Raw genomic sequence first — 72,089 nt, 5'->3', positions numbered from 1 at the left:
TTCATGACCGCGGATATGGAAACCTTTTCAGATTTGAACCATTTTGGGTAAAAACCTGAAATGTTTGTTTTCTTCCCGGATCCTGACTGTAGTGAGCTGAAATCTCTTAGGGATTCATTTCTGGCATCTACTCACCTTTTGTGAACATTTGGCGTAGTTTCGTGAAGTTGGATTTTTTGGCCAAAAATCAGTTTTTTTCATGACCGCGGATATGGAAAACTTTTCAGATTTGAACCATTTTTGGTAAAAAACTGAAATGTTTGTTTTCTTCCTGGATCCTGACTATAGTGTGCTGAAATCTCTTGGGGATTCATTTCTAGCATCTACTTACCTTGTGTGAACATTTGGCTTAGTTTCGTAAAGTTGGATTTTTTGGCCAAAAATTAGTTTTTTTCATGACCGCGGATATGGAAAAGTTTTTAGATTTGAACCATTTTTGGTAAAAAACTGAAATATTTGTTTTTTTCCCGGATCCTGACTGTAGTGAGCTGAAATCTCTTGGGGATTCATTTCTGGCATCTACTCACCTTGTGTGAACATTTGGCTTAGTTTCGTGAAGTTGGATTTTTTGGCCAAAAATCAGTTTTTTTCATGACCGCGGATATGGAAAACTTTTCAGATTTGAACCATTTTGGGTAAAAAACTGAAATGTTTGTTTTTTTCCCGGATCCTGACTGTAGTGAGCTGAAATCTTTTGGGGATTCATTTCTGGCATCTACTCACCTTGTGTGAACATTTGGCTTAGTTTCGTGAAGTTGGATTTTTTGGCCAAAAATCAGTATTTTTCATGACCGCGATTATGGAAAACTTTTCAGATTTGAACCATTTTTGGTAAAAAACTGAAATGTTTGTTTTCTTCCTTGATCCAGACTGTAGTGAGCTGAAATCTCTTGGGGATTCATTTCTGGCATCTACTCACCTTGTGTGAACATTTGGCTTAGTTTCGTGAAGTTGGATTTTTGTCCAAAAATCAGTTTTTTTCATGACCGCGGATATGGAAACTTTTGAGATTTGAACCATTTTTGGTAAAAAACTGAAATGTTTGTTTTTTTTCCCTGATCCTGACTGTAGTGAGCTGATATCTTTTGGGGATTCATTTCTGGCATCTACTGACATTGTGTGATTATTTGGCTTAGTTTCGTTAAGTTGGATTTTTTGGCCAAAAATCAGTTTTTTTCATGACCGCGGATATGAAAACTTTTCAGATTTGAACCATTTTTGGTAAAAAACTGAAATGTTTGTTTTCTTCCTGGATCCTGACTGTAGTGAGCTGAAATCTCTTGGGGATTCATTTCTGGCATCTACTCACCTTGTGTGAACATTTGGGTGAGTTTCGTGAAGTTGGATTTTTTGGCCAAAAATCAGTTTTTTTCATGACCGCGGATATGGAAAACTTTTCAGATTTGAACCATTTTTGGTAAAAAACTGAAATGTTTGTTTTCTTCCTGGAACCTGACTGTAGTGAACTGAAATCTCTTGGGGATTCATTTCTGGCATCTACTCACTTTGTGTGAACATTTGGCTTGGTTTCGTGAAGTTGGATTTTTTGGCCAAAAATCAGTTTTTTTCATGACCGCGGATATGGAAAACTTTTCAGATTTGAACCATTTTTGGTAAAAAACTGAAATGTTTGTTTTCTTCCTGAAACCTGACTATAGTGTGCTGAAATCTCTTGGGGATTCATTTCTGGCATCTACTCACCTTGTGTGACCATTTGGGTTAGTTTCGTGAAGTTGGATTTTTTGGCCAAAAATCAGTATTTTTAATGACTGCGGATATGGAAAACTTTTCAGATTTGAACCATTTTTGGTAAAAAACTGAAATATTTGTTTTTTCCCGGATCCTGACTGTAGTGAGCTGAAATCTCTTGGGGATTCATTTCTGGCATCCACTCACCTTGTGTGATTATTTTGCTTAGTTTCGTGAAGTTGGATTTTTTGGCCAAAAATCAGTTTTTTTCATGACCGCGGATATGGAAAACTTTTCAGATTTGAACCATTTTTGGTAAAAAACTGAAATGTTTGTTTTCTTCCTGGATCCTGACTGTAGTGAGCTGAAATCTCTTGGGGATTCATTTCTGGCATCTACTCACCTTGTGTGAACATTTGGGTTAATTTCGTGAAGTTGGATTTTTTGGCCAAAAATCAGTTTTTTTCATGACCGCGGATATGGAAAACTTTTCAGATTTGAACCATTTTTGGTAAAAAACTGAAATGTTTGTTTTTTTACCAGATCCTGACTGTAGTGAGCTGAAATCTCTTGGGGAATCATTTCTGGCATCCACTCACCTTGTGTGATTATTTGGCTTAGTTTCGTGAAGTTGGATTTTTTGGCCAAAAATCAGTTTTTTTCATGACCGCGGATATGGAAAACTTTTCAGATTTGAACCATTTTTGGTAAAAAACTGAAATGTTTGTTTTCTTCCTGGATCCTGACTGTAGTGAGCTGAAATCTCTTGGGGATTCATTTCTGGCATCTACTCACCTTGTGTGAACATTTGGCTAAGTTTCGTGAAGTTGGAATTTTTGGCCAAAAATCAGTTTTTTTCATGACCGCGGATATGGAAAACTTTTCAGATTTGAACCAATTTTGGTAAAAAACTGAAATATTTGTTTTTTCCCGGATCCTGACTGTAGCGAGCTGAAAACTCTTGGGATTCATATCTTGCATCTACTCACCTTGTGTGATTATTTGGCTTAGTTTCGTGAAGTTGGATTTTTTGGCCAAAAATCAGTATTTTTCATGACCGCGGATATGGAAAACTTTTCAGATTTGAACCATTTTTGGTAAAAAACTGAAATGTTTGTTTTCTTCCTGAAACCTGACTATAGTGTGCTGAAATCTCTTGGGGATTCATTTCTGGCATCTACTCACCTTGTGTGACCATTTGGGTTAGTTTCGTGAAGTTGGATTTTTTGGCCAAAAATCAGTATTTTTAATGACTGCGGATATGGAAAACTTTTCAGATTTGAACCATTTTTGGTAAAAAACTGAAATATTTGTTTTTTCCCGGATCCTGACTGTAGCGAGCTGAAAACTCTTGGGAATTCATATCTTGCATCTACTCACCTTGTGTGATTATTTGGCTTAGTTTCGTGAAGTTGGATTTTTTGGCCAAAAATCAGTATTTTTCATGACCTTGTGTGACCATTTGGGTTAGTTTCGTGAAGTTGGATTTTTTGGCCAAAAATCAGTATTTTTAATGACTGCGGATATGGAAAACTTTTCAGATTTGAACCATTTTTGGTAAAAAACTGAAATATTTGTTTTTTTCCCGGATCCTGACTGTAGTGAGCTGAAATCTCTTGGGGATTCATTTCTGGCATCCACTCACCTTGTGTGATTATTTTGCTTAGTTTCGTGAAGTTGGATTTTTTGGCCAAAAATCAGTTTTTTTCATGACCGCGGATATGGAAAACTTTTCAGATTTGAACCATTTTTGGTAAAAAACTGAAATGTTTGTTTTCTTCCTGGATCCTGACTGTAGTGAGCTGAAATCTCTTGGGGATTCATTTTTGGCATCTACTCACCTTGTGTGATTATTTGGCTTAGTTTTGTGAAGTTGGATTTTTTGGCCAAAAATCAGTTTTTTTTTTTTTTTCTTCCTGGATCCTGACTGTAGTGAGCTGAAATCTCTTGGGGATTCATTTCTGGCATCTACTCACCTTGTGTGAACATTTGGCTAAGTTTCGTGAAGTTGGAATTTTTGGCCAAAAATCAGTTTTTTTCATGACCGCGGATATGGAAAACTTTTCAGATTTGAACCAATTTTGGTAAAAAACTGAAATATTTGTTTTTTCCCGGATCCTGACTGTAGCGAGCTGAAAACTCTTGGGAATTCATATCTTGCATCTACTCACCTTGTGTGATTATTTGGCTTAGTTTCGTGAAGTTGGATTTTTTGGCCAAAAATCAGTATTTTTCATGACCGCGGATATGGAAAACTTTTCAGATTTGCACCATTTTTGGTAAAAAACTGAAATGTTTGTTTTCTTCCTGAAACCTGACTATAGTGTGCTGAAATCTCTTGGGGATTCATTTCTGGCATCTACTCACCTTGTGTGACCATTTGGGTTAGTTTCGTGAAGTTGGATTTTTTGGCCAAAAATCAGTATTTTTAATGACTGCGGATATGGAAAACTTTTCAGATTGGAACCATTTTTGGTAAAAAACTGAAATGTTTGTTTTCTTCCTGGATCCTGACTATAGTGTGCTGAAATCTCTTGGGGATTCATTTCTAGCATCTACTTACCTTGTGTGAACATTTGGCTTAGTTTCGTAAAGTTGGATTTTTTGGCCAAAAATTAGTTTTTTTCATGACCGCGGATATGGAAAAGTTTTTAGATTTGAACCATTTTTGGTAAAAAACTGAAATATTTGTTTTTTTCCCGGATCCTGACTGTAGTGAGCTGAAATCTCTTGGGGATTCATTTCTGGCATCTACTCACCTTGTGTGAACATTTGGCTTAGTTTCGTGAAGTTGGATTTTTTGGCCAAAAATCAGTTTTTTTCATGACCGCGGATATGGAAAACTTTTCAGATTTGAACCATTTTGGGTAAAAAACTGAAATGTTTGTTTTTTTCCAGGATCCTGACTGTAGTGAGCTGAAATCTTTTGGGGATTCATTTCTGGCATCTACTCACCTTGTGTGAACATTTGGCTTAGTTTCGTGAAGTTGGATTTTTTGGCCAAAAATCAGTATTTTTCATGACCGCGATTATGGAAAACTTTTCAGATTTGAACCATTTTTGGTAAAAAACTGAAATGTTTGTTTTCTTCCTTGATCCAGACTGTAGTGAGCTGAAATCTCTTGGGGATTCATTTCTGGCATCTACTCACCTTGTGTGAACATTTGGCTTAGTTTCGTGAAGTTGGATTTTTGTCCAAAAATCAGTTTTTTTCATGACCGCGGATATGGAAACTTTTGAGATTTGAACCATTTTTGGTAAAAAACTGAAATGTTTGTTTTTTTCCCTGATCCTGACTGTAGTGAGCTGATATCTTTTGGGGATTCATTTCTGGCATCTACTGACATTGTGTGATTATTTGGCTTAGTTTCGTTAAGTTGGATTTTTTGGCCAAAAATCAGTTTTTTTCATGACCGCGGATATGAAAACTTTTCAGATTTGAACCATTTTTGGTAAAAAACTGAAATGTTTGTTTTCTTCCTGGATCCTGACTGTAGTGAGCTGAAATCTCTTGGGGATTCATTTCTGGCATCTACTCACCTTGTGTGAACATTTGGGTGAGTTTCGTGAAGTTGGATTTTTTGGCCAAAAATCAGTTTTTTTCATGACCGCGGATATGGAAAACTTTTCAGATTTGAACCATTTTTGGTAAAAAACTGAAATGTTTGTTTTCTTCCTGGAACCTGACTGTAGTGAACTGAAATCTCTTGGGGATTCATTTCTGGCATCTACTCACTTTGTGTGAACATTTGGCTTGGTTTCGTGAAGTTGGATTTTTTGGCCAAAAATCAGTTTTTTTCATGACCGCGGATATGGAAAACTTTTCAGATTTGAACCATTTTTGGTAAAAAACTGAAATGTTTGTTTTCTTCCTGAAACCTGACTATAGTGTGCTGAAATCTCTTGGGGATTCATTTCTGGCATCTACTCACCTTGTGTGACCATTTGGGTTAGTTTCGTGAAGTTGGATTTTTTGGCCAAAAATCAGTATTTTTAATGACTGCGGGTATGGAAAACTTTTCAGATTTGAACCATTTTTGGTAAAAAACTGAAATATTTGTTTTTTCCCGGATCCTGACTGTAGTGAGCTGAAATCTCTTGGGGATTCATTTCTGGCATCCACTCACCTTGTGTGATTATTTTGCTTAGTTTCGTGAAGTTGGATTTTTTGGCCAAAAATCAGTTTTTTTCATGACCGCGGATATGGAAAACTTTTCAGATTTGAACCATTTTTGGTAAAAAACTGAAATGTTTGTTTTCTTCCTGGATCCTGACTGTAGTGAGCTGAAATCTCTTGGGGATTCATTTCTGGCATCTACTCACCTTGTGTGAACATTTGGGTTAATTTCGTGAAGTTGGATTTTTTGGCCAAAAATCAGTTTTTTTCATGACCGCGGATATGGAAAACTTTTCAGATTTGAACCATTTTTGGTAAAAAACTGAAATGTTTGTTTTTTTACCAGATCCTGACTGTAGTGAGCTGAAATCTCTTGGGGAATCATTTCTGGCATCCACTCACCTTGTGTGAACATTTGGCTAAGTTTCGTGAAGTTGGAATTTTTGGCCAAAATCAGTTTTTTTCATGACCGCGGATATGGAAAACTTTTCAGATTTGAACCAATTTTGGTAAAAAACTGAAATATTTGTTTTTTTCCCGGATCCTGACTGTAGCGAGCTGAAAACTCTTGGGAATTCATATCTTGCATCTACTCACCTTGTGTGATTATTTGGCTTAGTTTCGTGAAGTTGGATTTTTTGGCCAAAAATCAGTATTTTTCATGACCGCGGATATGGAAAACTTTTCAGATTTGAACCATTTTTGGTAAAAAACTGAAATGTTTGTTTTCTTCCTGAAACCTGACTATAGTGTGCTGAAATCTCTTGGGGATTCATTTCTGGCATCTACTCACCTTGTGTGACCATTTGGGTTAGTTTCGTGAAGTTGGATTTTTTGGCCAAAAATCAGTATTTTTAATGACTGCGGATATGGAAAACTTTTCAGATTTGAACCATTTTTGGTAAAAAACTGAAATATTTGTTTTTTCCCGGATCCTGACTGTAGTGAGCTGAAATCTCTTGGGGATTCATTTCTGGCATCCACTCACCTTGTGTGATTATTTTGCTTAGTTTCGTGAAGTTGGATTTTTTGGCCAAAAATCAGTTTTTTTCATGACCGCGGATATGGAAAACTTTTCAGATTTGAACCATTTTTGGTAAAAAACTGAAATGTTTGTTTTCTTCCTGGATCCTGACTGTAGTGAGCTGAAATCTCTTGGGGATTCATTTTTGGCATCTACTCACCTTGTGTGATTATTTGGCTTAGTTTTGTGAAGTTGGATTTTTTGGCCAAAAATCAGTTTTTTCATGACCGCGGATATGGAAAAGTTTTTAGATTTGAACCATTTTTGGTAAAAAACTGAAATGTTTGTTTTCTTCCTGAAACCTGACTATAGTGTGCTGAAATCTCTTGGGGATTCATTTCTGGCATCTACTCACCTTGTGTGAACATTTGGCTTAGTTTCGTGAAGTTGGATTTTTTGGCCAAAAATCAGTTTTTTTCATGACCGCGGATATGGAAAACTTTTCAGATTGAGACCATTTCTGATAAAAAAATGAAATGTCTGTTTTCTTCCCGGATCCTGACTGTAGTGTGCTGAAATCTCTTGGGGATTCATTTCTGGCATCTACTCACCTTGTGTGATTATTTGGCTTAGTTTCGTGAAGTTGGATTTTTTGGCCAAAAATCAGTTTTTTTCATGACCGCGGATATGGAAAACTTTTCAGATTTGAACCAATTTTGGTAAAAAACTGAAATATTTGTTTTTTCCCGGATCCTGACTGTAGCGAGCTGAAAACTCTTGGGAATTCATTTCTGGCATCTACTCACCTTGTGTGATTATTTGGCTTAGTTTCGTGAAGTTGGATTTTTTGGCCAAAAATCAGTATTTTTCATGACCGCGGATATGGAAAACTTTTCAGATTGGAACCATTTTTGGTAAAAAACTGAAATGTTTTTTTTTTTACCAGATCCTGACTGTAGTGAGCTGAAATCTCTTGGGGATTCATTTCTGGCATCCACTCACCTTGTGTGATTATTTTGCTTAGTTTCGTGAAGTTGGATTTTTTGGCCAAAAATCAGTTTTTTTCATGACCGCGGATATGGAAAACTTTTCAGATTTGAACCATTTTTGGTAAAAAACTGAAATGTTTGTTTTCTTCCTGGATCCTGACTGTAGTGAGCTGAAATCTCTTGGGGATTCATTTCTGGCATCTACTCACCTTGTGTGAACATTTGGCTAAGTTTCGTGAAGTTGGAATTTTTGGCCAAAAATCAGTATTTTTCATGACCGCGGATATGGAAAACTTTTCAGATTGGAACCATTTTTGGTAAAAAACTGAAATATTTGTTTTTTCCCGGATCCTGACTGTAGCGAGCTGAAAACTCTTGGGAATTCATTTCTGGCATCTACTCACCTTGTGTGATTATTTGGGTTAGTTTCGTGAAGTTGGATTTTTTGGCCAAAAATCAGTATTTTTAATGACTGCGGATATGGAAAACTTTTCAGATTTGAACCATTTTTGGTAAAAAACTGAAATATTTGTTTTTTTCCCGGATCCTGACTGTAGTGAGCTGAAATCTCTTGGGGATTCATTTCTGGCATCCACTCACCTTGTGTGATTATTTGGCTTAGTTTCGTGAAGTTGGATTTTTTGGCCAAAAATCAGTTTTTTTCATGACCGCGGATATGGAAAACTTTTCAGATTTGAACCATTTTTGGTAAAAAACTGAAATGTTTGTTTTCTTCCTGGATCCTGACTGTAGTGAGCTGAAATCTCTTGGGGATTCATTTTTGGCATCTACTCACCTTGTGTGATTATTTGGCTTAGTTTTGTGAAGTTGGATTTTTTGGCCAAAAATCAGTTTTTTCATGACCGCGGATATGGAAAAGTTTTTAGATTTGAACCAATTTTGGTAAAAAACTGAAATGTTTGTTTTCTTCCTGAAACCTGACTATAGTGTGCTGAAATCTCTTGGGGATTCATTTCTGGCATCTACTCACCTTGTGTGAACATTTGGCTTAGTTTCGTGAAGTTGGATTTTTTGGCCAAAAATCAGTTTTTTTCATGACCGCGGATATGGAAAACTTTTCAGATTGAGACCATTTCTGATAAAAAAATGAAATGTCTGTTTTCTTCCCGGAACCTGACTGTAGTGTGCTGAAATCTCTTGGGGATTCATTTCTGGCATCTACTCACCTTGTGTGATTATTTGGGTTAGTTTCGTGAAGTTTGATTTTTTTGCCAAAAATCTGGATTTTTAATGACTGCGGATATAGAAACCTTTTTAGATTGAGAACATTTCTGATAAAAAAAGGAAATGTTTGTTTTCTTCCCGGATCCTGTTGGTAGTGAGCTGAAATCTCTTGGGGATTCATTCCTGACATCTACTTACCCTGTGTGAACATTTGGCTTAGTTTCGTGAAGTTGGATTTTTTGGCCAAAAATCAGTTTTTTTCATGACCGCGGATATGGAAAACTTTTCAGATTTGAACCATTTTTTGGTATTAATGAAACTACTCCATTAATAAGATTTTTCGTCGGGTTGATGTAGATCAAATATGGTTTTGCCCTTCACCGAGGTATAAACCTTGTTTACTCAGTGTGTTACCTCCCGAGTGAAAGTTGGAAAATATCACTCAGGTGGGACTCGAACCCACGACCTCCTGCTTTCTAGTGCAGATGTCTTACCACTTGACCACTGAGCTAACGGGATCGGTTGGCTGGTTCGAATCTGAAAATTGTCCAAAATGTTTCTTGACATATTCATCAGTTTATCATTGTTTCAACTCCATTTGTAGCATTTTCCCATTTCTATCTGTGTAATCCTTAATGTTTTTCTGTTCCTTTTTTTAACGGCTCAGGTGTCAAATATCTCTGAAGTAACAAGTCTCTTAAGAGCATGCATACAACACCCTGCCATGGTAGTCTGCAATATCAACGACACTGGGGTTACCAGTCAGGAACCAACTACACCAAGTACCGGTATGTACACAAGTAATTATCATGAGATGTGAAGGTTTGCATGGTGGAAAGATACTAAGACAAGATCAGTTTGCAGTAGCACCATGTGAATAAATCTCTTTTGTGAGTATGTGTGGTTCTGAGTCCCTCCGGGTCTCTCAGAACCACACATACTCACAAAAGAGATTTATTCACATGGTGCTACCGTAAACTTATCTTGTCTAAGTAGTTATCAGTTCGACAAAATATAATTTTGGACTAGGGCCTTCCCGAATACACTGAATATTCAAATATCCGATCATCAACTGAATAGTCGAGTAACTTTTTGCTGGTTTGAATATTCAAAAACAAAAAAATTATGCACATACACACACGGCTGTGATGTTACTTTATCATAAAGTTGCGGCGGTTTATTGTCAGGTGCTACTTTTTTTTCGTCGACGGTAACTTTTTTTTTGGTCGACAGTGGTTCATTGTTTCTATCCTTTTAGCAGGTTTAAGCCTTTGACAGTTAACATACTTACTGCAAAACACTCCATATCGAACGCTGCATGCACATTTTAACTGACGTGCTCTGCATGCAACTTTTGATTGGTGCGGCACGCATTTGTAGCTGGCAGTTACAAATAATCCAAATATTTGGCCAAACACAGTTGCTAGTAATCGAATACTAAATTATTCGAAAACGGACAGCCCTTAGTAAAACATACCATTATATCAGTTGGATTGGATTGATTTTGTGTCAGTTATTCATGGAGAAATCAGATGTTTTCAAATGCAGAGTCCTACTTGTCAAATCGTAATTTCTTTCTATCATGTTAATGATATCAATGTCAGGTTGAACGATGAAATCAACTAGAGCACGATCCTGTTTAGGTCAGCTTCTTGGTACAACCTAATTTTGCTTGAAATTGAATCTGTTTGTGATCCTGTAAAAAAAAGCATTAGACGGTTGTAGTGTTTGAAGATCTCATTTTGAGTGATTTTTCTCTGATTTCCTCAGGCACGGATGTTTTATCCGACAGCGCTATCAGGAGCAACTTTACCTCACTGGGCGTGGCCAACTGTTCACTGAGCGACGACATCATCGCAGCCTTGGCCAATCAGCTGCCTGGATCACTACCAAACCTGTCTGAACTGGATCTGACCGGAAACGGTGCAGTGACAGCAGACGCACTTCCTTTCCTTATGTCGCTCATTGGAGCAAGTAAGTGTGGAGCACTACATTTATCACAGTTTTTAATAACTCTTTGAAAATAAATAAGCCGTGGATTGGCTATTAGCATATTTGTTTGCATTTTGCATAAAATGTCATCAAGCTAGAAGTCTTGCTAATTATCTGTTTTTATGGTAAAGTCGGCAGTTCTTATGATCTGTGAATTTTTATCTAAAATGTATTAAACCCATGTCCATACACTATGCTCCATGCAATCTAAATGAAGTAAACAAAAAGGACATGCACATGGAGTTGGCAAAAATCTGTCTTATTAGACCTAGCTTCCTTGTGAAATTAACAAATTCAGGTAGTCTCTATTTTCCCCCCTAATTATGTTGATTACTGTAGGTGATCATGCAAGTGGATTACAGACCCTTCGCCTAGGATCCCTCAGCACCAACAGTCTCCCGTCCATTATACAAGGCTCCACAGTGACCTGGGGTAACCTCAAAAGCCTTGACCTCCGCCGGGTCAAGATGACCCCAGTGGAGGTGGGAAGCTTGGGGGCACTGTGCACTAGACCGTCGGGTCTTGTCGATCTGTGCCTCGATGGATTAAAGTTGTCCAGGTCGGATGCTTTGGAGAAACTTCTGGGCTCAGGTACGTTGTGGTCTTATAACAAAAATTAACCGTAATATTTCCCCCCCCCCCCCTTCCCCGCATAAAAAAAATAATCAAAAATTGGAGGATTTCACGGGATTTTAGTAGGTGGGTAATTTTGGCTTGATGCTTAATTCCAGCTCATAGGATTTTGGAAGCTCAAATGCCTCTGGAATTGTTAGGGTAAAGGAAACAAGTATGAACCAATCTGAGAAAACAAGTATCATAGATTAAAACAAAATTAACCCTTGGCTTACTTTTTTTTCAAACTTAAAAGAAAAGTTTTGTACAAGCTTTTAAAAAAAAGCAACAAATGTAAATCAACTCGAATAAATATTTCCTTATCTTCACAACAATACAGTGATAACCTTCAGAGATCTTTATAATTTAAAAAAAAATAAAAATATTTAACCAAACTGAACTTCAAACTAAATGTGTTATTAAACCAACCAGGCTCATTGTGCAGTATAGAGTCACTGTCATTGGCTGGCTGTGCACTACAAGACTCAGACCTAGCACCAATCACAGCTGCTGTTACAGAGGGCTTGGCCATTCGGTCCCTCAAGCTGTCGGCCAATAGAATCACGGATACTGGAGCGGGTAGCCTGATGGAGGCCTTTGTAGCGAGAGGTGCTGAGTGTCCTCTGGCAGAGTTGAATTTAGCTAATAATCAGGTGAGATGGAATGTAAAGAGACCAGTCATTAAGCTCCTCCTATAAAATTGTGAAATTTCTTGCCAACTCTTAATTTGAAGCGGTTGTGGGGGTACTTATGCACGGAGTCTATTGATGTCAATTCGGGCGATTCACAATGCAGTGCACCACCAAGAGTTTGCCACGGAGAGTCCATTTTTCAAGTTTACAGTCGACAAAACATGGCCCATTTGAATGAGTGTCAGTAGACAACTTGAGATAATTTGTAATAGATTGGGCATAACGTTCTGCCGCCTTACAAAAAACACCATGATGATGAAAAGAAAAGAAAAGGGCAAACAGATACTTCAATCGTACGCTTACGAAACTACTGACCGGAAAAACAAACAATTTCAAATGTCCCGCGTTGCAAATTTGTCGACTATCTCCCACAATGCACTGGGAAAAATGAACTCTCAGTGGCAAACTCTTGGTGGCGCACTGCATTGTGAAACGCCTGAATTAAATTTGGCTCATTCTATAGTGGACTCCATTCACAAGTGCCCCTACAACAAGGAAAGAAAATCTTTGCTTTTCTTTCTTTTCTATACTAGCATTCACTGGTCTACTTTGAAAACTTTTTAAAGGCTTTCTCAGCCATGCTTGCAGTGGTAGGGAAAGTGAGCTAAGGCAACTTTTAGTTTGTAATTTTTCAGTGGTTTGTGATTTTGTTTCCGATCTTAAGATCCGTGACGGCTGCGCAGAAACTGTGTCCAAGTTGATCAGCACGGCACCCAGACTTCACTCACTGCTCTTGGGACACAACGCCCTCAGCGGGGCCAGTCTCAAGACAATACTGGCCTCCCTGTGCACCATGGATTCTACAAGCCTCAGAGTTCTTGATCTGTGCAGTCAGGACTCCCAGGTGGATGAAAGCGAAATGGAGGAATTACTCAGCTTGGTAGCTGAAAAATTGGGTGAGGACATTTTATATCTTGAATACTGTAGATTTAATTGATTTTGGTGCCGTTTTGAACCAACAAGCTAATCCAGTAAACTTGGTGTATATTTTTTAAATGTATTTGAAAGGCTACAGGATGGATGAGGCTGAGGGTGTCAAACGGTGTGGTACAAGCCCCCTACCCTGCCACCCCCAGGGGCTGACAATCAACCTGACAGGGCTGGGGGGCTCTGGGGAGACAGGCCAAGCCCTGGACAGTCTGGCGGTCAAGACAGACTACGTGAGGGTACAGCGACCATGGCTGGCACTGCAGCATTCACTGGAGATTTCTGATTGGCTGAGAGGGTCGCTTTCATCAGGTATGAAAGGCAGTGATTGGCTGAAAGTAAACCTGCTTGATTTAGCCGATGCCGTGTTGAAAGTCTCTCAAGCAGCTAAAAGCAACTCACTATTAATACTGCAGGAATGGAAAGTGAATAAAACAAAAACCATGTGCAGTTATAAAGAGAAAGAGAAATCTTGAAAATTCACTTAAAATGAGATAAGACAGAGTTCCAAGAATTGCTTGATTCAAGTTTAGGCATTTGGCAAATGTTTAATTATGGAATTAAAAATCTTTTTGTTAGTCCTGATTTGTGTGCTGTGCATAAAGTAATGATGAATTATTAAAGGTGTATGTTTAATTCTTGGTTTTGACTGCTGTAATAATGGCATATTTTCAAAGTTGTTTATTATGAGACATTTTAATATCTTCATATTTACACACACGTATTACATTTTACTAAAATGCTTTGATGACTTGAAGCAGTGTCAGATGCACCTGACCACACACTCAGACAAAATAATTTGGTGTACAGAGTAATTTGTTTCCCTGGAGCATGATCTCTTGAGTCTTCATAAAAGCAATGTGATTCTTCCAACAGAATGTAACGACGACTCAGATTGTGGCCAGTGCAGCTTGACGTCAGTTGAGTGGTGTCAGGTTCTAGGCTTACCAAAGGACCCCTCGCTACCCTCATGGCTTCAGGTAATTATCTAAAATTAATAGAATCCAGAACTTTACTTGATCCCTGTTATCCATCATTCATCAGATGGAAAGAAGGGGGGGGGGACCACAACAGCTCAAATTACCTCCATTTCAGAGGGAAGCTCTTCAGTCAAAAGTCGTTATAATGCCAAGGAAATTCTGTCATAGATTGCATCGAAATTCTTAGATTACTTCTATTTCTTGTTTGTGAGGGCAACAAGAGTGTTTCGTTTTAGTTTTACAAATATTAGTACTTGACGTGATTTTCGGGATGGTATGTTTTGCAGAATGTTAGTGCTCAACACAACTGTTCCAAAATTTAGGAAGAAATGGCGAGAGAAGATTTTTGGAAAAAATATCAACAGTTTGGCCATTCTGACAGGAACATTTCCATTAATGATTCTGCATTTAAAATGTCTAATTCTATAAAAAAAAAAAAGGAAATGGAAAACCAAGTAGCTGTGAGATTTGCAATATTTGAAAGAAAAAACACTGATAATTAAACTTCTTCATGTCTTTGATCAATTAATCAATATGTAAGAGAAACTTGTGAATCATTTACGTATGTCCTGTTTGTAATTTTTTGCATTGCTATTTGCCAGGTGTCCGAGCATCGCTCCAGAGCGGTGTACTTGACTGGACTATCAGGAGGCGTGTCAGCCGGCAAGCTGGAGGGTGATCTGGAGTCAGAGGCTGACTGTCTCGTCAAGGAAGTCTGCATCATGAAGGTAGGCTAAGGGTCAGAGGTTAATTGAGGCGGGTGGGAAACAAGTAGGGTAGAGAAGGGGAGGGTGGGGCTGAGATGGTGAAGTGATGCCTGTCGGGGTGAATCAGGGGGCGTGTCAGCTGGCAAGCTGGAGGGTGATCTGGAGTCAGAGGCTGACTGTCTCGTCAAGGAAGTCTGCATCATGAAGGTAGGCTAAGGGTCAGAGGTTAATTGAGGCGGGTGGGAAACAAGTAGGGTAGGGAAGGGGAGGGGTGGGGTTGAGATGGTGAAGTGATGCCTGTGGGGGTGAATCAACTGGCAAGCTGGAGGGCGGTCTGGAATCGGGGGCTCCACGCCTCGTCAAGGAGGTAGGCATTATGATGGTAGGCAAAGGGTCAGTATTCAATTGAGGATCTAGGAAGGGGAAGAAATAAGTAGAGTTGGGGACAGGAGGGGTTGAGATGATAAAGTGACTGGGCTCTCTGGAAAGATGATCTGGAATCAGAGATTGTATGCCTCTTCAGGGAAGTCTGCATCATCAGGGGTTGATTTAGATGGTGGTGGAGGATGAGGGGTTGGTGCAGGAGAAGAATTGACATGGTAAGCAGACTGGGTACGGGTGGGAGGGGGGTTGGCTGGATAGATGTACAACGATCTGGAATCGAAGACTGGTTGCCTCATCAACATTTCGAGAAGGTTGAGAGAGGAGGTGCTTGGTCGGTAACCTCTGTGTGTACTTGTGGGGTAAGATGTTGTCAGATGGTGAGGTGGTATTGTGCAACATAAAGATTTTGTGCAGATGGATCTAAAATGGAATAAAAGTTTAGTCAGGATGAGTGTGGGAAGGTCAGTATCGACTTTCAGTATTGACTTCTTATATTCTTCTTCACACGTTCCCTTCCATTAACAGCCCCCCCCCCTTTGCCCTAGAAGACACACCCACACTCACCAGCTCCACCGCTACCAACACCATGATGACATCCAGTTTAATACATCTTTTATTGACACTGTATTTGAATTGAGGCTCAACATTTCGAAACTGTTTTTGAACAAACACGAGGTACCAAAATTATTATTCTCGTTACAATTTTTTTACTGTAGGATTTCATTGTGAGGCAGCCTAACGGGATAGCCTGGGTGTTGATGGCTGATGACTCCTCGGTTCAGAAGGCCCTGGAGTTCTTCCACGAAGGAAAAGTATGAGACTGTTGACTCGTGATCTGAACCTGTAGTGAAATAGACTGATACGTTAAACCCCAACCTGTGGTGGTTTGAGCAATCTCAGATGTGACTTGCTCAACCAAACGTCCGACAAAAAGGCAGATATTGGTGCATTAATGCATGCCATGCGCAGCTGGAAGGTACAGTGCAAACTTAGAGCATGGGTGTCGCGAGGGGGGGGGGGCAAGAGTAGGCGCTTGCTCCTCCCCCCCCCCCCCCCCCCCCCGAGAGAAAAAAAAGACAAGGTGCAAGGTCATTGTTGTATTTATAATGTAACACTCGAAACCAGCTGAAAGGGGCTTAAAATGCAGCTATACACCACTGACCTATAGGTATCACGGTCTTGAACGAAGCGTCGAGTGATGTCCAGCACCACCTCTCCTTTCGATTTTTCCACGGCTGGTTATTTCTCTCTTGGCTGTTTCCCCCCAAAAAATAAATAAATCTTGGCGACACCCATGGGTGCTAGGTTTGTTTCCCAAATAAGGGAGCGGGGCTTATGACCAAACTCAGAATCGTCCTTTAGTAAATACAATCCTGTATTTATAGTCTATAATCAAAAGATTTCAGTTTACTGGTTGAAAAGAAATGAAAAGAAATGAAAGTTATGCATTTATCCCCCCCCCCCCTCCATCAACCCTCAGGCTCTTATGTTCAGCCAACCCTACGTGATATCCCAGGTCAAGCTGTCCGTCATAGCTAGTGATTCAAAGGAAGAGGATCTTACAAAAGCAAGGTGAGTAACTGGCTCTGATGGACTTTCTGAAGGATTTCAGCATATCTCTCATTGAGATTTGTGTTGTAGCGAACGATTAAGATTCAAAAATATATGGCACATTAGCAGGATAAGTAGGGTTTTTTTGTCCAGTAGTACTTGTTTTCGTTCTTTTCCATAATACTTTGTCCATCAATTATACTTGATCATAAGTCTTGTTAGTGTCCAAGAATGAAGAAATTTGGAAATCACCAACTTTGGACAAGAAAAAGAAAATTTCGGATATAGGATCCAAAATTTATCCCCTCGTTTTTGGTACACTGTGATATTTATTCTCCTGTAGAGTTGATCTGGAGGCAAGGGCTCAGGAAGCGGCAAGGGAAAATGCAGAGCACCGTGCTCTGTTAGCATCAAGCTACCAAGCTTCTCAAGAGAGACATGAGTACGCCAAAGCCAACCCAGCCTATGCTGATGGAAGGATCTGGTGATTGAGAGTAAGAGATTCAGCTAGGAGACGGAGCGAACCACTCAGTCACACCCTGTCAGCATCCAGCTAACTCGCCTCTCGAGAAAGACAAGAGTATGCCAAAGCCAACCTGGACTATGCTGATGGAAGGATCTGGTGGTTGAGAGTTAGAGATTGGGCTAGGAGACAGAGCAAACCACACCCTGTTAGCATCCAGCTTAAACGCCCCTCAAGAAAGACAAGAGTATGCCAAAGCCAACCCGACCTATGCTGATGGAAGGATATGGTGATTGAGAGTAAGAGATTCAGCTAGGAGACAGAGCGAACCACTCAACCACACCCTGTCAGCATCCAGCTAACTCGCCTCTCGAGAAAGACAAGAGTATGCCAAAGCCAACCTGGACTATGCTGATGGAAGGATCTGGTGGTTGAGAGTTAGAGATTCAGCTAGGAGACAGAGCGAACCACTCAACCACACCCTGTTAAAATCCAGCTAACACACCTCTCAAGAAAGACAAGAGTATACCAAAGCCAACCTGGACTATGCTGATGGAAGGATCTGGTGATTGAGAGTTAGAGAATGAGCTGGAAGACACAGCGAACCACACCCTCTCAAGAAAGAGGCGTGTTTTGTGTTTGAGTGTGATTGTAAGCTGTTTTGATAAATTGTTGTGGATTTGTTCTTGTCTTTTAAACTGTTTTTAACACACGGGGTGTTGATTTTCATGTTTTTAATCATGATGGTTAATAATAAATTGAATAAATTGAATTGAAATTGAATTGAAGACATGAGTATGCCAAGGCCAACCCAGCCTCTGGTGTTGGAAGGATCTGGTGATTGAGATTTAGAGATTTAGCTAGGAGATGGAGACAACCACACCCTGTTACCATCCAGCTACCAAGCCTCTCAAGAGAGGGAAAGGAGGATGCTGCAAGTCCCACCCAACCGTAGACAAAGACAGCCACACCCTGAAGTTACCTGAAGTTTAGACATGCCGCCCCATTGGACATGTGCTGATGAAAGGATCTGATTTTGAGATTCAGAGATGCTGTTTGTAGACGCTCAGAGAACCACAACCTTTGAGCATTCCAGGGAAGGAGATTTCTAGATTTCTAGAACACGCAGTTTTGAAATCGGTATCGTTTTAGAAGATGAGAAATGTTTCCTTTTATATACATGATCAGTGTATTATATTTGAAGTGGGTTTGATATTTTGTGCAATGCTATGCAAGATTTTAGGTTTGGAGGTACAGGTCCCAGTTTTCCATTGACCAAACCTAAGTCCAGCTATGATATGTTGGGAAATTAAATATTATATTTAAACCAACTAATTGATTTTTAAATATGGACTAAAGATTTGCTTGCCTTTTTTTAGATTAAAGGTTTGGTAGTTTCAAACAATTTTATAGATCTATGCATAGTTTAAAAGTACTTGTCATCCGTCCAAACGAATGTTTTCAGTGAAATATTTCCCCAAATTTCCATTTTTGTAACAGTATATTTGATATATACATGTATATCGGATTTTATTTTAGTTCAATTGCAGTTTCAGAGAGTTCCATATTAAATTATATTATTTAAGGTAATGATGTCATACAGTCTATATTAATTTTATATTAATATATAACAATAACAATATGGATTTGAATAACACACATATCAACCAAACAGGTTATCACGGTGCACCCCGGTGCACCCCCAATATTGTTATTACCCCTGCTCACCGGGCCTATGGAAATATTCCAAAAACCATCTCAGCTCTCTGGGGAGTACATGTATATACAGCTCCATCTGTCATATCGGTGCAATCAGCTAAAATCAAAACACATGACCATCGCTAGGGTACCCATTCACTCCTGGGTGGGGAGAAGCAATGACTGACAAAGTGTCTTGCCCAAGGACATACACACCACACCCCAAGGCTTGTCTCGAACCCACATCCGGCAGAATTAAGAAGTTGGGATGGGCCACTTTGAACCCCCTTCACAGTTAATTTGTGTATTTGTATATTGGCATTTCGGAAACAATATCCGTATACGTTGTGGTTATCTCAAAGGAGTATCATTTGATGTTTTAGTTTAATAGTAACAATGAATGCACACGAGATTCATGCCTACCCAAAAGATACCAATCCATTGCCCTCAAACGCCGCCTTAACGCATGACCTCTGTAGCTCACAGTGCCGTGTTGTCTCCGTTTCAAACTGAACTTCTTGGAGAAAGTTGTGCATGCACCTCGTCCGCAGCGATCCATCAACGCCCGAGCCGAATCCCCTTGGGCCGTGATCGGGCGTCATGAATTTGTCACGCTGAAATCGAACTACATTTATCTCTTTTTATGGAGGAATAAGAACTTATTCCTCCATGCTCAGTTCATGTTAATGATGTGCAGGTACGGTCTCTAGCCGGCTTGTCTAGACAGTAGCGGTTCGGGGGGGGGGGGGGGTGGCGTCCAGCCGCTGACTAATGTTTTGAAACTAATAAAATGGGGCCAAAAATAATATATGGAATGCTAAAGTTCCTAAATTTATTCTCAAATTCCCATAGAATGAAGGAGAAAGCATCGTAGATTTCAAAATTATCCCGTGGCAACCCTCGGCCTGGATCCCCTAGCAAGTCGTGCTTGTGCCCAACAACACCCACTCAACACCCACTTCCTTCATATCACCCCCCCCCCCTGTGTCCTGAAAGCTCCGCCCCTGCTTGATAATAACATTCTTGCGATCCAGTTAGGATAATCCGTGAGCTTCCTATCATTCTGCAGGGCCCGGATTTTACGGAGCTGCTAAGTGGGGGTAAAATGCTCAGTATTTTTTTCTCGTTAAAAAAAGAAGTCAGCTCAAGAAGTCAGCTCAAGAAGTTCCTAAGCACGGAAATATTTGCTTAGTAGCAACTACTAGGTTACCAGCTAAAATCAGTGTTGTCGCCGAGACCTAGTCCGAACATTTTGGGACTCTCACTACTGTGTGCCCACATTAAAAACGTACAATACAAGAAAATAGATTGGCACCTGAAACAACCAGTACAACAACATCTTCAGTGCTGCAACAATCAACTGTGCCAAAAGAAACATCTGGCATGTCTGGTACTGGTCTCTATTTTTACACATTTCTCCTTAGCCATCAGACCAATGAAGAGGTCAGTCTTTTCAAACGGTTGGACCATGGTTGGACATGTACCATGTAGTATGTCTACCCTCTCAGGTGCAAAATGTTGAAGAAAAGTCTCCTTTAAAAATTGAATTGAGACTCCAAACTTGGTTGGCGCATGGAGGAATTCCTCCATGGTTGATGAAATACTGAGGACCTTGTCCTTTGCCTCAAGAAAATCTTGGAAAATGTCAGCCAAAGAGTGAGTACTGTATGGCCTGATTTTGTATTGCATGTTTTTCAGCACTCAAAGTCCACGTCTGGTCGAGACCCCGCAGGATCATCACAAGCCCAACACAAAACCTCCAGACTCCAGTCTCGTTGCCAATGAACTCCTGCAAGGGCATTCCTTTGTCATTGTTTTTGCCCTGTTACTTGTGGTCGGTCTTGCCCAAGCAAGCGGTGGGTACAATCGTAGTGCCTGCTCTACAATAATTGACTGGTCCTGTGATGTCTCGAGTCTCGACTACAACACTGGCAAAATGTCATGCGATGTGTGCTCCTCAACTCTCATGACGGGTTCTAATTAGCCGATTTTTGCTTAGTGCATAAGCTTGCTCAGTGCATAAGCTTGCTAAGCTTGCACACCAAGGATTTGGCTTGGGGGAGGGGGACTGACATTTTTTCCCGCAAAAATGTGTTGCCCCAAATTTTTGGCCGCAGAACAATTTTTTCTTGGGGGGACGGACTATTTTGACGTTGGTGGCGCCGTATTACACCCCTATTATACTTTCTCGAAAATAGGCCGCATACATAGCACCGCCGTCAAATCGTGAGACAAAAAGAACAAATTGCCCCCAGCCCCCCCCCCCCCCCCCCCCTTGGGTACGTGCGCCACTGTGCTCAGCGACAATTTTTCTACGAGGCTGCTATTAAGTGCTATGCAAATTGGTCGTGGTCCGTATTCAACACATGACAGGTATGGCTGGTATTAAACCTAATTTTTTGGGGGGGGGGGGGGCATGCAATTTTGCAAATATATTTAAGGCTTAGCAAATATCTTTGGCTCAAGCTGCCTCAGTCTGTTTCCGAGCCTTCTACTAGTCGTGACTCCAGACGCCAGACAAATCTCACAGTCTGCTCATCCCATGGCTATCGTGTATGAGACATGTCAGCAATTAATCTTTGTGACACATTTTTTGGGAGGCTAGGTGCGTGCTTGGACACTTTTGATGACCAATCGTCCTGAAGTAATAGGTTTTCCGTCTCATTGCAGATTGATAATGTGATAAAGTGATATTTAAGCAAGTCAAGTCTATTGATATCTGCTTATAATGTTTCAGTGCAGTTAATAAGTCATTAGTCTGGTTCAGAAAATTTGACCCATGTGGGACTCGATCCCTGGGCCTGTGGATCTGTCCACAACACGGACATATTAATCTCAATCATTAGGGTTCTTTTCATAAAACCAATGAGATAGATACCAGTCAGAATCCGAACTCAAAACTACTTTATCAACCCTCCATTTACATTATGAGTAAACGAAGGCTTTCGCCCTTCATTTTTTCCCCTATACTCATATGGTAGTTTATATTACATTGTTCGTCGTAGATTTTTCATCATTTATAAAATCTTCGACTTATCTTAAAACTGAACATACAATCTTCAGACAACCGAACCTTTTGAGCGATTTCTTTTCATTGCAAGGAGTTCAATGATTGCTGAACGAAGAGAGAGTCTTCGTTGTGGACTAGTTTGATCAATCGCCTGATTTCAGCCTTTTTTTCCTTCAAAATGTAAATAACACTTTGGCACCGTCCAGGTGTGGATAGTTTTCCTTTATACCTGAAATGAAAGGCAAAAATGTCAAAATTTCACACATCCCTGAACATCTGAAGAAACTCACGAGAAATATAATTTCAAATATAATTCTCGGCCTCTCGACAATTTAGAGAAAGTGTTACGTCGTAGTTGTCTCACTAGTCCCGCCCTATAGCAAGGATGTATAGTTTTTTTCCCACAAGCTCTCATGAAGACGGTGAAGGGCAAACTCTCCTCTTCAACCAGGCACTTATCCAAGTCCACATTCAATTGGTCCGCATCATGAAAACACCTTTTATTAAAAACGTGCGTGTCAATAAAAGATCGTCTTCACATTTTAGCTGCCGGCCTGAGGCTGGAATGGATCGTCTTCAAAAAGAGCGACCTTTTTATAGTTCTTTTGTTTTATGAGACGTTTGTAGACTAATTGCACCTTCGAGGGATCTTTGAAGCCCACTATTCTAGACACTCCAAAAAATGGCGTCACGACACTGCAGAATGTTTTAGCTCGAAGTTGCCACAAGGGATTCAAATTTGCAGTTTATGAATGTCTTTTTGAATGTCATTTAAGTCTTGCCTGGATCGAATCTTAACGCCACCAACGATGATTTCATTTCCAATGCAGAAGCGTTGCAGGCCTCGCCTATCTACGAAGTATCTGGTATATTTTATTCGTGTAGTATATGGGAAGGCCAGATTGGTAGTGTGAATTCCTCTGTTGGCACATCTACTTTGAGATATTAAATTGTCCTGGAAGAATCAATGCATATCTGCAAGTCACGAATTGATTGGAACAGGCGCGATCCGTAATTGCCAGTCATTTGTAAGAGGTTTTTCTTGAGAACTTCCTGATGAATGATGGCCTCAATACTGATTTCCTCCATCTATCGTCAGACGGGGGAATGGCAAATTGGCAAAACATCATGGTCGCCCAGAACTAAAATGGGTTCATGACTAGAATTTAAAGTGGGCGTTGCTTACGCGAGGTTTGCTAATTGGAGTTATTCAGTGGATTGATTGCTATAGCACGGAGATATCTTTATGGCCTTTATTTAATATGTTGGACAGTTTGAATCCTCGATTTTGAAAAGTATACTGACTCTTTTTAAACCACTTGACTGTTCAATTCGTTCGGGATTACCGTTCAGTTTTAGAAGAGGAACATCCAGCATTAATTGTCGCTATACTTCTACTTCACGGGCCTGTAATTATAAGTGCTTGCATACGATCAGGATCATGCTCTCTAAGGCTGTCTCGCACCTGGTCTAGTCTCGTTACGTCTGCGTCTGGCATGATTGACAGGCAGCAGCAGTCTATAACAAATCTTGAAGAAATAAACCTAAACAGCATTTTCATCTGGTTGAATAGCCCAAAATCATCATAACTATGAGCTATGCTGCAGGGATTAATGCGCGTCTCTCTTTAACGTGGACTGATATAGCTGGGGATCGCATGTAGTAAAACTATCCTAAGTTCAAGGAAGCAGACAATCCGACTGAGAAACCTAACTCTTGATGGTAAAACCATGCAGGGCTGATCATTTTGTTGGTCATACTTCTTTTCCCGGGTATGGCTCTTGTATTATTATGTCCTGAGGTACATTCAGACACCTAGCAGTCTTGACTGTAAGGCGATGCCGTGGCTGCCCCAAAGCGCCTGTTTAATTGTCGACATTCTTTTTCGGGCGGGGAATGTACTTGAGAATATTATACCCCCTTTAACTCAGTCAGTAAATAGCGGCTAGCAAATACGCAGATATTAAATTGACAATTAGGCGGACCGTCTTCCCTTAATTGAAATATCTGGTTTCCTTGAACAGCATGATCTGAATGGAAATCAGTGAATTTACCGCTAATCTGCTGATAATTGATTAACGATTACCAAACGTAATTTCCAATCAATTTTCAACAGTTTATTACGAATATGCAGTGTATAATAAATGGCATTAATTTTTGTTTTCACATATCATTTCTTGAAACATTAACATCGTACTTGTGAACTGTGGTTTTTTTTAACTTACTGTGGCCGACCCTTGCTTGAAACGAAGCAAAATCGAAAACAAAGCGAAGGCGAAAATGGTTTCAGGTCTGTGTCAGTTGAAATCGGTTGAGTGTGGTTAATTTAAGAACATGGCGATGTCAAGTGGATGTTACCCATTATAGCTGTATCTAGCCGCTGGTCACTTCTGCTACAGTTTCTGGCCTAGACATTTTAATAGTAGCCATCCAAAACCCACTTTGTGTCTTATTTTATCAAAAATGTGTTGCTTTGTGTGGAGTGTGCATGGCACAGAATGAAGTCACTACTATGTTCATTCCTTCGAGGTTTGAGCAACATCCCTTGACATCAGTTGGAATGTTATTCGTCTGCACGTGTACTTATGCATGTCACGGATAGGACGTTTCCAGTATAGTTGGGGTACAATGTCCACAAACTCATTTCTTGTCAATTAAGAACAGCGTGCGCAAAACAACCGCTGTGTTCAATTGCCGCTTTACCGTCGTTTTACAAGTCTGTTATAGAAAATGACATCCTCTTCATTAAATAATCAAACTGAATTAAACATAGTTAGTTGTTTTGATCAGTCAGGTCGACCTGTGAAGTTTTCGTGTGTGTGAAAAAAAATGCTTCCGTTGCCAATAAAAGTGTCGACCTTAGACTCGTCTCCAGACGTCGATTCCGCACATGAAGGCTCGAACTCGAGTTTAAGTTCAACAGAAAATCAGTGACAAGAACACGGATTGAGGTACATGTACTAAATATGCATCTTGACGTAACTTGAACCCGGTAGGCCGCAATGTCGAAAATTGAATATCGGTTCTTGACCTGTCCCGACAATCAAAGACAAATATTTTTAAATCCTTGACCTTATAATGATTGGAAATTGACCCTCTCCGTATGCAATTACAAGAAAACGGTCCCAGAAGTAGACCTTAAGAAAACGGACGAGTCGTCACTGCTTCTCCCCCCCCCCCTCCATGGACCCAGCTGCGGAGTTCTGAGAGCGTTAGCCAGAGGCCTCCCCCAAGGTGGAGGACCTCTTGTCAAACTGAAGGAGGCGGCGCCTCTCCACATCCGTACTCGTTTAAATGCATCCGCGTTGACGAGCCTAGACGTGAGACACAAACTGTTCCCCCAGGCCAAACCAATTCGTGCAGCGGAACCTGTAATTGAGGTTTTTAATTGGAGTGTATTTCCGTTGAGAAATAGAGGATCTTCACGCTGAGGGGGAAAAACGAGATATTTTCTGGGAATTTCTTGATGAGTTGAACCTGCCTAGATAAGACGGTTAATGTTTTTCGTGTCATGGAATTTATTTCACTCCTTTCTCACAGTACACGCACCCCGACGGCATGTCCTTGTATGAAATGCTTGTGCTATACATTGTGCAAAAATTGATTTCATTGACAATTAGGTCAAGTAACGGTAAAAGAGATACAAACGTTAACCAAAGCACAATGACCTGTTGAAAATGTGTTCAGTGGCGGATCAAGGATCATTGCTGGTCCAAAACTGGTCTGTGCAAAGGTCTATGATATGCCAGCAGATTCGGCGATTAATTATGCAAAACAAGACTGCGTCTTGACCTCGCAAGATTCTGACCATCCATCGGGTGCCTTGTATCGGATCTTCCGTAACCAGTTGTTGTATTACAACAACATGTCAGCCAAATTGACCAATCAACATCTAAGTCCAGATTTTTGATCGAAATGACGTCACAGTTTCTAAAGTCGACTCCGACCGCATACAATTTGCGTTGCTCAGATTATGTTAGACGTTGGATACGGAGAGATGAGCTCCGTTGGACAACGGGTGATACTTGGACGAGAAGAAAACTACCATGACTCCACAGTGGTTGCGTACAAAAGGCTAATATCGGGGTCGTGATAATTTGTTCAAGTATTTGGCAAAAAAAATAGAAAGATTCCATCACAAATTCATTTTTGAAAACATGTATTTGCAATGAGTTACATTTAGGATATTGCATTCTACCCCAAAATGCAAAGGGAACTAAATCACGACGCTATGAGCTTATCGTTTATAGACGTGAATCCAAGTTAATAGAAGTAAATATTAATATTGCTTCAATTTAAAAACAAATGTGAATATCTACAACATTTTTGATTTAAGTTGAGGTACTAATTAAAGTGCTTCATTAAACGAGATATTTTTCACTGTTTGTACGCAGAAAATGGCATCGCTACAAAATATTTCAGATTGGACAAGGTGACGTGTCCTTGACTTGGCTTATTAAATCCATCTTTAACTGTACGAATGTTGCAGATTCATTCTCATATCTCCCCTTTTTTTTTGGGGGGGGGGGGTGGTGGTCATGATTCCACGTAGACGGTCGCATCATCAGCGCCGTGTGGCCTGGGGGAACTGACCGACAATAATCGAAATCAAATTCCCAGACCTGCTCGTAAAACGTATAGATATACGTGGCATTTACTTTGTGTCCCTACAAAATGAATCGTCAAAAGGCAATTCCTTTTATATTCATTGCCTGGAGGTTTTATTGACTGGTGCAATTTACAGTGTAGTTTGTAGTGAGGCCGCGGTGCTGCGCGTAGAAACAGCAGGGATTTCATATTTTGGATGTGTTGTATGGCGAACATTAAGAGGCTGTAAGTTGCACAGGTTAAAACATACATTCTGGAATTTGTATCCTTGTGGAGTCATTTCTTTGTTCTCGTGTACTAAAGTTTTCGAGTTTGAATGTACTTTCAAAATGCTCCTGTTTTCACGGAATTAATTTCCCGGGCTGAAATTCGGGCTTAATATCCCTTACATAAAATACTTCAATTTGCGACGGATCAACACACCTTGGAAATTCCTAGTTTTTGAGTAAAATCCATATATCTATTTCGTGATAACCTTGTGGAGACGTATTCACCTATAGAAATTGCTATGTGGAGACGTATACAATCTTGTGTTTCCTATTGTGCACATGTCTCCACAGGGTACCGTGTACCAGATCCTAGTTTCTTCGACAGTGATTTGAATTCAGTGTAGTGCGTATACATTTGTTTTCCACATTCCTTAAAGCCCCTGTCACACTTTTGCGTATCCTAATTCCTTATGAGTTCCTTATCAGAATTTTTCAATACGCAGCCGTACGCTCAAAACGTCGAAATTTTTTGATTACTTTGACTTATGTGCGACGCACATCTAGCGTACAAGTAACGAATTCAGCGCATCCATTGCGTATGAGATGCGTATGAGTTAAGTATGCAGTGCACAACATTTTTTTTTCGGGCTGCGAATAGGTCAGTATGCAGTGCGCATGCCGAGCGTATTTCGGACGCACCCGACTTATGCCGACCGCATTCCCGACGCACTTCCGACGCAATACGTCGGCATTCGCTATGAGTTCGTTCAGCGTGCGTTGTATCTGCGCTGCAAGTATACGTCCAATATAGGCGGCTCATATGCTGACGGGGTGCGTGCCGGGAGGTCAGCGTATTACCGCGTATGAACCGCTAAATCCCCACGAACACATAGCGTACTCGTACCGCGCACGACCGATGCGGGACCGATGCATTGCGTATTTATAACTTATGACCTGCGTAAAGCCCCTGTCACACTTGTCCGAATCTATAATTCCATTCATAAACCGATCTGAAATATTATTAATTCGGACACGTTCGGAGAGAAATGTCAAAAAACCAGCCAGAAATGAAAATACACCGATCATAATCCGGTCTTATTCCGGATCTAATAAGTTGCTATTCCGATTGCAATCCGTCTATATTCAGAACCTCTCCGATCATCACCGGACATGCCAAACTTTGAAAAATTCATTGATCTCAAGACCGACCGCTTTCCGAACATTCCGTTTATATTCCGTTCGTCTCCGTTATATATATGGTATTACATCGTGGTAATGCGGTATATCATCGGATAAAGTGACATCAAAGTCCGTTTTTTGATCGGCATTACAATGTGGGTTCGGAATGAACTCTGAATACATACGGAGGCCTGTTCCGTACTCTTCCGCACCTATTCCGCATTGCAACGAATGGCAACGAATGAGTACAGTGTGTATTCCGTGCATTCCGTGCATATTCCGTGTGTATACCGGATACCGTCCGTATTGAGGTTGCCGCGACAATTCGGAGAAATTATTAAACAGGTTCAATAATTTCTTCGAGTTCCTCAGTGCATCACCGAACGTACACGAGTATATAGCGTTGGAAAACCGAGGAAAACCGAGGGAAATCCGTTTGAGTTCAGTTCAAACCGATTAAACACCGAATCCACAATGTTTTACTCGGAACATGAACGGAGTGACGATTCGGACAAGTGTGACAGGGGCTTTACAGCGTACGCAGCGTAGTTTTGTGCATGCCCAAAACTATCCGGCGTACTGGGCCGTACCATGCGTATGCCTGCGTACACAAAACTTACACAAAACGATAGAGATGCATATGAGGTGCGTATTGTGCGTACGACTGCGTATGAAAAAAATGTCAATGCGCAACTCATAAGGAATTAGGATACGCAGAAGTGTGACAGGGCCCTTAGTGTGTACAAATTGCAACTGCACGGAAGGGGGCGATGGGGCTGTACATTATTATATGGACCATGTGTCCCGTGACGTCATTCCAACCGGCCACCCAAACATTTTAGCATCTTTTGCACATTGTTTTTAGCTCACATTTAAACAGTGTAGGCCTATGTCACCACTTATACACTGATCACACTTCAAGAGCACGATACACATGCAGTGCAGAGGGGAACAGGTTGCTGAAAGTTGGCATCACGAGACCGCAACATTCACTTCAATTCAAATTCAAACTCACAATTTATTTCCATACCAGATGAGAAATGCAAGCAGAGAATACACGAATAAGTGACTGAATAAGTAAATGAAATTGTCGAAAAGGTGTAAGAAGCGAAATTATACACAGGTATGGAGGCATCCTCTATGCCTAGGCTTGTGGCGAGATGACTTGGATGGACTAACGCAGAACAGAAACACGAACAAGTACACCCTGACAGTTGGACCGAGACAGAACCTAAGCATGAAAACTTACGGATAAACTAGAACAGTACGAGTTGATGAACTATTAGGCCTGAATATATTAAATATAGCAACAATATAACACCCAAGCTGTTCGTCTGGAAATCGTTAAGTGATAACGCAATCACATTTATCATTCCCAACGGCTCCAATGTGACAGTGCGCTTAATCCTCCAGTTTCACAAAGGATGCACTTTTAATTCATTTTTTGAGTCGCCTTTTGTTCGTTGATGACATGTCTTTGAACGCCAGGTGCTCAGCGAACGTGACTTATTTAATTGATGTAGGCCTACTCAATCATCCATTTTCATCTTCGATAATGATTAGACTTCAATAATTAATCGTTTTATTCATAATTACGATCTCCTATTGTGATTATTGCTTGGCGTTTGGTATCATAGCGAATACTGAATTTTGACTTTATGTGCGACAGAGTTTTGAAAGAAATTTATTTATGTATTTATTTATTCTGGTCTATTATTATAAACAAAATATATTGCACACAAACAGCATAAATGCTGACAATTACAATATTTACATTAAAAGCTAAAAGTTCAAAGGCAACAAAAACAAATATATGATTTTTAAAAGAAAAAAAACCGGTAAAACTTTAACACAAGCCATTTAGATCACCTACACAAACACAACCCTCAACCCCCCCCCCCCAAAAAAAAACCTAACAAACAACCCCAACACCCCAACAAACAAACAAACAAACAAACTTCAAACAAACAAACATAAACATGCAATACATGCATCACACACATCAAATATTACATTACATTCCTTTCCGTTACAGTTACAATTAAACTTAAAAGGGCCGGGTTATTTTTTACCATCTCTCAGCCGGGGGGCGGATTCCGCCCCCCCCCCTAAGATCTCGGCCATCGAGTGATGAAAAATGTTGAACTCAGTACATGCATAGAGCAACTCTTCCTAAACATACCCAAGAAATTTCATGAATATAGGTCAAAGGGTTTTGGAATTATGGCTAATTAATTATTCATATGTACGAATGGCAATTCTGCTCTGTATACATGACGTATATGGGAAAATTCAGTTTTCACGCCTGAAAATTGTTCGCTACGCGGCAACCCGTGGTCCGATTTTTATGTTTTTGGTATCAAAAGATGCGCAAAGCTCGAGGCTAAAAAGTCATAACAGCTCTAGAGGCTATCGCGGAAAATGTTGGGGGGGGGAGCGGATTCCGCCCCGGCCCCTTTAGGGTTAAAGGGAGAAACAAACAAACAGACATGACACAAGGCAGGAAATTCACACCAAGTAGAAAATAGTAGACATCTCATTAAATTTGCACGAAACGTCGTGGACAAGTTCATCCGCAATTACGCATCCACTTTCCGCAACTTGTCCGGTATACTTGTTGTGGTGGCTCCGAATTAATATTTGTCTCTAACTAGGAATTGGGTGAATATGTATCGTAAATGAAAATATGAATATGAAAGTAAATGTAAGATAGATATAGGAACCGTAAAACTGTAATGTCCAACTACGTGAGATCCCAAAAGAGGGGCACTGTAGCCCACAGTTCCATCTAGTCCCTTACCCCTCCCTCAAACTCTCTGTTTAGATTTCTGAAGAATGTGTTAAAATAATGTTGCAAAACTTTGGGAAAATGACATATTTTTTGGGTGGCGAAGTTGCTTTGGAAGGCTTCGGCATGATGTCGGTCTGATAAATGGATCTGCAGGTTGTGGTCGCACTATAGTCTTGAGTGGGTGGGCGTGTTCAGGCATTCAAACCGTGGACGAAAAATGCTGGAGAGCAAAAGAGAACAATATCGTCCGTGATTGAGGGGGGGGGGGGGCTTTTCGCTGAAATGGGAAAAGTCTTTGTTTTTGTTCTGATTTTGTTTTTGTTCTGATATTTCCCCCCCCCCCCGGAAAAGGGGGGGGGGGAGAAGGAAGAAAAAACAGAGAAAAACAAAAGAAAAAGAAGCGCGAAGTCATATTGGTGTAAATGTAATGGGGGGGGGGGGCAAAACGTCCCTGCCCCCCTCTAAAACTGATAAATCGAGAATATGTTGAGAAATACAAATATATATATAAGAGAAATATGTTTTGCACCCCTCTAGAAAAAAATCCTGGCGACGCCCATGACCTTCACCATGCAAACCTTCAAATCTTATCTGAGATTAAATTAGTCGCAACCTGCAAATTCTACTCTGAATTAGATTCATACGACCGAGACCATTATGCGCAAATTGTGGGGGGTAAAAGTGTTGCATATGTTTTATACGCGTTTTTATTCTATAAGCCACTTCGGAACTTTAATTCATTCAATCACTTGTATTATTACAGAATCCATTAACCATCATCTGTGACGTCATCAGGGATCACGTGACATCAATTTGAATGATTATTCACAGTCCTATAGCTATAGAACTATTAGACTGATTGATCTCAAACTTTGTAGGTATATAGCCTAGACATAGCGGTGTAATTATAGATTAAAATAGATATGACGTCATGAGACGTCATCATATCTTACTTAATATTGACTTATAATAAATACGCTTACTCCTATATCTTGAGATCTGTCCATTATTTGACGTTACATTGTAGAGACAGTCTAAAGTTTGATTTATTTTTTAGAGTAATATGTGACGATAAATTACGTAATTACGTACTTTTATAGCCACCATATTATGGTGTGATGTAGGCTGTCGATTAAAGTAAACAAAGTCACAGCATTACCATTAGTAAACATCAAGTTTGACAAATTAATGAGGTGAATCTGCAACGTCTTGTTGACAAGTATTCAACAGAGAAGAACAAAACCAAACGACCAGGATTAGGGACACTGCAGACTAGACTACCGCAATGTTGCCCTGGGCAATTTACGATTTATACCGTCTAACAAAATAATGTAAATACCATAAAAAAAAGTAGGATGAAACTTAGATTTGTACCTCTTATTGCTCTCTTTTGACTACTCGAGACAAGTTAGTGAGTTCCCCCCGTGATTTGTTTGAACGTCGTAAACAGATGGAGTATATTATTTTGGCCTATTCTCTGTGAATTGTTTATCCGATCTTTCATTCGGACATGTAAACCGAGTGTCATATTGCCAGAAGCGATTCCAGCTGAATTGAAAATTCTCAAAATACGAAGCTGTTGACATAGAACAGATATGAGGGTTTGGTATGAGTGACCTTTTCAAAATTCAGCAAGTGCGCAGATGTTGTGATTTTTATTGTCCTATATGAAATTGGTTACTGTCGGTTTGAAATTGATAATTGCCATTTCCGGAAATGCATATAACAATGCACAACCATAGTGTCCGTTTTAGGCTGTTCTCTGTCCGCTTTGTTCTGTCAGTTAATTGGGTGAATCATGGGTGAACTATATTACAGTCGGGTAGATATTTAACCTTTGAGAGATGATTATCAATAAATTATGCTTGTCTGCTAGTGTGATCACGTCCCGTGGGGGACATTGTAGGACAATGAAGTTTTGGACGTTATCTGCACAATCGGCCACAACGCGATCAATATGGTGGTGTCCCATGATTGTGCCTGCTGCGCATGCTTTGATCATGATCCGTGAAAACGAGAACGTTCAGGAATCGTTAGGTATTTTAAAACTTTATGTCAATCGATTGGTTTCGTAGCTAATATTTTATATTTTCAAAGAAAGGTGTTGAATATTATGTTTGCATGTCTTCTTTGGTTGATAAAAGAATGGAAAAAAAACACCCCCCCCCAAAAAAAAAAAAAATCCGAATGCGCTGGTATAAATGTAAAAAAAAAACACCAAAATTGATGGCTAATTATATTTCACCGTAAGTCAAAGTTGCCAGTTTGGTTTGGTCGTTCGATTCCTATCAGGGCTACTTGGTAGGTATAGCTCAGTTCTATTAATTTTAATACTAATTGAAAAGCTTCCTCCGATTTCTAAAAATTAGTTTTTCCCGGTAACTTCTTATTTAAGTTTAGGATCTGAGGCTCAATTTTAGTCTCACCATTTCTACCATTTTTCTGTTCTACAAAGGCTTACCTGCTCCACAATTTGCGTTTAGGATTTTCCCTGGGGACGAGCCACACGCAGCAAGATGAATTTGAACAAGACATAAAGTGCTGGGGCTTCCCCTCCTCAAGTAAATTGAAAAAACGTACCATTAATGGTTTGGAATCGATGCGGTAAACATTATGCATATCCGGCCACCCAGGTCAATATTCGTCTACGTACGTGCATGCTTTATTATCTTCTCATTAAACCAAATTCATCGTGGATCATCCTAAAACATAGCCTCTCATCACGAGCGCCACATTAGAGATGTTTCAAATAAACTGCGCGTCTTTGAAATTCTGAAAATGTATATAAGATAATTGATGACGTTCTTTAACGTAACGTCATTTAAACGACCTGACAATGAGGTTCTAGGGAAAACTTTGAAACAGTTTGACCTGCCCTTTTAGTAAAAAAGGGAAACTCAAATGGCGCCCCCTATTTTGCTAAGAAGTTCTGCATGTAGCGCTTTCTAAATCTAGGATGTAAACGCCGAATTCAAAAGCTTTGCTTTAGTACAAGAATCATTCAAATCACTCATGTACTTTTTGAGTTATGGAATATTGAATATAAACACAGTTTTAAAATTTTGTCCACGGATCGCATTTAAGGTACGTGACATTTGAACCATGTCGAAGTCAAGTAGAAAGCAGGGCAAGACTACAAACTCTTGACATTACAGCATGTTGTTTTAACATGGGAAGCAGAAGGTATTTCAATAAAGGTTATGATAAGTGCTATCATAGTTATGAGAGTGTTCTGGTGTGTTTTTTGATATGTTATAATTGTTTGAGTTTTGCTGAAATATCACTTACCTTTATTGTGATCCGAGGACAAAATTATAAAAATGTGTTTGCGTTCAAAAGTCCAGAACTTGAAAAGAACATGAGGAGTATGAATATTTTTTTTTACTAAAATAAAGCTTATTAATTGTTCTTTTACATCCTAGATTTTGAACGCGCTACATGCAGAACTTCTTCTTAATAAAATAGGGGGCGCAATTTGGGTTTCTTTTTTTTTGTACCCACCCTGCATTTCAAAATGCGCAACACTTTATACAGGGTGAGTAAAAAAGCGGAACCAAAACCACAAAAAAATATATTTCACATTTAAAAAAAATATGAAACACCAACAATAATAATGACTGGAAAGCCAATTTCATAAACTACTTTTAGATGAAAAAAAAATACTCAAATTACTCAATCCGTTCAAGTAACTATTTTCTGCGCTTAGTAACACGTCTATGTCCTTGAGACGCGTGGAGGACATTGACCCGTGCAGCTGGGAGTCATTGGACTTCTCGTGTAGTGATTGGACAACCAGACACGTATTCGATGGATGGGAGTCTCACATTGTTTCCAATTATCAACTTGTTTGTTATCAACGGGGCTGGCAAACCAAATCAAATCCTTGAAATGTCCAGCAGATAACCATCAAGTATTTTTTTAAGAAGAAGGAGAAGAAGTGGGGGGGGGGGGGGGGGGGGGGGACAGCTTTATTAAACCCTAATTACCAAGCCAATGGCCAGGGCTGATGTGGTGGTTGTGTTTTTTGGGGGGGCTGTGTTTATTGGTGTTGTAGGGAGATACAATTTTGTGTTTTGGGTTGTGTTTTTTTTTGGGGGGGGCTGTGTTTATTGGTGTTGTAGGGAGATAAAATTTTGTGTTTTTGGTTGTGTTTTATTTTTTTGGGGGGCTGTGTTTATTGGTGTTGTAGGGAGATAAAATTTTGATTCATATTGTCTTTTTGCATTGGTTTTTTCCTTCATTTTTTTAATACTGGTAATGGTAATAAGTTTGGGTTTCACCAAACAGTATGTATGAATGGAAACAAACAAACAAACAAACACCCCAACAAGCCAACAGACAAACAATTAAAAACAAGAAGCTGATCCAAGAAAATGTTAACGCCTGTGTGTTAATAAATTGTACAAACAACTTAACGATTTTTCAATGGTCGTCGGTGCGTGCTAAAGCATTGATTGGCATACAAACTAATATGAACTTTGATCAGTAGTGAGACAGTTTTGTGAATCATTGATGAATATATCAAACTGTGATCAAACCAAATCATTTTGGTTATCATCTAAATGTTTAGGATCGCTTCATAGGTGAAGATCGGTTCGTACTTCACCTTTAGCCCACCTCGGAACGAATCCGTTTGGGTAACGGTGCACGCCACATAGTCCCGTAAAACTCTTATTGACGTCACAAAGTTCTTCTGTTTCGCTTTGGTGTGACGTCTGAATCGAAACTCACTGTATTAAATAACAATTATATATCAAGTGCAGCCATTTCTTACCGTCACATTTGTTGACTATGGACTTTGAAAATGTCACAGCTCGATTAAGTATCGGGTTCGTACAGAGAACCCCTTGAATGCGTTTGTAGAAGGCCCTAATAAATGCATACCGTCTTCACGCCTTTGCTCTTTGGTTGTACTATCAGAGATAGTCAGGCAGTCTGCGGACAAGACTAGCTTGCAAGTTAACTATAATCTGCGTCGGATGCGAATTGGGTGACATTAGTACAAGTAGGTTCATTGCTCTTTCAAAATGTGCCATGATGGGTTATTATATGGGCCACGACGAGGTCACATTAATGATCGACTTTGAGTGAACATTCATCCGAACCCTTGATTGAAATTTGTTCAGTATGACTTTCACAGGTGCTTTTTGGCCGTTATTTACAAATGGAATGCTTTTAATGGAGGGCAAGTTGATATTTCCGTATGTTATAACGGTCACACCATCCAGTTGGTATAATGGCGACCTACTTCGACTCGATGGCAGTAACCATGTATTAAGTCTTTTCTAAGGGTAATTAGGTCTGCTTATCCGTTGATGTGAATTCAAAACCAGCGCAGGATTAGTAATGGCGTGTTGTTTACCAATTAATGGGGAATACAGATTAACGTTTGAGACCCACAATTTAAAGTTTACTGAATTTCCGTATTGCGTGCAAGTCTATGAGCATTTCGTTACGCAAAATGAAATAGCGCTGTAAAGCTACACATTTCCATATCTTATTAAGCTCCACCCAGAAACAATTCCTGGAACAGTCATGACTACGGAAAATGTCTGAGCCCAAAACACGTTTCCTTAGAAAATAAGGAAGTTACCAGCCAATACAAATATTGTTACACTCACTTGATGTAGGCCTATATATACGACGAGAGACACTGGTCACCAGATGACTTTGGCTTATGGCAACTTATATTGTCTGCTAATTTTCGCCATTAAATTGAAGCCAAGGTTATATATATCAAGCATCCGGCTGACAGTGATTGAAAATGTATCTGTCAAGGATATTAATCTATTGACCTAAACCCAGATTTAACTCATCTCTCTGAACGCTGTGGCGGCATCTTCAGAATTCTTTATCCTATCTGTCATTGGGGTATGGTATGGCCGCCTGTGTCTCATTATACGAGGTCACCGTTTGTGACCGGATAGAAGAGCCGTCTCAATAGGCAACTTTATTGGTCACCCCCCCCCAGCCCTGACTTAAAAAACAACATTTCTTAGAAATACAATAAAAACAATGTGACCCTTCCTTTCTACACTCTTCCGTAAATGTTGATGATCGTCGGATTTGAACAGCGCCCCCATTGAAAGCATGGTACAAGCACCCCCCCCCCCTTTCCCTATTGATTTTTCGGAGGCCAAGTGTCCGGAGAAAAAAAAACCTGTCCACATTTCAGCATTGATTTGCTGATAACCCCCCCCCCCCCGCAAACATTCCTGGATCCGCCCCTGCATGGTTCGTGTACATTTGACCTTTTGAAAGAAAAGCCGCGAAGAAATAAGAAATATTGTCCAGAACAAAAACACGAAGACCAACGCGAAAGAAGAACGAAGACAAAACAGAAGGGTGATGGAGGTTCAGCTCCATCACCCAATAACTACAATAGTTTTGCATTCCTATTCAGTTTCCGGATGCACATAGTACATTCACCTGATGCAATCCAATTGACTTGTTTTTGTAGCCCTTTGTATTTGCATTTATACCGAAGGCGAGTGCATAAAATTACACATTTGCAGTGCAGTCATTTGATCAAAACTCTTTCCCCAGAACTCGTAATTTGTTTTTGCCTTTACGTGTACACTTGACCTTCCAAATTCTCTTGTTTTGCCACGCAGTAAAACCTCCACCGGAATTGTCCGGGTATACTTTCATAGAAAAAAAATAAAATTGGATAATTCAAAGCATGCATTTTTCTTGACGATGGATTAGTGGAACGATTTATACAATTTTTGTTTTAAAAATGTGTGGGTATGTTACCGACCAAAGTACCACTTAAACAAATTGTTGAGACAAACAGACTACAAATTCAGAGACCACGCACATGTTGACACTGTGATGAAAGAACATTTGTTGCTGGATATCACAAAACCTTCAATGAAATACAGGGTGAGTCAGAAAAAGCGAAACCCAAATATCGGAACTATTGTTTTGGTGAAGTTCTGCATGTAGCACTTTGAAAATCTAGGATATGAAAGCCAAATTCATAAGTTTTCTTTTAGTACAAGAATCATTCCAATCACTCCTGTACTTTTTAAATTAGGGAATTTTAAACACAACCACCGTTTTAAAGTTCTGTCCACGGATCACACAAAAAAGTGTGCGACCTTTCAGCAAAACGAAAACAAATCACGTGTGTGAATTATTTTCGTTCTGCTGAAAGAACACTTACATTCTTGTGTTTCATGGACAGAACTTTAAAACGGTGGTCGTCTTTAAAATTCCGTAAGTTGAAAAGTACACGAGTGATTTGAATGATTCTTATACTCCAAGAATGCTTATGAATTGGGCTTTCGTCATTCTAGATTTTGAAAGGGCCACATGCAGAACACTCCTAAAACAAGGGCCCCGACATTTGGGTTTCACTTTTTTTGACTAGCCCTGTAGAGCAAGCAAATCTCGCCAGTCCACGCTCACGTGCCATGTGAACGTCTTGGTACCAAACACTGACAAGTCTAGTCGCAGACCCCTGTGTTAGGATTGAGGTCAATATCTTTTAGTGATTGGGCAAAACCCGATCACTGTTTTGAAATGGCGTGAATAAAACTTCCTTTAAATTCATTATTGACGATGGGTACCCTATAATGCTGCGACGTCATCACCGGAAATATGGTGTCATTAATACGTACAAAGAAAGTTCGTGCTATTTCGATATTTTCAGAGGTTCTTTTCACTCTATTAATCCACCTGTTTAATCTACATCAGCACCACATTATTCATTATGCACCTTTTTAACTGATGGCGTCCTCAAACCGGACGGTAACGTTTCAATAAAATATATTTTAGAATCTAACAAATTGTCCAAATTCACATATTCTTAAACCAAACATTATTTGTATTTCATATGTCCATGTTTTGTTTTTTTAGATTAAACAAAACTGTCAAATTAATGGTTCAGCACCCCATCACCCTGCGTTTGTCACAAACACAAACGCGAGCCTATAGTTTAGATCAGAGGCGATACATAATTCATCATGAGCTGAAAAGAACTTGTGAAGATATGGAAATTACAATGGATGTTTTAATTGTAGGTATTAACAATATCCAACCTCCGGTTTGGTGACGTCGCTGTATTTGGAAGCCCAATGTCAACATTGCATGTACCAGAAATCGCTATTGGTGCTATGAACATGATAGCCAGTAGACACACATCAAATGATGGATTGAATTTTAAAACCGAAAGAAAGAAAACTGATCATTTTGAAATTCTCCCTACAAAAAGTTCTGGTCTGATGACGTCATCATTTGTTCTGAAACCTTACAAAGTCATTTGCGGTTGTCCAAAGAATGTCTAGAAACCATTTGGTAAAATTGTAACGAATGGTTTTTAAATTCAGAAAAGATAAACAATCTCTCCTTTTTCTAAGTTTGCATTTAACCCTAAAGGGGCCGGGTTATTTTGACCATGTCTCAGCCGGGGGGGGGGGGGGCCCTAAGATCTCGACCATCGAGTAACGAACAATTTTGAAACTCCGCACATGCATAGAGCAACTCTTCCTAAACATACCCAAGAAATTTCATGACTATAGGTCAAAGGGTTTTGGAATTATGGCTAATTAATTATTCATTTGTACGAATGGCAATTCTGCTCTGTGTACAAGACGTATATGAGAAAATTCAGTTTTCACGGCGCTTAGCGGTCCAATTTTTATGTTTTTGGTACCAAAAGATGCGCAAAGCTCGAGGCTAAAAAATCATAACAGCTCGGGTCGCGAATTTTTTTTTTATAGAGGCTATCACGGAAAATGTTGGGGGGGGGGGCGGATTTCGCCCCCCCCCCCCGGCCCCTTTAGGGTTAAGCGTCGAGTATTTCCAACTATATCATAGTTAACAGAAGGTTGCTATGAGTTCAAAATCACATATTGCAGATACTGTCGAAACTATTCAACAAATTCGAGTTTTTTTCTTTTGTCCGAACGGGTGTTGTGAGACCTTTGATTTATTTTTTTTTTAGGTCGATGTCTCATTCAACCTTGATTGACTTTTGCTATAGACAAATAGCAATTTAAAGACAACCTCTGTTTCTGGTGAAATTAAAAAAAGGCACAGACAGTGCATCTCTAATTACAAAAAAAACATAACACAAATTACATAACTTCTTCAAAGACCAACAATTGAACCAGCGTGGTTTAACATTATCTCTTATACCGTTTATTTCCATTTTAATTTTCGGGACTATCATATTAAACAATAGTTTGAACACGCTACCTCTAAAAGTGTTACATCTTCATCGTATATTGCCATGGTGTAAAACGGTGAAACAACTCACAGAAAAAGTGACGATATATTTCAAATGCATGAGAGTTGGAAGCAAATCCAATGGTTCATTTTAAATTTTGATATAACCCATACACAAAATGTGTTGTCAAACCTTTTGTAATTTCAAACCCGGGGGAGATGCACTTCCTGGATTGCACATGGTAATGATAAAACCTTCCACTCTTTTGTTATTTTAATAAGAACTGAAATTATATGCACCACGATGATATTGTTGAATCGTGCCGGAGATGCCTTCAGCGAATGAAAGTGCAATGTTCCCATAATTTCGCTGCCTTTTACATTCACCCCACCTCACAGCAACGTCAACGGGGACTAATTTTCTTCTGAGAACAGGTGTTTCGCCAGCACTATAACACTTGGCAGTTCATGTGATAAATGACCACTTGGTAAAAGCTTTTGAATTAGCAGAAAGTCCCGGACGCGGAATGCTACGTCGAACGCGCAGGGAATGCACAACAAATCACATACGAGGTTACCATGTTCATTCCCAAGTTCAAGTGAAACCTTCAGGTCTCAAATTTGCGCTGTCGTGAACAAACTTTCTGAGTCTCACAAGACACTCGTTTTGGGGTGAATATATAGACCACGGAGAAACCATTGTGCACGCTACCATGGAGAAACCACTGTACAAAGCAACTGCCCCGTGAAGAATTATCTGAACAATAGCTAGCACAATGCTTCCTTCTTTGAAGGGGGCCTTCGTGATAGCCTTGCCAAGACTGGTCTACAGTTAGAGTGTCGACGTAAAAAATCACGATTTGCAGTGTTGCACCGAAACACATTCACGTTGCATGCATACATCCTTTTGTACATTATTTCCCAGTTTATCGCGCAGAAAATCAACCATAGAATAATTTGTTCTAAAAAATGACTAGTACTCTCCGTCGGCATTGGTTCTTATAATAACACTGCAGAATACCTCACTGTGTCGTTGCTATTGTGTGCATAACTTGCATTTTCTAGACATGCACTGAATCACTGCAGGATTACGTCTTATCCTGCTGACTCGGGTCTGAATAAAACAGGTCCAATTTCATGTCACTAAGGGGTCCGCTCATAAAGTCCGACGCCTCATAGGTCCGACGCCTCATAAGTCCGACAAAATCGCATCCCCCAACCAAATAAAGGCCCATGCGTCCGACGCCTCGATCATAGCTCCGAGGCCTCATAGCTCCGACGCCTCGTACGCTTTGTTTTCCGACATCGGACTTATGAGGCGTCGGACCTATGGGGCGGAATAAATAAATTGTATGCCTCATAAGTCCGACGCCTCATTAGTCCGAAATTTCGGAATTTCGGACTTATGAGGCGTCGGACTTATGATACGGCCCCGTCGCTAATATAAGCACAACAGTCGACTGCCGTGAAAACTGAAAAGCAGTTTGAGCAAATAAAATGCATGCTGAACTCCTTTTTAAAAAAATGTGCTTAAAATAATGAGATAACAATGGGACTCTCGGTGAAATAGGCTTAGCACAACTGTTGTAAGGCGCTCATTAAAACAAGCCTCTGCATCGTTTGTAATTGACTCAACTTGATATATAATTACAATTTTTGACTCTATACATCTTGAACAAGTTACCCATAAGTCCTTTAGTAGATAAATATACATGTTTGTTTAAAATTTACACCATTAAATATTAACAATACCAAGTGGTAATTTCAACAGTAAGTGGTAGTTTTCCATACTAAAATGTTAACTTGTGGAAATAGAGAAATCAAAACAAAAAAAATCGGATCACCAGAATACTGCAGCATCTACACAAGTGATAAAAGAAACTTTACACCATATTTACAATATTTACAAGACCTCACAACTGCAACACACGTTTATATCCCTCAAAATGATTACGACAAGTTTAACTACTTTGTTTCGTTTGTCGGAACACCTGCTCTAGCTTTGCCTGAATAAACAAGTGAATCAACAACATTACAGGGCCTAACGTTTTGGTCGTGGCAGGACGTTCCTCAAAGGCAAAAAAGACAAAAATAAAAAAGTTGGATTATTGTATAATAATCCTCTTCTCAGAAGCGAGAAATTAATATTCACTTTCTGTACGACACAAAAATGAAGGCATATTAAACATAAAGAGATCGCACGGTATATTACCCCGCTCGTTTGGATTTGCAACATGAAGAGTAAATTCTGCTTAAGAATAACCCAAACGACCATAATCTAAAGCCCTTGCCTCTGTGCGCGGTACCAACTCATTATGGCAGGACTTAATTTCAGTCGCCGAAATAAGCTTCGAGTCCACGTTGACGCGACGATGTATTCGTATTTATAGAAAGGCTTGATCTGAAAAGCCCTTTCATCGTCATCGTCACACTCAAACAGGTGCAAGTATATAGCCTATAAACTCGAATGAAAATGTTGTTTTCGTATTTATAAGTGAATGATTAAAGTTAACCCTCTGTTGTTGTTGCAGTAGATTGGCTTAGCACAGACTATCATTATTTGCTTACCAAATTCTGCTTATGAATGCATGATTCTCAGCCGATTTTTTGTTAAGTATAATTATGAAGTTGCGGCGCTTCGTATTCTGCTCAGCAACTATGAAATTTCACCATGGCCATATAGCATACCATCCTTATCACAACCATTGCATTAGAATCAACCAAAACACCATACAAAATACGTTATCCACTCTCCAAACACTAACGATGTCAAGTGAAATTTGGACTTGCATAAACTTTCGGTCTCTAACTCTCACGTGATAACCTGACATTGTCCTTATCACGTTCACAAATTTAGACATGCGCAATACAATCAATGAGTCCGTATTTCATAGAGTCCAAATTTCACACTCCACCGGCCTACCATCAGCACCTCTTGGCAACAAAAGTCTCATCTACCACTCGTCAGTCATCCTCACTTCGCACTATCACTTATGACAGATAGGCCTTATACCACACAAAACAAGTACCTATCATACACATCACAACACTTCACCACATCAGAAAAACTATACCATACCATACCAAGTAAAATCGAAGTCAACCATACTACATCATGAACAACCACACTTCACCAGAAATTACCTGTCACAATAATGTTAATGTAAGTCATAGTTATAAGGCCCACTTTCCATCGTGCTGCTTGTTAGCAAGAAACTTACTATCTTGATCGGGGAGGATGTACTTAGTAAGATTTGAGGCTTTGCATGGTGGAGATACTAAATAATGAAAGGTTTGCGGAAACACCATGTGCGAATAATTATTCGCACATGGTGTTTCCGCAAACCTTTCATTATTGAGGATGTACTAACCGTTTTTCACTTTGAATGCTGCTAACGTGCCTTGCTTTCTTTGATGTATACTTTCTGAAAAAGTCTTGCACGATTTAGTTAATCCCGAAACCTTTCAAAACACCGATTTCGCCGCATTCCATTCCACAACATTAGATCTGAGACACTGCCTCCATTGCACCGCATCGAGACACCAAATCATACCAAACCCCACACCGTACCTCGCTGTATCAAAAACACTGTTGTAAAGTCCATCACATCACAGTAAAACAAGAAAATCATTCCATCATCGGCTGCTTAACAGATGGTTTTGCCTTGCAAAATGTTCTTGCGAAGCAAACATCGGCTGAGAACCGACGGCATTTTTGTTGCATCTTGAATGTGCTCAGCAAATGTTTCCATTATCTTGCGTATGTATATTGACATTGGACCCGGTCGCACCTAACAAAGGCATTCTGCACGATGCATCAAAGAATTGTGATGCATCTAACCATCACTGCCTGAGGTTTGCGTTTCAGATTCGCGCTGAACCAAATAAATACAAAAACAGCTCCGGTCAATCCACTTGGATGCAGACGGGCAAAACATGTATTTGCCATACCTTAGACTATAGCCGTTATACGAACGACTGCAACTTTCCATCTTAAGATGTGACCGCTTCAAATTGTTTTAAACGTCGAACATTTAATCGTTGGAATAATTTGGTTCAACGCCACTCTGGAACGCCAGATGACCTTAGGAAGGACCATTTGATTTTGTTCTCCGAGTACAACGCGACCACAGTGACCGGCTGCAATTCCGACTGCGAAAGCAGGGACACCGTGTACGTACTGCCTTCTAAGTTTGCCCGCCTACATTTTACAATTCTATCCTCCAAGCCTATGATGAACTCATTATCGTTTGGACATAAAAAGGGGGTGCTTCCGTCATACCAATCATAATTATGCACAGTTAGTTAATATATGAGTTTAATAAGTTAGTTTCATTATTTAGTTTAATAATAAACTATAAAGCACTCGGAGAGCGCAAACCTCCGACAAGGCAAAAAAACCCTCCCCGCCATATTGTCAGAACACCCAAAAGAAATACTCGCATAAATGGTGAAGAATTCTTTAAAAAAATCCTGGATCCAGACCGGGATCCGGATCACTTCCAAAATCTAATCGATTTGTACTGGTACCAAGGACCACCCCTACGATATTTTTTCATGCAAATCCGTCTATAACTTTTGAGTTATCTGGTTAACCATCCAACCAACCAATCAACAAACCAACGCCGATGAAAACATAACCTCCTTGGCGGAGGTAACCAGTTGTTTCTTGAGCAAGATTGATTGAAACATTAAATTGTGTAACTTGCAGAATACAGGGTGAGTAAAAAAAACGAAACCCAAATATTGGAGTCATTGTTTTAGTGAAGTTTTACATGTAGCACCTTCAAAATCCAAGATATAAAAGCCCAATTCATAAGCTTTCTTTTGGTGTAAGAATCTTTCAAATTACTCATGTACTTTTCAAGTCACGGAATTTTAAACACAACCACCGTTTTCATGGTTCTGTCCACGGATCACAAAACAGTTCAGTGGGCTTTCAGCAAAACGAAAACAAATCACATAAGGATGTGTGTGAATTGTTTTCGTTTTGCTGGAAGAACGCACACCCTTTTTTGTGATCCGTGGACAGAACTTTAAAACGTTGGTTGTGTTTAAAACTCCGTAACTTGAAAAGTAGATAAATGATTTGAATGATTCTTGTACTAAAGGAAAGCTTATGAATTGAGCTTTTATATCCTAGATCTTAAAAGTGCTACATGCAGAACTTCACTAAAACAATGGTCCCGACATTTGGGTTTCGTTGTTTTTTTTACTCGCCCTGTATCACCATTAGTACATTAACGGACAATTAGTGGTTCTCATTACAGCCCATACCATTACCAGACTGATAGTTAAATACAAATAAATTGCATTTTTTTTACATACCGACCTTATTATATTTATTTGGCTTAGGAACTCTTGCAATGAGGGGGAAATTATCTGCAAAGAAAGGAAAATAATGGGGAAAGGGTGGAATCAAAATATCCTTTCGTATTGTTCTCATGGCATTAAGCTCAAAATAATATTCATTTTCTGAAAATTATTCCATTATTGCAAAATAGAATACCGATTTTTGCAATTGCACAATAAGATACAATAATAAAAACACACTTCTATTTTGCTTGAAATTACCCACCAATTAATGAGAATTTGTTCTACACTTGTTTCATTATTAAATAGTACATACTTATTTTATCCTACAACCCATGTACAACTGTGGCACAATCCCTAAATGCATTTTCTTAAACATATATACAGAGTGTTTCAGCAGTAAAAACAAAACACCATATTTCCCGTTTGCGAACTTTACGGAAGGATTTGAAAGAAGCCAATCATAACGGATCATTACGGATCAAGAGATAGGACTCTCTGACGCACTAATGACGTCATTGCCAAGTCTTATAGTTAGCCGTCCAAAATAACTAATAAGCCCGCGAAGTCTATACACGGTGCCCACTAATTGTCTGTGCACCGGACTGAAAATGTACGACCAAAGTATTTTTTTTTAGTACAGTTTATCCCTCGATCAGCTTTTCGTCTGCAAATCAGAAAAAATATGAAATTCGTATTTTTAATCAACCATATTGCAAGAGCAGCACTTGCAAGAGTTCATTATATATGGATGATCTTTAAAAAAAAACTTATTTGAACCTGAAACACGTCCCAGGACAATCATGCAACGGGCGATAAATATTGTGAGTAGCAGGTGCTGAATATAACTAGAGTTGAAGGACGTGATGTGATAAAAGATGCATATCCTCCCTTGTTTGATCATAGAACGATTATTACAAGAACAGAAGATATATAAAACTGCTTACAGCATTCAGTCTTAGTGTATACAGTTTGTTTGCGCAAATTTGGCTGAAATTTCTTTGTAGAATCTGAAAGTTAATCATTGAATGCCTGTTTCAAGACGATTGTGTCAAAAAGCAAAATGAGTAAATTATTTCTCAGACGTCGTTTGAGTTTTCAATTGATATAAGTTTACTACCGCGACGCATGCTCTGGTGAAGATATATTTTCACCTGACCGAGACACTGCATATAGTTCTAACGTTGATTTTGGTAATGAAAGGCCGCTCTTGCTCGAAGCGCGATCGAAGTTAATAAATGTACAGCAACGTTCCCAACTGAATTGCCGAAAGTATTTGGCGAAACCTTTAGAAGGACGATGTGATTCAAAAGAAATGAGAAAAGGCGGCCTTCTCGCACACGAATGACCCTACACCTGGCGGGCCAACAAAACTGCGGAAATGAAAAACTTCTATCCCTCAAGGGAGGAACTGTTACGAACGAGTTTAACCCTTGATGTGTAAAGACAACTGTATCCCGAGACAGTTTATGTAATACGATCCGGTTTTCCCTCTTGCACTTGTGTCTGTTTTTCTTCTCCCTCGATCTTTTTTTTTATTTCGAAGACCGCCTTCCTGCGTTCTGAGTGTCCTCTTACACGCACATGGGTTACTCTTTCCCCATAGTGGGTCGAGAAAAACGGAAGGGGTGCGCCAGTTGCAGCTGCTCCAGCCCCTTGCGTTGAGACACGCCCAGAGGCAAACCTGTAAAGCTATCAATAGAGTGGCAACGTGCGCCCTCGGCAACCAGACTGACTAGTGAAAGCTATGACGGATGTGGAGGTTGTCTCAACTTAGTTTTAACCGGAAGGTAAGTTCAGACAGACCAGCAGCACTTCTTAAGACGTCACTCTCTTTAGTTAAGAAATCTCGAGTCCGTTGATATTAAGAAAACACTCGCAAAGCATCTCATAATGTGCTGTTAAAGGATTTTCCCGGAGGCTTACACCAAATTTGGTATTGTGGGCTTTTGCCAGGAGATAAGATACAAGTGTGTGACAAAATCTGCTTAGTCAATAACTGATGGCATTGTTTTCATGATGATTCGCCATTTTCGAACCGCATAAGCCAATATTAAACTGCACTGTCATTTTCTCCAACATAATCCTGACACGCATCGACTTCATCAAGTGCCGAATCAAAATGACATTAATTTGACTGAATATTTTCGCTGTAATCGCGACACACATCTTTTAATATACCAAAGCAGCACACTTTGTTTCTTCGCTATCTTCGCTTGCCTTGCCGCTAGTCAGCTCCTTGCGTTTGCTCTAACTGACATTTGTGAGGTGCTCCGGGGCAAAAGAGCGTTCCAAGTACCGAGGAGACGTACCGATAAACTGAGGCAGTTACCGGCCAACCAACAATGCATTTCCGCTCCACGCTCGCCTGAGATCGCCCGGGACAGAAGAGAGTCAGGAGAGAGTTACTGCCATCGTCACAAATTGCGCTCTTCAACGTCAAACTACGGGAAATGATTGTGTGTTCTTGTTGAAATGCTTGCAAATAACTCCGCAGTGTTTTTGTTTTCCCGAAGTTCACTTGAACAGATGAGAGGATAGACGATTTAAACTGTTCATTCGCCAAAATATTCTCTGCAAGACTGTCAGCGTTTGTACAAATAAGACATTAGTTTCTTGGTGGCTCGTTCGCGTATTGTTTGTCCTCTACTTTAATTTCCACTGTTGATATATAGTCGTTTGAGTTGGTTCGCCCATTCTCTCCATTGAGTTTGCTTCATTTTTTTCGAGTTAATTTTGTGGATCTTTAAAAAATATTAATTCCAAGTAGCTGGCGAATTATTATTAAAAGTACAACGATAAATGTTCTTGATTATTTGGCCGTGTTGATTGGTTTGCCAATCTTCAGTACTCATCGCTTCATTTGCCTGTTGTTGTTGTTGTTGTTGTCGGTGGTTTTTAGGAGGGGCTTGGGGGATATTTTCGAGATGGCTTGTGAGTTATTATTATAACTATAAGGATGACTGTGTTTTAGTTTTGCATCATGTCTGGATGAGTCAACCACGCTGGTAAAATGACTTCAAGGAAACCATTGAATGCCTATTAATAGAACGGGATAACCAGTGAAGCAGTGTTGACATACGTCATGTGAATTACACCTCAGGGAGGCATCAGTAGAAACAAAAACAACACATATAAAACGAATATTGAGTGCGACTGTGTGTTGCCAGAATGCCTCGAAGATAAAGACAAACTGTAGAAGCGTATCAGGAAAAACGATCTTGTCAAATTTGACGAGTCAAGACGGATTAAAACTGCAGGGCAAAAAAAAAAGATAAATGTATGTGTGTCAATAGCTGTACCAATGTAATAACACGCACAGGCCATATAGAATGCAGTGACAAAATGTACATAGAGAGCTGGCTAACTCGCTTGGAACGTTACACCACGCACAATCAATCACGCATTACATCGTAAGAAGAGTGTCTGTGTCACACAGATAATGATCGAGGTTGGCACAGATTTAGAAATGTCCACAACGTCGCCCAACTAATGACCACAAAATTAATGATCACATTATGGAATCGTTAAGGAAGTCTGCGGTTGGAATTTTCTCCTGCAAATTTAAAGGAGATCGAGAATGGTTGTTTGATATACGCCACCTAATAAGGCGTACTTGATATGTAATGTGATATATCAATCCGTTCTCTCCCTATACTCGCTTCAGCAAATGAGGGGGAAAAGGCTTTTTGAAAACCGAACAGGTCCAAACACCGAGGAGATTGTATGAAACAGAAACACATTTTCGTTTTTCTTCTCTTAAAATTGCAATAAATTAGTCCGATCTTTTAGCGTTTGTGTCTTGAATATCAACTCTGATTCTACACTCTTAAAAGTCCCGGGTCAGAATTGACCAGGAAAAGGGTCTTGTGGGGCCCGACCCTTTTTCGGGTCAAAAATGACTCTTTTCTGGGTCAAAATTACACTGTGTGACTCGTCTTCCGGGTCAAAGTGTCATTTTTGACCTGGAAAAGGGTAATTTTTGTCCCTGAAAAGGGTCAGGCCCCACATAACCCTTTTCCGGGTCAAATCTGTCCCGGGACTTTTTAGAGTGTATAGTTGAAATGCCTCCGTTTGGACTTTGTGCGGGTTAGGTTTACAATCTTTCAACCTCCATCTTTCATTATCCGCGATAATCACCTTTTCAGGAACTTACTTTTTTTCATATTACTGACACCATTAATAATGTACTTGCTCTCACTAGAAATGTGTCCATGGGTATTCGTATGCGTAAAAGCTACCAGCCCCGTCTCACCTTTAGACAGGCGTACCGTACAATGGCGTTAACCTGTTGACTGTTTTCCGATTGTGGACAAAACGAATACTCGTGAATATTCCAATAATTAGATGGGTGCAATTCTGGGCTTTAGAAACTATCTGGGATTATACATCGTTGTTAGGCAGTAAATGCTTGTGTTCATTAGCCGGATGAGTTCCAGTCGCAGGGACAATTATTCCTTATAGGGTGTCATGAACAGGCTACCGTAGACGTGTAAGTACATAGTGATCGAAGAGTTTGGAATTTTGCTAACTTTCTTTTTTGCTCCTTTAGGCGATAAAATAGGAAATAGCCGTAATAGCATGTGTCAGCTTTAGGTATCAATACAAATTAGATGTTCCTATTTTCCGTGATCAGTTTGCTTCGCCGTGACGAAATTACTTGAATGTGAAATGCACATACTCCCGTATGATTTCGTCAGGATTTTCCTTCATTCGCAGTCCGTACGAGTTTGGTCCAAAGATGTAATCCGTGCTGCATAATGCAGTCTATAGGCACACAAACATCCCCCACAATCCATCACCCAACATGCGGTTGGTTTTGTAAGACGCTGAACTTGATGCTCAGCCCACTCTGTTTTTTTCACGCAAGCTTATCCCTCAACCACGTGGGCGAGTCTATAGTCCACAGGTGTTCCGAGATCGAAATTGAAATTGTCAGTAAATGGTGTGTTTCAGTGGACAGGTCAATTCAATGACGTTTCATGCACGTCAGTTGTGTTCGATAACCGACACTGTAATGACGCGGCGCAATATCCTCAGATAAGATTTACAAATTATGAAACCTTTAAAAATGGCCGCCATATTTCCTTCCAATTCCGCAATATGATACAAACACTGTTTTTGCAAGGAAAGACTTCCTGATCCCTCAATAAACATAATTAGGCGGTATTAATATTTACTTGCGCCTCTACTCTTGTGAAAATTGCAGCACAATAACAGGTCCATTGTGCCGAATGTTGAATTTTGTGGCCATTTTGAAAATGGCAGCCATGTTTCCCGCCAATTTCGCAATAAAGGCTATTGTTACAATTAGACTGCCCCCGATTCCTCAATAAACATATCTGGATGACAGTGAGATTCTTTTCTACCCTTTAGCTTTCCCTAAAGTGCATTGCAATGGTAGGTTCCTGGTTCCAAATGTGGTATTTGGCGGCCATTTTTCAAAATGGCCGCCACGAACGACTGAGGACGTTTTTAGAGTGGCTCTACTTCTCAAAACATTATACTCAGACCATAGTCCTGAACTGTGCCAAAATTCATGGTTGTACTTAAAAAGGCCCATTTTTTTCACAAATCTGCCTTACTATAAACAATTATTGCCACAAGACGGCGACAAGGGTCGAGTATAAACAAAGCTTGCACGACCTATCATTTTCGGTCATTTTTTGTCAAAAGCTTTGTTGGATATCGGGAAGTTTTGAGAGGAAAAGAGGCAAAGGGTTTGTCATACAGTAGTTCGAGTTTACTGCTTTGACTACCATGGACTGAAAATGTAAGATCGCAAAGAACAAAATTAGCAAGCATGACTTGTATTCTTTATTGTTGGTAATGAATTCGACACAAACCCCGCAGGTTCGTCCAGCTATCCAATAACTGGTTAAGATTCAGTTATTCATGGCCTAGTGATACCTTGATCCACACTCATCTCCGTACCCCTCTTTCTCTCAAGAACTTTCCGAATCCGCATGGCGGCGGGGATATATCGAGCTCATTGATTTGCTGATTTCTCTATACGAGACTGTGCACGACCAATCATTAATCATGGAAGATCACCGTCCCGTCGATCTCAACGTTAATTGACTGATAAAGCCCGAACTCATATATCGGTCGAGATAACATGTACTTGCTCAGACTTCATCTCTCCCGCTCTCCATGTCGCGCACTTTGCTTTGAAAAGACCAGAAGTTAAGCATCGTCCATCGGAAATTAGTACATATGAAAAAGACGATACTTCGGAAGAATAATTATTTGAGGATGCCGATGTCTCAATTTGAAATGAACAGTACGCCCGGGAGTGATAAATTTTGCCAGTGGCTTGTTGCACCCGGCCTGGACATGTCGCATGTCTTTCGTCATGTTTGAGGCGTTAAGTAATCGGTAAAAATAGACAAGCCGCCATCCCAAAGACTAGCGTCTCTCAATTCTCTACAATTAGGCTAACTACTAGCATCTTGTATTCCGTAAAATTACATACCACATCACTTGCTGTTAGGCCTATAGTACTTTAATGCATTCCGACGATTCCGATGCGCAAAATAACAGCAATACCGTACATTTTGACAATCTCGATACCGCCCAGTCTTTCCGCTTGGCCACGTCTCGGTTTTGAGCCAATTATCAAATGAGAAATATGCTCATGGTTTGGCGCAAACAGAAATCGAGCAAATTGCTCAAGAGTTTTTAGTTATTCACGTTTAAGCTTCTAAACCAAAAGTGTAATGACCAAACTATTACTCCGCAAAATACTCTGGTCATAACAAAACTAATTGCACATGACCCCCTTAGATCGGTTTAGCAGTCTGTCGTACACGATTGCCAAAAAAGTTACCCAATCCCCGAACACTTCATTTTAATAAATCTGTTTCTATGTAATTTCTTTTAAAATGTATTGTATAATTTTATTTGTTTTGTAGCCACTGGTATTGGAATTAATATATGGCCACATGTATTAAGTTAGCTTTTTTCAATTCCTGGTATTTGCCGCTGGCTTTTGTCGGTTATAATTGTATTGTACCAAGATGTATATTAATGTGTGTGTTTTAATGCCGAATGAATGATAATAATAATAATAAGAAGAAGAATATTTGAAATTTAAACATCTACTGTGCCAGAGTTCGCGCTTAAAACGGGCGATTTCTACAAATGGGTGTCGGTATACACCGTTAGGCCTATTCTTTATATTACCAATTAAATATTTATAGTACATTAACCATTACAAGATTAAAGAACTGATGTTACGTTGATAAGTTTTAAGTAAGGTGAACCACTAACGATCGCAACAAACGAGAGAAGAACAAAAACCCAGCAAATTTATGCACAAAACCACCTCGCGTATTATCATCTGTGCATGCTGAATGTTTGTTCAACTTATAATTTTTTCCCCGTATTTCAAATTTATCATACACATGCACGGACATTCATTTGTTTTAAGCATAGATTTGTAAATGTTCACGCTTATGGGTGTTGAAATGCATCATGGGAGGCTTCTTGCATGGTTGGGTTAAAAGCGAGGCAACAGATACGCTTGAGTCACCTGTTTGGGTTCTTAATGTGTAATAACTTATCAGCTTCACATGATAACGACGCCAATAGGTCCTTGTTTTACAACCTCGCTTTTGTTCCAACGATTTCGTGCAAAGACCGAATTGAGACCCCAAATGAAAGACAGAAACAATTCTAGACCGTGGGTTCAGTATTTGCCTGTGCTAACCCAAACCCAACCAGATGCTGGTTTGCATTTCACATACTTGAGGTTATTTCTGTGTAGTTTGTCTTGGTACTGTTCATGAAGCTATTGGAGCGGAGTGTAGTCATGTTGGTACGCCGCTCTGTGGTCCTAGAGCCTGGCTCCCGGTAGCAGATACATCGCATCAGCATTCTCTGATGGGTGGAGCTCATGATGAACACGATCCATGGGTTGAAGCATGAGTTGATCAAAGCGGCGAAGAAACGCAGCTCTTCGTATATATGGTCTTTGTCACTTATAGTGTCGCATGATACGGCGAACTGATAGTACATGTTGTAGATGTAGCAGGGCATCCAAAAGACACCAAAGAAAACAGCGATGACGAGAACGATGATGGCCAGCCGTCTCCTGGCGCGGAACTGCTTAGCTCCGGGCTGATTCTCACCTCGGAAACTATCCGCACTTCGGATCAGCGTGTGGGCCATTCGTGAATAGAGAATCGTGATGACCAGCAAGGGCACGATATAATGACAGACCAAAAGCACGGTGACGTAGCCCTTGGCCACTGGCGTGAAATGTGGCAGGTACGTGCATATGAAGCCTCCGTGCAAGGAAGCCGTTGCGTAAACTGGGACAGCTATGACCAGAGAAGCCAGCCAGACTAGCCCAATCAAGAAGCCGGTTTTCCTAGCAGAGCCTCTGAACAAGCTGCGGCCTAGATGCTGGGTGATAGCTCCGTAACGCTCGCAGGAGACAGCCATGATCGAGAAGATACACACGCCCTGCGCCAGTACCTGCCAAGCGCTTGCAAACTTGCATAGCGGCTCACTGTCGGGGAAACAGAACGCCACTTGATACTCGAGTCTGGTAGGCACGACCACTATAAGGTACATCAGGTCTCCCAACGTAACATTGATGACTAGCATGTTGGGTGTGGTCCTCAGGGGCCTGTTCTTGAGGATGACAGTCAGAAGAGCCACGTTGCCTACCACGCCAGTCAAGACGACGATGTACATGAAGATGTTCAGGGGTGACCCTAGCATTTCGTATGCTCGCATACTGCAATACGCCTCCAGTACACTTTGATTGATGCCGCTAAGAAACGCGTTGCAGTCGCCTTCTTCATCATCATTGTTTATACTGATCAGCGTCTCTATCGTGGTGTTATCCATCACTGCAGAAAATCTGCAAGAACAAATGATAAACCAATCGGTCAATCAACTTCGCTCGACTGGTACTACTGTGAGGCTGAAATTAGCAGATATAGCTGAGCACTCGATAGACAATTCTTGAAACGAAAATTTGACGACGTTTTAAAGCCCTAAAACGTGAACACATTTATCAGAGTTTTACATGCGCATTGGCCTCTTCCCATGCGTCATCCACAAAGGCAGGGGACGTACTGAATGTATCTCGTGTCAGCTGGTTCATTTTTAAGGTAATTCAGCCCAAAATACGCCGGAACCTGTTAAGTTTCTATTTACTCATATAATGACAAAGTGTCTTGCCCAAGGACATTTACACCATGATCACTTGCTTGAACTTGAACCAGCCATTTGTAGAATCATCTATAAATCTCCATTTCGACGGACCCACACGAACATAACATAGTGCAGGCCTATCATTAATTTTTATACGACTGTTAAATTTAAGAAATAAACGAAACCTGAAAACAATGTACGAGTAAAGTCGGATTTTACGCGTCTCGATGAACCCATCTGATGTTCAGAAATTCATTAAATATTTCGAAACACTCAGCAGTTCTACGGCATGATGTGGGAATTTCATTAATTTACCAATGCATGCAAACCAATAACACTGGAAACAACAATGACAAATACGTAAAGAAAACATAAAAACATTAATTACAAGGAGAAGATAGATTCAGCGCAGAATACATGCGATAGCAATATAATTTATGGTCAATGAATAAAGTGCAGTGACTATAGATGAAGTGCACATTGAACCTGGCGCGCGATAGCATCATCACAGATACCAAGTGTTAGATATCACTATATCTGATATCACTCCGCGTGGCTAGCTTGACTCCCATGTCAACAGGACACGTGTTACGTCGTGACTTGGTAAGAATCGTATTGGCTTTCACTTTTTAGTACACACTATATGTTTATTACCCTTGACCTGGTCCTTTTGGTCACCGACCTGCCAAGAATTTTACTGCTCAAACCTTATTGAATTTATACCGACGGATTCAAATAACTTTTTTTGGCGGAAAGAATGGGTCATCACATTTCCTAAAGTTAACATAATAATTATTAGCGGGAGGGTATAGGCTTTAATGCTTCCAGTATTTTAATCTGAACATCCGCTCAGTTTTTAAAATACCCAAACGGCTTTATGAATCACGGTCTCTGAGAGATCTTTCAAAGATCTTTAACTGAAAACTTATCTTTGTCCGATGATGTAGGCCTATTTTATGTGTTGATTCGGTTTTAGTTATCTAGTCCAGTATGACATAGTATGGATTTCCAACAGATGTTAATATATAATTTCAATATCTGCAAATTTTGTTTTAAAACGAAATTAGCTTTGAAATATTCTCTGTATGCCTTTTTGATATCTTAAAGATTATACTGATTTAATTTCAGCTTGGTCCTTGAAATCAAAACATGCACTATTCACTGTATATCCAGTTTCTAAATGTTTAATGTCTTCTTTCTTAATTCAGAGATAATGAATTGGGAGGCCGAGATAAAATTCCAAGTGTACACTGATACCTCATTCTTGTTTATCATAAATGTATGTATTGGCTCACTTCTTCGAGAGTTAAATAATGAGCCTGCGGCTTGTGTCATCCAATATTGTGTTTAATATCAAATTAAGCACGAAATGTAATTTAAACTGAAAAAAAGAAGGTATAATTAAGGTGTATAGTATAGGCCGTATTACAAGACATTGCTCGGACTTTAGGAAGCAGCAGAAAAGTCAAGCTGGGTCCAGGCAAGCTTCCAAGAGCTTCGAAGCGGTGAGCTAAGTCTCTTCCTCTCCAGGAGAAGAGGAAAAAAAGACGGATTTTTTTTGGGTGAGCGTCTGATTTGCATAAACCAGTGTCGTCTTCCAGTCCCCCAGGGGCCGACTAGCGCGAAAGTCCCCAACTTCCTCCCTGAGATTGCACTTAAATCACGGCCTAAATGGGTTGCAGCGAGCCGCTGCTCATCATTTATACCGTTTGTACCCGGACGCGGCCACTTGCTCGCACGGAAAAGGTGTAATTTTAAGCCGTCGTTCCTTGCGGCAGTCAAGACAGAAATAAATTTTTGTTCTGGCTGATAGATATATTTAGAAGTACCTAAATGAACGAAAACAACTTACATAAAGAGTAATGTTTAGAACTATAGCATATACCCTTTGGGGAAAAAATGTAATAAAACTTGAAATGATATATTTCGGCGGATGCGGATTATATATTTTCTTATTGTGCATGATGTGAGTATTAACGCTGAATTTTGTTTTCCACAGTGGGGTACTTTTCATTATGTGCAAAAAACAAGAATTCAGGAAGTTTAATAGAACCTAAATTATAACGTATGTCTGTCACTTGTCTGTCTGTCCATAGGCTGGGGAACAAAAGCTGATGCTTCACCCCGGACCTAGATGCTGCCATTTAGTTAATGTTCACTATTGTAAATATACCTATGTTCATGTATTGTTAATTTAAATATATAACATTATGTATCGTCCTTTATGCAGCATCGAAATAAATGTATCTATCACATCACATCCATATTGAGGGTTTTTTTTTGCTCTTGGATGTACAAAACTAAAATATTAACGAATTTATAATTAAATCTCCCAGACTATTAGAAATTTATATTAAAAAAAACGATTGACGGGAATGTCATTTTGATTTTATCACGAATGAAAAAAGCGATGTACATATTTAAACTAAAATATCAACGGATTTCGCCCTGTGAACGTTTAGGTTAAGTGAGTATCGAGGCCTATGGCAACAAACTTCAACAAGAAGATTCTCCAGCCGTCGCTTCATAATTCAAGAAGACTAACATCCCTTTAGTTCAAACTTTTCCTCAAACTTTTCTTTCAAATGGCATGTCTGAAAAACAGTGTAAGGTCGCGGAAAGCCTGCATGTCCAAAAATGGTTGCGTTTCAAATGGGGCCCAAGGGTCTCCTGTTGACTTTCAATTCAAAAACTGCCGAGCCACGAATCAAAGATCGTATGACATGTATGTGGTTCAGGTAAGTAATGGTCCCTCGACCTACATCCATCGGTCCTTCGTCCAATCCGAGTGAGTAGTGGCAGAGTGGACTGTTCATGTCCCTCCAGCTCCCTCAACTGAAATACTTCATTTCCTGATCGCGCATTTTGAAAAGCTTGCATAGTGAATTGCTCTGCAGTATAATTATATAGGGCAAAACCAAACCGTGGATGATTTCTATACCGGTCGAAATCGATTTTTGAATTCAATTTCATGGTCTATGAAATGCACCCCATTGACATGTTTTTCTGCTTCTTCTACCAGAGTTCCTGATATAAATATGAGTGGCGTGAACGCGAACGTGCACGTCACGGGAACGAGACGTCAGATATGGGACATCAGGAAAGCTATAACAATTTACTTGTATAATGCCTAGAGCCTTCGATATAATTGTCAAGAAACGTGGCTTAATACTAGTGTGCGCTTTGGGAATTTACTCGGAGCTTCCAAACTTATCATCAGAATACCAACTTGTTTGTTTTACTGACTTATTTATTTTCAAACATGGTGGCCTCATCAGTTAAAAAGTGATGTTCCTATAAGGGCCCTGTACAAATAATTACAATTTTTAAACAAAATTAATTTCAATTAAAATGTATTATAAACAAATAAAAACGACTACGTGAACTACAAAATATAAGTAGAATTCAAATCAACACAAAGAGTATAAAAGAAACTGCTATTCTGATAAACTCAAACAGGAACATTTTATTTTGAAATAACATTAGGCCCTACAAAGAAACATTAACACGCATGATAACATGCGTAGATGCTTGTAGAGTTCAAACATCTGGCAATAAACTGAGTGATGTTATGTCTTTGAAAAAACAAACAGAGTACATTTCACAGAATAATGGCTGCTGGCCAGATGGCCGTTTGAGCTTTCAGTGAAATGTAATGATATTAGGTAACAGCAGTGCCGACAATAAAACACGAGCAAGTCATGATAAAGCGAGGATAACTTGGGATAGTCATGATATATAATTACAATGACATCATATTGATTGCAATGCTTTTATAAATCAAATCAAACATTTTGGCGGTTTTTCCGTTGTAGTTGTAGAGCTCACCATGTTTGTACCACATATTGATGTACTACATAAAAAAATTAAAACACACGTACTTGGGTTGCAAATACCGTGTTTAAGGACTGTAATTAAGTGCAACCCCTTAATTGCACGAATGATCCCCATCAATTAACTGACAAAATCATCCACACAGGAGAAACAGAATCACACGGAAGCCTTTTTTAAATTATGAATGATTGAATCTGAGCCTAACATCAATCATAATCTAAGCCTCAATTAACTTCAAAGGTGCAGTTTTGGAGTCAAATTACGCTGATGAGTAAAATAATTTTTGACAGGTGTAACTTCTGCTCATTTCAGAGTTTTGAGCTATCAATTATGACGACAGGTGTTTTTTTTCCCCAATCGAGCATCATTTTAACATTTCGGATTAAGCGTAAAGATGCAATTGAAAGCTCTGTTATTTAGAAAAGCCTTCAGAACCTGTGCTCACGATCCTTCGCAACTCAAAACAGCAAAACAGTCCGCACGTTAGTCTCGCTACTGTGTGTTCAATTCGCACAAACTGGGGAACGCCAAAAATGTCGGTTTCTGCCTGTTGTATTTCAAAAGGTTAATCTCAACTTCAACATTGCAAGATTTAAGCTGACAAAACAACGATATTCAATTTACAACGCGTGGTAGGTTAAGTTGTAATAAACGCCAAATGGAGATTTCATTTGGTAATAAACATCGTAGGTTTACAGTGAGACATTTTTTTTAATTTTTTTTTTTACGAGTACTCCCAGATGGCAGATAAACGCCGGCCTGATGGGTCATAATATTGGCTCGTGACGGACTTTCCTTTTTTTTTTACCTTATGGCAGGGTAAATGTTGCTTTAAAAAAAATCACTGTTGATCAATAAATGATAGATGGAAAAGCTGACGATGTATGACAGCATAATTTGTTAGTTTGCTGCCACGCGTGAATGTTGTTTTGGAATATAATAACGACTCACTCCATGTACTATTGCCATGCAGATTGTTTAGTTTTGAATGGTGAATCTAACTGGAATAACATGTGTGGAAAGAATTCGCACAAAAATATTACCATCTCGATCCCATCGCAAGAGATATTTTTGTCCATTCACCGCGTCTCCAAGGGCGAATGGGACGACAACTTTTTGCCAGGAAGATTTTTAATCACGTCAATCCACGTCCAAAGTTTTTTTCCTTGGTCAGCGAAATTCCCTAACGAATAGGAGGCGACTGCAAGTGACAAACATTTCTCTATATTAATGTCCGGTCTTCCTGCGTTCGGTTCAACAAATCAATCGACTGCCGAATCAAGCCCAACAGTCTTCTGGGTCTTGCAGAGGTTTGCACATCAACACATGTCAGGTGCAACGCTCGTATGAACAGTGACTTCACTTCACAAGGAATGCTCCGTACAAACTGCTTCTGAACTACAAAACAGGGCCTGTATTGCTTTTATGTTTTCCCCGGCTATGACCGCTCCTTGAGTCGCCCCATGAATTACACGCGTTGTCTGTTATCATTAATTAGGAGTCGAGTGTCACCGAATAATAGCCTACGCGGGCGGTATCAATTTTTAAACAGGATTTCTGCCAAGTTAGCAAAATTACCTGCTTGTTTTTCAAAGAGTCCACTTCGTTTCGTCAGGAAAGCGGGGGGGGGGGATGAAATCTTGGCAGGTTCTCAAAATCAAGTTGCTTTCTGAATATTGAATAGATAACAACGGAGTCTTCCCAATCTGGGGGATTATTGAAAGAACTGGCCACGCTCGACAATTGAAAACTGAGCACTCTCCTGGATTGATATTTGCTTCTTTTTCTCCTGTGACTGTGTTTGTATTTTTGTCGAACGGTATTGTCACAGCCGCTAGGGACTGGATGTGATCTTGCAAACTCATGTGCGAATTCAATGATGATTGCTATAGTAGGCGGTATTGGGACAGCTACGTTAAAGCCAATGATAACTGGCACATATTTATGCTTTAGGCAGTTTTCTACAAAGAGTGTAGGTCTTAAAAACTTGTGATTAAAACTTCAAGCTCAAAGTTCCAATTAAATCGGAAAACAAATAAAACTGTTACCTTTATATGGCCTTTTAAGTAAGGTGTTGCTTAAAATACATGGGAATGACCGAGAAGTGTGTATTTACGAAGAGGTAAACTGCTTCTGCTTTCCGGGGGCGGCCCTACTTCAGCAGGACAGGCTGCCTTTTCAAAGTATATGTAGAATTATTCCCAAGGATTTCCTCTGGAAAAAAATCGTCGCAAAGAACAGCAAAGTGGAAAGGATGAAATTTGTAACTACAAAATCGTGCGTGTCTAAACTACCCGAATCATGGATTTAGAGCGTGTGGAAGTACAATGTATTGTGACTTACTGATATTTGATTTAAAAACAAAAACCTCATGGATAAACATTGATTTGAAAGCAAGGAAGGACGGTATATACAAAAGGCGTTGAGGAGAGGATCGCACAAATTAATTACTTGTTTCAGTCGATTGGAAATCCGCCGATGATTGAAATGAATACATTCGCATGTCATTGGAGATTTCTGGGCGCCGTATAAATTGTGATTCTTGCAACTTGGTCTGCAGAATTTTAAGCAGGCTGTAAGCTCGGATTTTCTCGAGGAAAAACACAACCTTTATAACGGCACCTTGGGGGAATTCAAACGTTGCAAATTGGGGAAGTTGCAAATAAGAGAAATCTACACTGGATTAAAGAGGTTGTGGAATGATCAAAGACATTTCCGTCATTTTTCGGGTATATGTAGCCTATGGTGTGATGAAATAAAAACGACTATTGTGTCTGTCATGAAATGAGTACAAAAGGTACTTTTGAGAGCTGTTTTTCAGGTCCTGTTTCGACCCGAACGTGCAATTTGTGTAAAAGTCGTCGTTGGGGGCAGCAAACAAAACATAGTAAATCGTGACGTAATAAACAGGACTCGTTTATGCTACGCTGCATCGGGAGTCCTGTTTATTGAGTCACGATTTACTATGTTTTGTTTGCTGCCCCCAACGACGACTTTTACACAAATTGCACGTTCGGGTCGAAACAGGACCTGAAAAACAGCTCTCAAAAGTACCATTTGTACTCATTTCATGACAGACACAATAGTCGTTTTTATTTCATCACACCTTAGGCTACATATACCCGAAAAATGACGGAAATGTCTTCGAGCATTCCACAACCTCTTTAAGGCCATGTGTGCACGAAAGTACATTACTGCAAAACACTAACCGTACGTTGTAATTAACTGAGCATTGACTATACACGGCAACAAGTCGCGTAACCTTTATTCGAGGCACTCGAATTACTACTAATACTGGCAAGCTAGTGTGCTTTTTTATTATTGCAACTAATAGTTTACAAGAAAATTACAATAATCGCAGTATGGCTATTTTTTTAAATTGAAATTATAAAAAAAGTCTTAAATCACTCAGCCATGAAATTGTACGCCGAGTAAATTATGGTAGATTTTACGGGATAGCTCGGGTTATTTATGGTTTAAAAGGATTTCAAATTAAAAAAAAGAAAGTGTCTTTTTCACTATACAAACGAATAGTTGGGGCAATCGTTACCACTGGGTGGATCTGTTAATAAACATAAACTGAAACTTTAATATTGACTGCATTTAATATGTGCAACTCAATGCATCTACATTAGGATCTGGTCTCGAGTTTTTAAACTAAGACAATGATCGTAAAGAGCCACCTAATACGATAAACGATCGCATCGGGAAAATCAGTCGGAGTCTAATGATTGCATCTCGAGGAATCAAATAAAGAGAAACGAAAATCACCTGCAGGGTGTCTAAAAAAAACCCGAACCCTACAAGCGTCCTCTTTGTTCACATCTTTTTAAAAAAAATACATCGCAAATATCTATTCATAATTATTTAGAGAGTATAGTCCATTAGCTTTTCAACAACGAAAAAAATCGTTCCGATCGGGTGAATACTTGTTGAGTTATGGCCAATTGAAAGCAAGTACCGCATTTTCATTTTGTCCACGGCGACTGACTGCCACAATAAAACACGGACCGAAACTTGGATTTGTGAAAAGAAAGAGGACAGAGACAGAGCAGCACAGTAAACATCAAAGAAGTTAACCAAACAGTTCTTTTCAGGACTACCATTATTCCAAAAGGATAATTACCATTGTGGTAAAAAATTGAAAGTAAAATGAACGAAATAAATAAAGAAAGATTAACACTTAAAAGAAAGCAAGACTACCTCACCCCAAAGCCATCATAACAAATGACAATTGAGACCGTGGACAGATTGGGAAAAAAATCAGCCCTTAATTCTAGTTGGCCATAACGCATTAAATATTTACCCCACTGAAATAATTTTTTCGTTGGTGAAAAGCTTATGGTCGGCACTCTCTAAATATGTATAGATATTTGCGATTTCTTGTTTTAAAAGCTGTGAAAAAAGGAGGTTTTGAGGTTTCTTTTAAGACACCCTGTAGCATAATAGCACGGGCCTTATTTAAATACATGGAACGCAATATCTCAATCAGTTTCGTTGTACAAACTAAACTACAGTAATATAAATTGATAACGTTTACTTGTGAAAACAATAAGCAATACTCGCAAAGACCTATAGAGTGTTTTAAATATACATGCATTTGTCTCGGACAAATACACGCCGGACGACCACAGGTCTAACTTCAAAATGTCACGCGATTGTTTTGCTTTTGTATTAAGTTGAAAGCTCCAATCAAATTCAACACGGTGTGAGGGCAGGCTGCCTAGTGCATGGATAATGGATTGTGAGGATTACGAAGCTTGAACGACAGCTGAAGTTGCAGTGATCAGGGCTTCTATAGTTGGCTGAATGATTATTATTTGTACTGTAAATACGCTCGATCTAATTTTGTAGTGCTTCAAAAAGCTTGCGGGTCGGTTGTAGCCGTGGGGCCCGTGACCATAGCCGAATCCTTCCATTCGAATTTTGAGTCCAGTGAATACAAAAAGAATATGCTCTAGTCGTTTCCTTTCTGTTCTCCCTTTTTTAATTCAAAAATATGAAAACAAACGTGTGTGGGTAGCAAATTTAATTTGTTTTGGTGAGTACACAATGATTTGACCGTGTATATATGACTCTGCGCTGCTGGCTGCCGCCCACTGATTTTGTTACGTGTAAACATGTTTTTGAATTTTGTGGTAAGGGTTTAGAGGCTCCAAGAGCGGAAACCAAAACATCGCATGTCAATTTCTTAAAGAAAAGACACGGTTGGACCAGCAGCCGTGCTTTTTGAATATATTCATATAGTTTCTTTTCAAGTTCATTATATTTCTAAAAAAGAGTGCACATTGGTGGCTACAGAGCTTAAAGGGAAAATACAACATTTGAAAACATCAAAAAATAAAACTACCAAATCATTTTGAAATACCTTGCTGGACTGTTAGTGAATGACAGTGTAAAGCATCCTGTTAAATCATGGCACCTGGTATACTGTCATTTTCAAGAAAAGTGGTATTTTTGTATCAATTTCCAACGCTGATCGGCCGATCGGCGTTGGAAAAAAACTGGCTTTTTTTCAAATACTGGCCCCAATTGACCATCGCACTTGTTTGCAATCGATTACAAACCTATGAACGGGTACGAGCCAGCTAGACTGGTTCCCTGACCTTACAATTCCCCAATGTATGTAAACTGCTCTGTTTCTTCTTATATGGAGTCAGGGAACCAGACTACAGGAAAATGATTGTTTTTCTTGGTTTTTATAGCATTTTTGAACCCAAAACCTCAAAAAACTCAGTGTAACTATATTTGCTATATATTTCCAACCCCCCAATTCCATCCATTTCTGAAAATTACAGTAAAAGCAAATGATGTATATTCCCTTTAACCGTTCTGGATCATGTTTGTGTTCGTCATGCACGCCCCCTGCCCTAGCATGGGCTTTGGGTTTGAGTACGTGGTTCAAGGACCACATTCAGTTAAACTGCATCCTCCATTTTCAATTATATGAAAATATTTTGGAAGATATGCGGGTCTGAGAAAGGCTATACCTAACCTCGTTCCCAGGGTGTCGAGCAGTACGCGCCTAGTGTCACCTGGGGTATTGCAGTCTTGAAAATCCACTCGAGGAACCAAAACAAAAAATACCATGTCTTTTTAATTGTAGTTTGCTCTCCAATCATGTTTCAAATCAGCGAATGGCTTTTATCAGATTCGAACCCGAAGAAGAATGTGCATGAGTCTGGAGAGGCGTAAATTTTCGTCACTGCCCTTAATTACTACGATTTCGACGCTGTATCGCTGAAAAAAAGGTAGGCCTACAGGTCTATAGCGCACAGTTCAGTTAAACATTAAGATTGAATGATGTTGTACGTGTCTTATTAAATGTGACATTTTAAAGCACTCTTCAATTATTGTGACCAAATTAAATGTGCCTACACACATTGGCATCGCAGGCCAATGTGATACTGTTTAGACATGACACCCGTGTTTCGTGAAATGGTTTTTGGTGATGGAAGAAAATAATGTGGTCAGACCGAGATAGCTTCTCGTCAATAGGCCCAGTAATGCCTTAAAAGGTGCAGGAGTGAACTTGGGTGATAGGAAGATTATCAATGTGAAGAATAGAAGTGCCGTTAAGCTGATGAGAAGAATCGCTGAAGAACATGAATTTAGTTTTACGGTGATTAGCAGAAAGTTTGTTGGCTTTAAACCAGGAAGAGACATTGGTGAGTTCGGCATTCATGACGTTAAAGAGAAGATTCCGGATTGGGGTCGGAGTAAGTAATAGTTGTGTCGTCAGCAAATTGAGTGAAAGAAAGGATAAGTCGTTGATATAAAGCAAGTCGTTGATATAAAGCAGGAAAACAAGTGGACCCATTATAAATAATTAGTACGTATGTGTCGTGAATAAAGGGTCATGTTGGCCAACTTGGCCGCGAACGGTGTGTATTTTGAAGGAGCATTGCGGCCAACACGGTAGGGCATGCGGCCAATGGCCGCGGTTATTGTCGAGGAAGCATCAATATACGACGTTACTTCTACACTTTTAATACCGATTGAACTAAAGAGTTTAATCCAGGCATTTTCCCTGCAAAGGCTTAACTCGCTGGTTTATGAGCGAGTGTAATATTATCGCACTGCTCACAGTCACACCTCGCTTGACTTGCAGGACATTTATTGAGATTTATTGTCAGCTTGTGAATGCGCCAAGTGAAGGTTGCCTGAGCATATAGATTCATACATTGTAGACCTGGAAGTCTGATACTCACATTCACTTCATTCATGCTTCTGCAATGCAACCCATCTATCCATAACCTCCACTTAAACCGACCGTTAATCAAATATACAGCTGTTTTTCAAGACCACCGTAAAACGACATGGCTAGGCCTATAGACTATATAATATAAATAGTGCTTGGGTTTGAATGGCTAATTCAAACCTTCAGCAAAGTCGCAATTTCCCAAAACACGATGTCGAAGGTAATTTGGATTAACGCGTGTGTAATGGAGGACAATCGACGAATAGTCTTCTTATGTTAAAGGGACACTGGGTCCTGGAATAGCCCAATTTGGGCTACAAAACGCGCTCTGAACGAAATGATGTTAATCGGAAAGAACATTTACAAGTAGGATATAAACATCCACACAACTATCATTTAAAAACTGGGCGTTTTGTGTTATTACTGTATTATGCGTTAGAGAACGAATTTCGGGGTCCACTTTTGCGACCCCAAAAAGTCGAACTGTTTGGGTTCTAGTTGTGATTTCATTCGTAAAGCGTTCACCTTTGGTGGGCGTCGAAGAAAATAAATTGTGTGCATTGGTAATTGGTCACCGCTGTTCCCGAGACAAACGTGTATATCGTACAAACAGGGAACGACAGTGAAAAACGTATTCGTGCTCCGTTGTGTCCGATGTAAACAACCGGGTTTTTTTTCGTCTTTTCTCGGGAACGGTAAGACGTTAGGTTGGTTTCCTCCAACTAGATGTTTGAAATAGGATAAGTAAACAATCCAAAACATGAAATTTTCGGGAATATCGGAAATAGTGCCCCTTTAAACACTGAAGCAATTTAATGACATTTACAGGAGTGAGCAAAATACACGATCGTCAGTTCTCTGAAAAGATCTCACCGCGTCGGGTGCCCGGCAGACGGGCATATGAACATTCTGACGCAAACCCCACGCGTATTACACATCGTACGATTTTGAAATTTGTCACAAGTATCAATCATGAGTTTTGGAACAACCTTTGTTAATTTCTGACGAAAATGTTTAAATTTCAATAAAATAGAGGCAGTTTTCTGCATATACCCATTTGCTGGGAACATTTTGGTGTTTAGCGCTGTTGCATAAGGGAACACGCGCATAATTATATGCCCTTCTGCCGGGCACACGAAAACATTGCCACGATACATTTAATTACTGGGCTGACTTGTCCGTACACTAACTACATCATCTTGAATCAACTCGTACCATTTGTACTGCTTAAGAAGCTGACTTTATTCAGGGTGAACTCTTCAAATTTAACAACTTTGTGTAAGTCAATCTCATTTACTGTATGAAATAACTGTCTAGTGGGATGGGGAGGGGATGCTGCTCGTCGGGCGGTAGTGCAGCAGACGGCAAGGGTGATCGGTGAGTGTCAGGAAGAGGTAGACTCGGTCTATCACTGTCGTTTGGAAACTAGGTATTGTTCGGTTTGGAATGATGAGAGTCATCCATTACATGAAATATCTGCCAGGCAAATCATTCCGAGTCGTGGTAGGATGAGACTCCCGAAACCTGGGACAAAATCACGATCATTCATACCCAGAGCCATCACATTCAATAATTCAAATTTTAATTGTTAGTTTTCATTTTTAAGAATCACTGACAGTGACAGTGACATATTTTGATATGTTTTTAATTACATCTAAAATTCTATAATTTGAATGTAAAATTGTGTAAGTATTAATTCTTTTATACCGTTGAGCAAATGTAATTTCCTGGATGGATCAATGAAGTAATTCAATTCAATTCAATTCAATTAATTTCAATTCAATTTAAGTTTACGGGGTTCTTCGACGCGATCTTAACTTCAGTGTCTTTCGTGGACTATTCGGACTATCTACGGTATAGTACTCCGAACCCAACGAGGGATCCGCTCAAGTGCTACTAACATTTCTCCCCGAGTCGCCAGTATGTCGTTTCGAGCGACGATCTCGATCCCTTTTTTTATCGGACATGGGCAGATTTTGTTTGATCGGTTTGATCTGTAAGATGATACAAATCAAACATAAAAGTCCCTTCTCTGGACCATTGCTAATACAATGACCGGCCTACAGAGTGCAGTGAAGGTTAAACTCTGGCCAGGAGTTAATATTTCACTGTCCTTGTAGTTGTACATCGTCGATAATGACGAATCACGTTGAGTGGAGTATTGACGTATTCGAATGGCCACTTTGACACTTGATTTATACGACACTATTAAGCACTCCTTTCAAGATGATTCCCTGTGCTATTTTCGAGTTTCACCTCGAAATAAACATTTCTTTTTCAATTGCTATTTTCCTATAGCAATATAAAAATTATTCACTTTTGAATCAGATATTGGACAAAAAAAATCCACCAACGTCTAGTTAGTGAATTATTGCTTCACACAAAAAAACGAATTATTGGCTGCCTGACAATAATTCGGCTCTCGCAGGGCGGGATATTTGTGCACAAAATGGAATTCCTTTTCCAGAGGGCTGCAGCCGCCCGAAATCGGAATACAGTATTTTTTTAAAAACATAACAAAGCATCCAAATTTGAAAATTAGTCAGGAGATTTTTTTGTGATCAGCATGTGTTGTGCATCATTAACAAGTGACACTGACTAAAAACTGGGGGACCGCCAACAATTTACTGGTATTGGTAGGTATTCCCGAGGTCGCAGGTTCAAATCCCACTTCGGGCAATTTTGTGTTTAAGTTAATTTGACACTTTGGTAAAATGGAACTTTTGGATGACAACGCGGCAGCTGATGTATATAGTGGTGTCGTCGCCCCGTACTACTGTAGAGCCGGTGTAACCGCAGTGCTGTCGATAGAGGAGTTCATTCCTTGTCGTCTGCTCTCCATATCAAGGCCAAATCCAGGACACAATTCTTTTGTGGGGGCCCAACAAAATGTTCCCGAAAAAGTGGGTCCCAAAGTTTTCCGCCCCGAATTTAATATGAAAAGCAAGGGGTTAGCCGAGATTTGTAATTGTTACTGCAGTGACGGCCGCGATCATTTTCAATCGAGTCGACTCTTTTTACCCTCAAAAGCTTAAGTATCGATCATTGTGCAGGTGTTTTCAATAAAACGTAAACCCATGCTGGGGGGACCCTTTGCACTGACGGGGGATCAATTCAATGGGTTCCTTTGTTCAATTGAAAGGAGTGGGAAATATTAACACAACGAATCTCAATACAAACTAAATCTTTCAAAATATAGATGCCATCACGGACACATGCATAATTATACTTTCTTCCATTTCCTGAAAGTATACTCAGACATAGTGAAAGAGGTGCATATTGACTTATCAAATTTTGACTTACCTATCTAGAAACACAAAGAAGAAACCGACGTACGATGTTTTTCCCAATCGATATTGTTCGATTCTATGAATAGCCGCAATCCACGGAATAAACAGATGGAGTGGATTAAGATGAATAGATGTATGCAACAATCACCATAATAAACCATCCATGACAGGTACAGGTATTGAAAATTATCAGTTCCAGATTCTGATGAACGATCCCTTTTTTCCCCAAGCTGTCGTTGAATCGGCGAATGAGTACTTTCCGGCCAGTTTCAACCCGTGGAACTCATGAAGAGGGATCCCTTTCAAAGTACATGTACTTTCTCCTCAACCAACACACAAATTACCAGGCATGGAGCGCGAAAAACACTGAGAGAAAACCGCGTGTTCCTAGCTCGGTATCTGCATGTTGACTGACTCGGACTGGGATATTTTCTCGGGCGACTGTTATATATGGCCCACTGCGCATGTCGAGCTTGGCGGTTGCCAGGCCGCGCGACGTATAGACCTTTCTATCACAGACGGGTGGTTGGCACATTTTGCCAACCACGGGTTGCCAGCCTATGGAATGCCCAACACTGCAAAAATGAAGAATAGTTATTTATGATTACAAAAATATTATTTGATTGTTGAAAATACAAAGTAATCAACAACAACTGCTGCAAAATACTTTCTAAACATGGCTTTTTTATGTAATGAGGGTGTCATGCAAACCGAGGCTTCAATTTATGCCCCTGCGGCAGCCCATACAAAATGACGCTCAATGTTTACAAACAATAGAAAGATTTAGACCTTTCTATTGTTTGTAAACTTTGAGCATCATTTTTGTAAGGACTGCTAATTTGAAGCTGTGGTTGGCAAAATATTGTTTTCCAAAAAAGTCCACATAACGCTCTCATTACATAAGAGAAAAACGCATGTTAAGGAATTGTTTTGTAGCGTTTGTTGATGATTTTGTATTTTCAACAATCAATAATAAAGCTTTCTTCACTTTTGCAGTGTTGGACCTTCCATAGTTTGGCAAAATGTGCCAACCAAACATCGGTCTATACTGATAGGGATCGGATCACCAGTCACGCGCGCGGCACGCGTTGCGGATGGGCGACCAGCGGAAGGGCGCCATCATCGCTAAACAATGAATCCATTTGATTGGTCATTAGGTAGAGGCAGCTGGTCAGACAAGCTTGCATGGTTTTATTTTATTGTTTGCTTTCGTTTTTTTCAGCGGTTGCGCAGATGTGTTTTGCCCTGTCATGGACGACTGCTTAAATTTGATGTTTCGACCGGCGGACCATGAGGGTGGCGGGGGTGGGGGTATTTGGCAAGTAATGCGCCTATCAAATGTCCCCCCCCCCCCCCCCCCCGCTGCCCCAGGTCCGATGTCGGGATCGGGTCACGTTTTTCTTGCCCCAGGGTGGGTTTTTTAGGTCACTCAAATTAGCCTACATTGTTACAATTGGCGTACATGGAAAGGCAATCACTAGTGCGCCCCACGTATGTATGTCCGGGCATGGTCGGGGATTGTCACTTAAGTTTTGCCCGAGGGGTGGGGATTTTGTCACTTCAAAAGTGACAATCCCCACGTCTTAGGTGGGGCAGCCCGGGGGAGGGGTGGGGGAAACAATTGATAGGCGCATAATAGTCACTGTGAACGGTTGGTTCTTTTACTTTATTCCCTTCTAAAGATCCTCCAGATCCCTAAATTAAGAAGAAAAAGTGAAATTTTATTTAACACAAACCAAAAAAACAAACCCCAAAAGATATTCATATTGGGGTGGAGGTGGAGGGAGAAAAAATAAGTATCTTTGGGATTGAAACTCACGATGATCGAATAACACCTGTCAAAAGCACCATGCCACTAGTGCACAGTTGGTTCGACTTCGATCTTGCTCAGTAGATAAAAACCTAGTATAATATTATTGTCTCAAGTCATGTCTTTCACGAAGCTTATCATATGAGTGCTTACACCCGGTTGTAGAGAAAATATAGCGGACGGGGCTCCATGGCGTATAACCTGATGAGGACGAAGGAGAGGAATTAGGAGAAAATGCAGGTGCAAGCAAGACGCAGTTGTCTGTTTGCTTTATACGAAATTACATAACAAATTGACCATACATTTTCTTTCTGTTCTGCAATAATTTAGTAGCCGTGGTTGTCTTACTGTGACTGCATTTTAAATGCTTCGGACAACGTTTGCCGAATTAAAAAATATATATATTTTAATGTTTTCCCCCATTTTATTAATTTGGTAACATATCTCTTTAACATGGACTTACTACACACGTCTTTCACACGAGTTTAACATTCTAAATAGCACTTAAAGCCAAATTGTGATGAGGCATTATTTTGACAATTAAGGTTTGCCAACAGTGAGGTTGTGCAACATCAGGGAATCCGATAAATGACCCGTCACACTCCAAGACGTCAATGGGTGATGTATAGCAATGCCGTGGCTCTGGACTCGAGACGTTATCAAGAAGCGATATATCACGCTGACTGTTATGGAACGCCAAAGAGGCATTTAATGTGATCATCGAATCGGTGATGGACTTTTGCAATCGGTGATGCATATTCACGATCGGTGATGGACTTTTGCGATCGGTGATGGACTTTTACTGGTGATGCATATTCACGATCGGTGATGGACTTTCGCGATCGGTGATGGACTTTTACTGGTGATGCATATTCACGATCGGTGATGGACTTTCGCGATCGGTGATGGACTTTTACTGGTGATGCATATTCACGATCGGTGATGGACTTTCGCGATCGGTGATGGACTTTTACTGGTGATGTTTATTCACCGAAACGGTAATGGACTTTCGCGACCGTCGCATCTGTGTGTTGCGTCGTAATCATTTGCACGTATTATACTTATCTATGTTCCTTGCTCTGGGGCAAGTTAAATTTAATTGCAAATGCGCAGAGCCTTTATTTTGCTCTTCTGTTTTTTTAATACCTTTCGCGAAAATCTGATAAATTTTACTTCCACGTAACCGATGTAATTTTCGAACCATGGTGTGTGTGTTTTATAAGAGTTAAATTTAGATTAATCATTTTTAAGATTAGAAAATATTATCATTGTTTTTCCAAAGAGCAATGATTCGATGTGTACATGTTTGTAATGCAGCATGGTACTCAATCTGCTATAAGAAGACCACTGTGGGAAATAGAGCTAGCTCTATGGTTTGTGCCAGCCATGTCTTCTTTAGCAATCAATCACCTTGTCCCTTTAGCCCTCGCAACAACACGTGCTTCAGGTCTCCACTTACCAGCTACCTTTTTTTTTTTGCAGTCGTGGAATTGGGGCACGATCGAGGTCAATCATTTTTACATGGGGGGCTCACAAATTGGGTGTTCCACAT

The 72,089-nt window shown here is 39.9% G+C and overlaps 2 protein-coding genes across 3 annotated transcripts; one reads left to right on the top strand and one right to left on the bottom strand.

Annotated features, from left to right (window-relative positions):
* Window positions 1–9,615: 9,615 nt before the first annotated feature.
* Window positions 9,616–18,842, top strand: LOC119729769. The gene is made up of 11 exons (XM_038202510.1): window positions 9,616–9,732; window positions 10,715–10,918; window positions 11,276–11,527; window positions 11,981–12,201; window positions 12,905–13,136; window positions 13,249–13,479; window positions 14,044–14,147; window positions 14,750–14,875; window positions 15,955–16,050; window positions 16,719–16,810; window positions 17,133–18,842. Exons 1-11 carry the CDS (start codon window positions 9,669–9,671, stop codon window positions 17,275–17,277), a joined length of 1,767 nt encoding a protein of 588 aa, XP_038058438.1. The 5' UTR covers window positions 9,616–9,668; the 3' UTR covers window positions 17,278–18,842.
* A 26,259-nt stretch (window positions 18,843–45,101) lies between these two features.
* Window positions 45,102–69,146, bottom strand: LOC119729895 (bombesin receptor subtype-3-like). Of its 2 annotated transcripts, XM_038202692.1 has the most exons (3): window positions 68,741–69,146; window positions 52,983–54,106; window positions 45,102–45,303 (listed from the first exon to the last, which is right to left on the bottom strand). In XM_038202692.1, the coding sequence occupies exons 2-3, from the start codon at window positions 54,091–54,093 to the stop codon at window positions 45,242–45,244; spliced, it is 1,173 nt and encodes a 390-aa protein (XP_038058620.1). In that variant the 5' UTR covers window positions 54,094–54,106; window positions 68,741–69,146; the 3' UTR covers window positions 45,102–45,241. The 2 variants fall into 2 exon arrangements, with proteins under 2 accessions (XP_038058620.1, XP_038058621.1); XM_038202693.1 differs by lacking the exon at window positions 45,102–45,303 and having other exon boundaries at window positions 51,435–54,106.
* Window positions 69,147–72,089: the final 2,943 nt, after the last annotated feature.

Source organism: Patiria miniata, unplaced genomic scaffold (assembly GCF_015706575.1).
Source record: "Patiria miniata isolate m_02_andy unplaced genomic scaffold, ASM1570657v1 HiC_scaffold_21, whole genome shotgun sequence".
NCBI lineage: Eukaryota > Metazoa > Echinodermata > Asteroidea > Valvatida > Asterinidae > Patiria > Patiria miniata.
The sequence above is the reverse complement of the archived record's forward strand: the minus strand, read 5'-3'. Positions and strand labels throughout refer to the sequence as shown.

Coding starts and splice junctions, on each gene's coding strand:
- LOC119729769 (XM_038202510.1), top strand. CDS start 9,669: ATGGTAGTCTGCAATATCAACGACACTGGGGTTACCAGTCAGGAACCA. Junction 13,480..14,043: donor GAGAGGGTCGCTTTCATCAG/GTATGAAAGGCA, acceptor TTCTTCCAACAG/AATGTAACGACGACTCAGAT. Junction 14,148..14,749: donor CGCTACCCTCATGGCTTCAG/GTAATTATCTAA, acceptor GCTATTTGCCAG/GTGTCCGAGCATCGCTCCAG.
- LOC119729895 (XM_038202692.1), bottom strand. CDS start 54,093: ATGGATAACACCACGATAGAGACGCTGATCAGTATAAACAATGATGAT. Junction 45,304..52,982: donor CTACACAGAAATAACCTCAA/GTATGTGAAATG, acceptor CTTTCTTTGCAG/ATAATTTCCCCCTCATTGCA.